Source organism: Coenobita brevimanus, chromosome 45 (assembly GCF_032717465.1).
Source record: "Coenobita brevimanus isolate Jiangsu-jjx chromosome 45, ASM3271746v2, whole genome shotgun sequence".
In the NCBI taxonomy this organism is placed as follows: Eukaryota; Metazoa; Arthropoda; class Malacostraca; order Decapoda; family Coenobitidae; genus Coenobita; species Coenobita brevimanus.
Window position 1 is genome coordinate 31197384 of NC_136998.1, and position 60948 is coordinate 31258331.

Consider the following 60948-nt stretch of genomic DNA (forward strand, 5'->3'; position numbering starts at 1 on the left):
CAACTTCAGTCGGGGATTAGATGCTAGATACGCATGCCAGGGACTTTTAGATACTAGTATTGTATCCTAGTTAATCACATTGTAAGGAAAATATTATACACACACACACACACACACACACACACACACACACACACACACACACACACGTTCTTTTATTTGACTGGAAACGCACGCCAGTCACTTTATAGCCATTACCTCTAATATAATTCAGCCGTTTAGGTAAAATATTGAAGAGTTTTCGTAATATCTTTTACTATAAATAAATTCCTTTCTCCCTATTCACTTTCATCATCCTATCCTCTTCCCTCTTCTCCCCTTTTCCATCTCTCTCTCTCTCTCTCTCTCTCTCTCTCTCTCTCTCTCTCTCTCAACCCTAATCCTAGTCGCTCCCTCCATCCTTCCCCCTCCCTCCCTCCCCTCATCACCCATGCTTCCAGCCCCACAACCTGACGCAACACCTCACTCCCGTTGCTTTTGAACTTTCCATTGAACTTGCACTGAACTGAGGACCCCCCCCCCTGTGCGCACACCCAGACCCTCACTCCAGATATAGTAACGTCCTTCCATCCTTTTCACACTTGGATGCTCATTTCTTATCCAGAACGTATTTATCTTCATATATTTGCCACATTTAGATTATTTATTTGGCTTTGGGGAGACTTGTGGAACTGGGGAGGTTATATACAGTGACCCGAGAGAGTTTTTAGAAATTTTACGTTATTCTGAAACTAGTTATAAGTAAAAAAATGATGGCTAAGAGTATTTTCAATTTTGGTCAACTTTTTAACTGTTTTGGAGCCACAATTACTGATATCTTTGTGGGTTAATTATGAGGGAAGACATTTTCGCCCCGATCATCAGTAAATTTGCCTCCATAATGGCAAAGAAATGAATTAATGTTGGTATTATATTATTTTTTGTTTTGTTACGCAGAACTGATCCAAGAATAACCAGTCGAAATTCCTGTAAAAATATCTCATAGGGCTTCCTGTAACGCCTCGTGTATCCCTCCACTATAGCCTACGAGGTTTTCAGAGAGTTGAATGAAACCGTCTGAAAGCATTTAAAATATGCTGAAAATATCCGTCATCGGATTGAAGGGGTTAATTTAGCTTCACTTATGCTGTGTACGTTTTTATTCATTCTGGTATTCGTTCATTTATCCATTCATTCGTTCATAAATTCTTCATGAGCCAGTGAATTCTGATTTTTAATCGTTCCGTAATTATAGTGTTAATATAAAGAGAGTTAAAGTGGAAAGTATTTAGAGAGGTATTTGTATTCTCGTGTAATGAACTGATGCAGGATGATGATGACGATGATGATGATGATGATGATGATGACCCTTACACACACACACACACACACACACACACACACACACACACACACACACACCTTCTATTGCATCATGCTGTGGCTGGCTGACTGCATGACGGCCTGCGCACAGTACAAAAGCCATACACAGATCAATGACAGCTGAGCATCGCATGACGTTGGTTGATTCTCCTAGTTCACTGTTGGATCAATACATTTTTTCTTCTCTTCATCTTCACCTGTTTTTCCTCCTCTTTCCTTCCTCTTTATCAGTTTCTCCTCCTCTTCTCTTCATTCTCATGTTTTTCTTCGCTTGTCTTCCTGTTTAGTGTTTTTCCTCCTCTTATTTTTATCTGTTTTTCCTCCTCATGTTTTCCTCTTTTTTTGTTTTTCATCCTCATCTTTTCTTTATATCCTTCCTACGATATTTTCCTCTTCTTCTTTTCTTGTATTTCAGTTTTCTTCCCCTTCTATTTCTTTTTATCCATTTTTCCATCTTTTCCTCCCTCGCCCTTTTCTGTTGTTGTACTTCATTCATCTTTTTCTCCTCCTTCTCTTCCTCCTATGTTTGTTTTTCTTTTTCGCATCCATATTATTTCTTCATCTTCTTTTCCCCGAGTTCCTCCTCCTCCTCCTCCTTCATCAGAAAAGCATAAAACAAAACAAACGGCCAACGGAGACTATCGTACGATGATGGAGACAGGACATTACCGACCAAGTTAATGTTTACTTTTCCTGTTGGCACATCTCTCACTCGTTGACCTTTGAGTATTCCTTATAGTGATTTATTTTTCGTATTACGTCTTGATATTCTCTCTATACCATCTTTATATATTTTTTCCCAACACACTTTGTTTCACTAAAAAAGAGGTGTAATCAAAATGGTGAGGAAGAGTTGCACCGAAGCCTCCCATACGAAGCTAATTATAAACACAGCCTAAATATCTTGCTTTAGTTCTTTCACCTTGACTTGGCCTAGAATTTCATCCCTTTGCAGCTTATTCCACGTAGGCCAGTGGCAGAAAAGGCAATGCTACGGCCCGACATCCTTTCCTAAGCACATCTTCGTGACAAGCATCATATTCTAGTGTTTATGGTTACGACTGTGCACTCATGTTGGATAGACGGCAATTTTAGGCCAAGTTAAAATGAAAAGAATGTAGTGTAGCGTAGATGAGGGAGAGTGGCATACTGTAGGAGCAGAAACAGACATAGCTGGTGTTTTTGGTTGTCGCTATTGGCAGGATTTGGTGTCTGGTAATATAGACTGATAGATTGATAGATAGGTAAGCAGATAAATACGTAGTTAAATATTTTTACAGTAGATAAAGGTAGGTATTTGGATACGATTAGATAGGTATGGACAGGCGGACAGATAGGTGGGGAGAGAGAGAGAGAGAGAGAGAGAGAGAGAGAGAGAGAGAGAGAGAGAGAGAGAGAGAGAGAATAGACACAGGAATAAACACAATCATGTGACACGGTTTCCTACAAGAGGGAGCTACTGAACTTAACGAAGGCAAAACACTGGGTAGGGTATATTGGGTGAGAGGTGGGCGTAATGGCTCTGACACTTGTAGGGGCAGACACACGAATATACAGCAGTGATCATTAGTTCCTTTGCATTGTCTCGAAACGTAGACAGACTGACAGAGAAAAAGCTACGGGAAGAGATCATAGACACCAGCTCAGCACCATTAATCATACCCAGAGGTGAATGCGTCTGATTGTAGGAAGACTTGAAGTATATATAATTTTTAACTTCAAGATGTACAAGGAAGGGAAAGCGCAGAAACTTCCCACGTCTCTCGTTCTCCCTGCAAATCAAAATGTGACTTACGAGGGGGAACTGGCAGTAAGTCTGTTTGTGAATCCAGGAGACGAATGATGCAATACGTAGCAGCGCGGGACTCACCCAGGCCTGCCAACCACAACACTCTCTGGAGGCCGAAGCTACCTAGGAACGGCCGACCCTTTTTCTTTTATTTAGCCTACACAAGAATCCGCTTTTAACATACCATAATGTCAGTCGTTTTCTTACCATTAATATTAAACCTTAGGCTGTTATCCCCAAAATTCTTCAGTTCAGGACGCTTCATTGATGGCAGCGTTATTTTCCCACTGACGGAGTGTCTGGGAGAACTTGCGTCAGCCGACGCAAATTCCTGGAAAGAATTTCCTCGGGTAGACTGTCAATATAATGAGAGGAGCCGGATTAATGACCAGGAAAACTTTGCATTTCTTGCTTATAGTCAACCTTACACCAGATCATTTTGTTCATCCGAGTAATATGATACTCTATCAGATCAGGTCGATTGAGGTAGTAAGTATACGGTATATATTTTTAGTAGGGTGGAACACTAATATGCTGCAAAGTATCTTATGTATTTCATTTATAAGTTTTAAACGTAACTAATATCAGAAAACAACCGAGGGAGTAATTTTCTTTATTCGTGCCACCGGAATCCGTCTGGTAGGCAGTTTCGTTTTCGTTTTTAAAGGCTCCAACATGCTTGCATGTGTCGGCCTTGGTCACCTAATGGCGGCTCTCCATGCTGCACGATCCATTGCAGCCTCCCTGTTCAGTCCCTTAACCCTAAGGTCACACTTAATGACCTCGTCCCATGTCTTTCTCGGTCTACCCCTCATAACCCCACCCCCAATATTAACACTTCTCACCTTCCTCACCCAACTATCATCCCCCATCCTCTCCACATGTCCAAACCACCTCAATCTACCTCTCCTCATCACAACACCAATACACTCCAGTCCCATCCTACCTCTCAACTCTTCCATTGTAAACCCAGCCCCTCCAGGCCTTGGACGCAGGGACGCACTGCACATCCACCTAATCATTGTCATTTCTGTACGTCTGAGCCGGCGAATGTCTTCCTCCTTCACTGCCCAGGTCTCACTGCCATACAGCATTACACTCCTAACACACGCTGCATACAAAGACCCCTTAGCACGTAGGGAGAGCCCCCTCAATGTCAGGAGAGGCAAGAGCTCCCTGAACTTCTTCCAACCACTTCTCACCCTAGCCACAGAGCTAGCTCCAGCCCCACCTCCAGCACACAACATGTCTCCTAAATAACAAAACTCTTCCACACACTCAAGAGATTCACCAGCAAGTTCAATTCTTTCACGTCTGACGATCTCCACCTGCTCACCCCGGCACGCCGTACACATAAAATCAGCATTATCTCGCAGTCTACCTCTGATACCACTACATCTCTTATGCACCCATTTATCACACACACCGCACAAGATGGATATAAAAAATAGAAAACGCTGTCAGAGTTTGAAATGTTTGAAAATTTGCTGCAGAAAGTTCATGTGTGTGTGTGTGAGAGAGAGAGAGAGAGAGAGAGAGAGAGAGAGAGAGAGTAAACGTTAACTCAAAAGACGATCATCATATTTCACCATAACACCGCATGTATTTGGTGACAAGGCAGACAGAAATACCCCTCCGAGCCACCTACCCAGCGCCACAACCTGACCCTGATTTAACACAACTACTCTTAACTGTGTCAGGATCTATTTTTTTTCCTCCTACCCACACGGAGCTTAGGCTTACTGGAGAGAGAGAGAGAGAGAGAGAGAGAGAGAGAGGGGGGGAACTCAATATTTACTAATGCATATAAATCACAGAAGAAAATAAGCCATTATAAGATGAATGTATTATTTCGAAATAGGGTGATCCTTATATATGAGGAAAATAGGTGACTGTTAGTGAGTTTGTGGGTATATGTAGGGCTGTGTGTGTGTGTGTGTGTGTGTGTGTGTGTGTGTGTGTGTGTGTGTGTGTGTGACCCTGTGTGGCCACGCTGTGTCCACGTGGACTGGGCCTATACCACTGAACACACACACACACATACACACACACACACACACACACACACACACACACACACACACACATATATAAACACACACACACACACACACACACACACACACACACACACACACACACACACACACACACACACACATGCACAGAGTTGTTAGTGTTCCAAGTGTGCAAAATATTCGCCATTTCATTCATAATAACAGTATATAAACGTCATGTAACGAGAGAGAGAAAAAAAAAATTGTATGAATTTGTATGTATATATGTATGTATTTGTGTATGTGTATATGTGTGTATGTATGCAAACGTACACCCAAAACACGTCTCTCTGTCCATGTACCTGTCATTCTCCAGACATCACGTAACCTTGTATATCATGCAGTGTGGCCATTTTTAGATACTGCGCCACTACCTCAATTTACCTGTAACCCACTCTGTCTAGCTTCAATCGCTGCTTTTTATTGCATCCACTTCAATCCGCTTTCCATCAGGGGCAACACGAGGCAAAGTTAGTATAGTATTCCACTTTCAGTTTCACTCTTTGGACTTGACCGTCACTTTTCTCCCTTACGAAGCATTATAAGAGAATCGTTTATGGGCAGAGAGTAATATACCAAGCATCTGTCAACTTGGGAATGTCTTAAAGAATCATCAGTGGGCTGAGAAACATGCCAAGCCTCTCTCAGCCTAGTAGTATAAAGGAGAATCATCTATGGGCAGAGAAACATACCAAGCCTCAGTTAACTTAAAGATATCAGAGAAACAATTTTGCATGGGCACGGAAACATACAAAGCCCCTCTCAGCGTCAGCATATGAAAGAGGGGGTTGGGTAGGGAGACATAACAAGCCTCTCCCAGCCTAGGAATATCAAAGAAACATCTATGGGTAAAAAAGAAAACATACCAAGCATCTCTCATCTTAGAACTATTAACGAGAGGATCATCTATGTGCAGAGAAACATACCAAGCCTCTCCCAGTTCAGGAATATTAAGCACCAGTGGAAAATGAGTAGAAGCGGTGAAATATTAGACGAATTTCTGTCCCTGATTATAGACCCTGACCTTCCCCATCAGTCTTGCTCTGCTCTAAAAGGCATGTTTACTTTTCATTCATTAAGTCCTTCGCTGTATTGACGTGTTGTATATTTTGAACGTGCATTCTTCAGAGAGAGAGAGAGAGAGAGAGAGAGAGAGAGAGAGAGCGCATTATGGAGAAGGGTCGAGGTTTGCATCCAGCTTAAGTCACTGGGATATACACTATTTTATACATCGTACCTTATCATGCAGCCACACAACCAAATACTCGTGTACGGAGAGACAAATCCGCTATCCATATCTGATATTTATGCGACGGGCATCTAATATATATATATATATATATATATATATATATATATATATATATATATATATATATATATATATGCAGTTTTTAGGCCAATAAGATGGAGCCAAGATTTCGAGGGCTTGAATGATGTTTAGATGCTTGTGTTGTAATTTCACCAGGCATATTGAGCTTATCTCCTTGTGCTGTTTTTCTCTCCTTGTTTCTGGGCCTTACCTTGCCCTTTCATTATACGGGAGAAAAGGGAAGTCACTGTACACTCACATTCAGGAAACTAGTCTGAATGCACACACACACACACACACACACACACACACACACACACACACACACACACACACACACACACACACACACACACACACACACACACACACACACACAGTTTCACCGTATATATTTTCAGAGAACGCTACACGCAGAAATAATTTAAGTGCCTGCTAATAATGCCGTCCAGTGAATGAATGGAGTGTACTTTTACCCGTAGATTTATGTGTGTGTGTGTGTGTGTGTGTATGTGTGTGTGTGTGTGTGTGTGTGTGTGTGTGTGTGTGTGTGTGTGTGTGTGTGTGTGATGGGTAGGAAAGGAAGGGGTAATAGACGAGATAGACTTAAGGGATGGTTAGTTCTGATGTCCACTGTTTTAGCGAGTCCTTCATGTGTGCTGAATTGGTTTTTATGTCGTCAGGAGATGGGAAGGGTAAAAGGGAAAATACCTCTCTCTCTCTCTCTCTCTCTCTCTCTCTCTCTCTCTCTCTTAATTGAAAAGGTAAATATTTGAAGACTTCGAGCACTAGCACCTGTGTGTGTGTGTGTGTGTGTGTGTGAGAGAGAGAGAGAGAGAGAGAGAGAGAGAGAGAGAGAGAGAGAATCCCTACATGTATATGTAAGATTAATTCAGTGTCGTAACCATAATCAAATTTTCCGGAAACACCAAAGACAGTCCAAAGTCTTCCGGTGTCTCTTGTAACTTCCTTCAGAACAGAAATACAACTTAGGATAGAGAGCTGGTCGTAACTTCAATGTATTTTTACGAGAATACCAAGACAGATGGGGATAATTTGCAGTAGCCTCTCCTTTATCGAATGTAGTAGTAGTAATAGTAGTAGTAGTAGTAGTAACAGTAGGAGTAGTAGTAGCAGTAATAGTAGTAACAGCAGGCCCATCTAGACGTCCATATGATCTTGCACTGTTAAATCTTGAGTTACGACAAGGAAACTGCCCATATTTTTGTGTATTCTCATTGGTGTCTGGCTTAAGTCATGTGTGCCAGAATTGCGTGAGAAATACATGGATTCAGTGAGCCGCCTCGTGGGTCACTGCGCAGATCATTGGCACTGCTATTTCTCTCTCTCTCTCTCTCTTTCTTCCCCCTCCTCTCCCTTCACGGGGTCGACCTGAGTGGCCAGTTAGTACAGTATTACGTATCGCTCTTGCATTAAAAAAAACATGAAATTAATACGCTGTGTGCACGCATGAATTTCAGTTCGCAGAAAAATATAAAGGAACGTTTTAGATTACATTATAGATACGCCCTGTGCATTCTACAGAGCTACTTAAAAAACAGACGAAAAATTGTGAATGTTCCCGTTGGTTGGCGGGAAGAGGTGGGTTGCCTCTGAGGGTGGAGGGAGAGGCGGGTCGGGAGGGGCTGCGGGTCTATATAAGATGCGGCGCGGGGTTGCATGGCATTAGTGAGTTCTGAGCTGGCGTGGTGAGTGTGTGCTAAGGGAGATTCAGTGAGCATCAATGGCGACGAGAAGAAGAATGAAGATACTGGCGTTATTATTGGGCGCCTGTACCTCGACCGTATCTGGAGGTAGGTTATAGTGCTGTACACCAATCAAAAGTACACTCAGGGACAAAAGTTCGCCTGCTTTTCCACTCCGCCTTCTTAATATATGTACCTTTCCTCCCAGACTCATCATATGTCTCTCACTTCCCTCTCAGGCACATCATAGTTAAAGAGCATCGTCTGTGGGCAGAGAACATACCAAACCCCTCTCAACTTAGAATCAGCCACCAGAGTTCCTCCCAGACACATGATATCAAAGAGCGTCTATTACGGGCAGAAACACATAAGCCTCTCACGACTTAGGAAAGTTAGGCACCAGAGGAGATTGAGGAGTGGAAATTAAATATTAAGTGAACTTTTAACTCCGACTCTACAGTAAGGGGACCAACACTTCCAGTATTTCACCTTTTCTTCTTCTCACTTTCCACGCAAACATTTCCCAGCTAAGAGGGGCATGGTTTGTTTCTCTGCCCAGTTTCAATTTTTATAGGATAATTAGTAGAGTATGCACTGAGTGAGACTGACACTGTAGACGGGCTTGAGAGAACTCTCTCTCTCTCTCTCTCTCTCTCTCTCTCTCTCTATTTACAAAGTTGTCCTAATATTGCCACTTCATCATCTTGAATGCTGTGCTGTAACAATAGATTACTACCACTAGAATATTATGCCAGTCATAAAGAGGTACTATGGAAAGGATGAAGAGCCGCAGCATTGTCTTTTTCTGCCTCTGAGGTATGTGAAATATTCCACTGGACAATAGTCTGGGCCAAGTTAAGGTAAAAGAACTGTAATATTAGGCAGACTACATTCGTGACGGTAAACCAGCATGACATTGTACAGGTTTTTTTATTATACTGCCACGGGGTCACACCAGCACTAGGACGAACAGCTTATTCTTAATATACTACATATACTTAGAGGAATTGTCTTTTAGTGTCTTAGGAAGGTTTGTAGCACCTTTTCCTTGGCAGTTAACTCCACACATTACGCCTCAATATCCCCTCGTGCATTACTAATACAAACTGTCAGTAGTAAAGCGATATGAACAGCATACAATGGAATATGGTGCTAATCACAAATAATTGCAATGGAAAGGTTGTACAGTTGTGGTATTATCTTATTCTGCCTCTGAACTACGTGAAATAAGCTGAAAAAGGGTCTGGTTAGGGTCTGGTTAAACAACAAAAGCTCTCACAGTCTCCATGAACCATTGATTGTGTAGTTACTTCCAATAATCTCGACCCAGTATGCAAATATATCAGTGGCAGGAAGTCAAGAGTGGCTGGATATTGCAAGGCCAGATACTGCAGTGCCTCAACCCGTCTCATGTGACATCTAAACCACTAAGTCGCCCCCAACTCCAGCTTTATCCCTCAGACCTCGAGAGTTTTCCCGGATGCGCGTAATATCCTTTGGCTTTAACAGGAGATAAATAAGTTAGTAAGTTACCCCCCAAGATTTAGAGAGCGCAAGATTCCGTATGGCTTTGTAACACTTCTCTCTTAGCGATTTATTTAACATTAATCCTTTGCATTCTCTTGTATGTTGTTTATGTCATGTGCTACGAAGCCTCCTATGCCACTTCACGGATCTAGCTGAGTTATTGTTTATATTCTTTTTGCAGTGTGACGTCGGGATTTTTTTTTTTTTCACGGTTTTCCCCTTAGGCAGAGAAGAAAATTATTAAGAAATCGAACCAGTATACTCCTGCTTTGAGAGAGAGAGAGAGAGAGAGAGAGAGAGAGAGAGAGAGGGATGGGCCGATAAAATCTATTCGAGTCTTGACCACATTCCAAGAAGACTCAGATGTTTATAAAGACCACCATTCTCTCTCTCTCTCTCTCTCTCTCTCTCTCTCTCTCTCTCTCTCTCTCTCTCTCATCTCTTACACAGTGTATTCAACTTAGGGAAATCCTTTGGTAGTGGACAGAGAGGAAGCGACATGGTATCTCAAGGGCGAACTCTCTCTCTCTCTCTCTCTCTCTCTCTCTCTCTTTTCTTCTCTTCAGTGTCCTTTCTATATCTCATTCTCTTTTTCTATCTCCATCTGATATTCCTATTATTTCATGTATTACAGTCTTCCTTTACTTCATTTTTATACCATAGTGATATTCAACTTGTATATTGTATTCTGTAGGAAACGTTGATCTGTATGACCCTAATTTGTATTTTTTTTAAATATTTTCACTTCTGTGGTAAAATAAAAACTCACATTGGGTTATATCTGATCCTGTTTGCATTAGTACGGAATACGTGTATAACAGTTACTTATATATTCACGAAATGCACACACACACACACACACACACACACACACACACACACACACACACACACACACACACACACACACACACACACACACACACACACACACACAGTAACCGCAGCACAGTAAAAACGTCCCCCTGTCTCTCGTTTCAGTAATATGCCGTAACAATGAATTCTCGTGTGACCGTACCCGCTGCCTGCCCCGCTCCTGGGTGTGTGACGGAAGCCCGGACTGCAGTGACGGCACCGATGAAATGGTTAGTAATTCTGGCATTTCGTTTGCTAGAAAATTTTGCCATTGGAAGTAATTATACCCTTATCGTGAAGTCCAAACTTGGCCTGAAACTGTTGTATCTTCATAGTAAACACAAAATAATGCATCTATAATACATCCACTTAAACAGTACAGTGTGCGGGGCAGTGAATTCGTGAAATAGACTTTTGCAAATATTTTCCTTTTCCTTGTTCATATCACTCCTCTCTTCTCACCCTTCATCTCCTCTCCTCAGCCATCCAGTTGCCCTGAGAGACCGGGTGATGCTTTGGTTCGTCAATGCCGCGACTCTGAGTTCCGGTGCGGCAATGGCAACTGTATCCCCTTGAGGTGGACGTGCGATGGACAGGATGATTGCAGGGACAACACAGACGAAATCTTGCCCGAGTGTGGTGTGTATTATATAAGGCTCTTGTAGTCTGGACAAGATGTGATCAGTATACGTTAGGCTGTTGGGGGAGAGTGTGGTCAGTATAGGATTTGGTGGTAGGTGTCGGGTGGATTGAGGGCAGTCGCTAGAGTGGGGTGGAGTGAGGGAAGCGACTAGAATGGGGTGGAGTAAGAGGAAAGTGTCAAGTATGGAAAGGATTCAGGGAGAGATGGAATTTTGGAAAGGAGGGAAGGACAGTGCTTGAGTCACGATTCAGACGACAGTGCTTGAGTCACGATTCAGACAGCCTTCATTATATACCGAGGATGTGTTCCAGGACATATACTGAGAATTAACACAATCTGCTTTGTCTGCAGCCCGGTGTGGTGCCAACGAGTTCCAGTGTGTAAGTGACCATCAGTGCATCTCTGGTCTCTTCACTTGCAACGGTGTGGAGGACTGTGACGACGGATCTGATGAGGTGGGTATTAATGCATATGCCTTGTGTTTAACGGGCTTCATCCACTTTGAGTTTCACGAATGGAGGAAATTTAGGTTGAAGTTTAGTGCCTACTTTCCATATCGGTAGGTATAAATCTAACTTTACTTCTTCTGCCAGGTGGACTGCCGTGAGACCGTACCCCCTCTACCTCCCCATATGTTCCAGTGCGACAATGGACGACGCATTCCCAAACTGTGGGTCTGTGATGGGGAGGACGACTGCAAGGACGGCACGGACGAGAGGGTAAGCACACTACAGACAAGCCCTAACTTTCCTTAGAGTCTTTTATCAGGATTCTGTATACTACTTGTTCTCGGCATGTCACATTCGGTTATGCAGTTCTTTCAGTGGTTTCACGTTTATGCATCTTCTCAAAGGGTTTTCCATATCGACCAGTTTCCTAGGCTTGCAGGTACCATTAAAACACGCATCTCATCCCACCACAGCATTTTGTTAATCAGTGTCAGTCTTTAGCTTCATCAGCCGAAAATTTCAGTGGCATGGTTTCCATCCTCTTTGCTTGGGCTGAAAGTGTCAGATATAATTTCCTTTAAGCCTGTCAACCTGGAATCGTTTTTTTCTTTTTGTATTTTTGCTATTACCTAAAGATGTATTCACCGTAGGAGGGGTAGCTCAGATGGAAGGCGTTAGAAACGTTGTAGTCAGTTTTTCAGTGAAGAATTTTCTTTTGTTCCACTCAGAAATGCAACAATACAGTTCGACCCACTACTCCCACTCCTTCCGCTCTGTGCCTGGAGAATGAGTACCAGTGTGGGCTGTACTGCATCATGAGGTCGTGGCTGTGTGACGGCAAGGCGGACTGTGAGACTGGCGAAGATGAAATGGGGTGTCCTGAGGAGTGCCCCGAGGCTGACCAGTTCAAGTGTACCAACGCCGGCTGCATCAGAGGCCGAGATCGCTGTGACGGCAAGATGGACTGTATGGATGGATCAGATGAGCAGGGCTGCCGTGAGTGTTGCATGTTGATGTGTTGCAGATTGTTGATATAGAATAACTATAGTTACTGACTGAAACTGTTGATTGAATGGATATTCCTGTTTATATAAGTCATCCATTTCAATTTTTTTTCCCCAGTTCATTGTAAATAGATGGTTTAGTGTCTGGGGGAATGTTTGGTATACTTTCCTCGTAAATCAAAAGGGTTACAAGTTAAGCAGTCTTTATTAATTCATGTTGAAACAGTTTAGTAGCCATAGGAACTACGTACATCCTACTCAGTCTTCCCTAACACCCATCCCTCCTCTCCCGCAGCTGACCCATCTACTGGCCCGGCCCCAGACATCGACAGTGGCGCCCCCTGCAACACCACCACACACTTCATATGTGGCAGGACCGGCCGCTGTGTGCCCCAGAGTAAGCTGTGTGACGGCAGCGACGATTGTGGCGATGGCACGGTGAGTGGTGACTGGAATCGAGTCTGTTTGGATATTGGGACGCATTATCATTGGTTCTGGAAGATTTCATAGCACCTATTTTTTTGTTGCCTTAGGAGAATTTATAACCCTTCTTCCTCTCATTGGTTTAAATTTCAGAGCAACTCTTCTCTTTAGCATAGGAGGTTTTAACACCTCTGGATGGCGTGGAAGATTTAATGTTCCTCGTGTAATACACAAGCATTAATCCCAAATGCTTTTTTTTTTTTTTACCCCTTCAGGACGAGCAGCAGGCCGGGTGTGTGAACGAATGTGAGGATCGGAGTAACGGAGGGTGTGCTCAGATTTGCGTGGACACCAGGGACGGCTACCGCTGTGAGTGCCACAGGGGATACAGGCTTGTCAGAGGCATCGACTGTGAAGGTGATTAGCAGTCCACTTTGTGGAAACTTTTCGACAATTTTTTTTTATGGCACTTTTCGACAACACAACACTGACCATACCGTAACAACATTTCCACAACACTTTGATAACAATTATTGATAAAGAAAACTTTTTTTTTTTTATTACTTCAGTCGTATAAAGAACCGTTTCAAACAACTGGAAGCTCTTTGAATGAAGAACAGAATTAGAATCTTCTGTTAAATTCTATTTCTTTCATTATATTACACTTTTATGTTGTTAGTCATTTGTTGACGAGTGACCAAGCGATATTAACTTGCTATTTCTTTTCTTCCTGATTTATACATGTTAAAATTTAAATTACACCGACGAATGTATAGGACCATAGGCAGCGTTTTTAAACATAGTTTTTGTTAACTTTAACACTTTTCTCTAATGGTGCAGACATAGACGAGTGTGTGGAGGAAGCTGTTTTTTCAGGTGATTTTTTTTTTTTTCTTCATATATGCAGCACTTTCCTATTGTGATTCCAGACATCGACGAGTGTGTGGAGCAGCCCGGAGCGTGTTCCCAGCAGTGCACCAACACAGTGGGCGGGTTCCACTGTTCTTGTCTGCCTGGCTACCGTCGCGACCCGAGGAATTTCACGCGATGCAAGGCTGACACTGGCGAACCTTACCTCCTCTTCTCACATAGGTAAACTCTCTAGATCTTCGTATCTTATACAGTGTCTCCATCTTTTTCTGTATCTTCTCGCTAGATCTTCTAGTATTATACAGTACCTTTATCTTCTACATCTTCTTACATAGGTAAACAGTCTAGATCTTACAGTCACTACAGCACACTCAGTCTACGGCTTCTCATACGGGCAAGTGGTCTAGATCTTCGTACAGAGTCTCTGCATCTCAGTCTACATCTTTTCACACAAGTAAAAGGTCTAGATATTACACAGTCTCTAAATCTCACACAGTCTGCATCTTCATTCAGGTAAATCGTTTAGATATTACACTGTCCCCGCATCACACTCTCCCCCACTTCTGCATCTTCTCACATAGGTTCTGTACATAACCTGTATATCCTTGTTTATAGGTACTATACAGAGACTACCTGTCACACACATACCTACAGTTATAGTCAGTCTGAGTTCAGTCGCAAATTTTGCTTATTACTAGGTGTATAATTGCCAGAAGTATTTATGTCAAAACGTAACACATTATGAAATGTTCATTAGAATACACTTATAGCTGAGAAATTACAGTAGCAAACAAACAGGTGTTGGTCTGAAGTTTACTTGTAGTAAGATTTACTTATAAGCTCCTGATATGGTCGCAGTCTTCAGTGTTACAGAAAAACAGTGAGGAAGGAAAAAGCAGGAGTACATACACACAACATAAAAACTATCGTTACACCTTCTGCGCGATATAAAATGACACACGAATGAAAGTTTTTGATAACAGCCTCCTCTATTGGTATCCCTGCGTGTGTTTGTTGCATATTTATTATAAGTTATATCCATTGCTTCTCCCATGCATATTTCTACCTCGTCCTATTTGGCAACTCACCCACTGTCATGGCTTACCAACCCTAGCGAGACAGCCAGGTTGTTCAATATGAAACACATCGGACCCCCCTGTAACGATAGTTTTTTTTGCTGTGTGTACGTAAGGCATATGAGCCTTTAAACTATAAAAATTAAATTACAAAACACAGTATACGCACTGTGTGATTTGTGAATGGAAAGAGAGAGAGAGAGACAGACACAGACCAAGCTAACCAGTCTCTAACCTTTCAGTTACGACATCCGACGACTGCGACTGCGAGATGGGGAGCTTACGTCAGTGGTAAACAACACCCGCCTCACCACCGCCCTCGACTACCAGTACACCAGCCACCAGATCGTGTGGTGCAACAACAAGGAGAGCAAGATTATGAGGTGAGACCTTGAGCTGACACAATCTGGTGCTTATTTTTATCATGTATGCTGACGCGTTATTGAAGTGAATGCTGACTCCGTACCAGTTCAGCTGCACGGATCCGTTCACTCAGATATACTGGAACAAAATGTAGTAACTGGGGATATAAAACAAAGATTACTAACCGTGTGTTACAGTTTTGTCTATAAAGGCACCTAAAAGAGTGGGAAGGTGGGCAAGGGTGTGTTACTTTCACTCGGCGTACCTGTAATGAGAAATAAGTTACAAAAGCATTCGTATAGGTGTTGTAGCCCGGTATGAGGGAGATTTGAACTAAATTTTACTTTCCCTTTTAATTCATATCTCATACACTGTAATGTAGGAAACTGTGTTAAGATGATAAAAATTCCCTTGTAATGCATTAGGCAATATTTACGTTAACGTCCTATGTTGTTACCTTCTGTTAGGATACAGTGTTAATTTTCTCACCTGCCTTTTTCATCATTCCTGATTTATTTATAACCCCCTACCGCCACCCCCTCACCCTCAGAGCCGACATGACCAACCCCGAGCCTGCTGAAGTACTGGTTGAGGGCGAGGACCTGGTTGCCGACGGTCTTGCAGTGGACTGGATACACAACAACATCTACTACACGGACAACAGCAATAGTGAGGTGCGAATGATCTCCTGGGACGGCCGCTGGACCAAGACTGTGGTGAAGGAGCATCTCGGGCAGCCCAGGGCCATCGTAGCCAACCCTATTGACGGGTAAGTCATTTGAGTCTGATGGCGTTTGTCAGGAACTGTATTCTGTCCACGTTGTCTTGACCTAAAATTGTCATCAGTGTACTTCATCTTAGCCTAAAATTGCCATCTGTCTACTTTATTTTTATTGCCGTCTCTCCATCTTGAATACTGAATGTAACAAGAGATTAAGTACTACAATATGTACAAGTCAGGAAAGAGTGCTGTGGAAAGGATGTAGAGTTGTGATGTCTTATTCTGCCACTGAGCTACGGAAATAGACTGCGAAAGGTCACAAATCTCCGGCAAGTTAAGATGGATGAACTGTAGTCGTTTGATAGTCTTTGAGTCATTCGGAAGTGTTATGTTCCCTGCCAGGTAGTGAGTCAGTTGGTCGTCACTCGTATATTTATTTGCTTGAGACTAAGGCTTCTTGTGCTCTGTGTTCTTCGCTCATTTTCCCTTTAATCCTCCCTCTGCTCCCTTCTCATCATCCCAGCAAACCAGTTCTTTTCATCCAGGTTCATATACTGCACAGACTGGGGTAATCCTCCCGTGATCGAGCGCTCTGATCTTTCGCTTCTCTTCTCTCGTCCTTCGTCTTCCTTTCCCACTCCTGCCACTAAAAGGCATCATCTCTTCCTTTCTAGGTTCCTTTACCTGACTAACAGGGGTAATCGGGTGCTTTGGTCTAGATGGGCGGGATCATAAAGCAGTCTCTCCATCCCTTCTCTCATTTTTTTTTCCTTTTTCATGTTTCCTCTTCCTGTCTCTCGTTTCCTCTCCCCTTCTCTTTCCTTCTTTCGTTGCCCCTTCCCGTTTCTTTCCCTTTTCCCTCCATACTGAATCTTCTTCCCCTCCCCCCTCCTGCAGGTTATTCTTATGGAGAGACTGGGGTAATAATCGAGCGCTCTGCTTGTGTTGACAGTGGTCCTAAGGCCGTCTCTTTTTCCTTTCTCTTGTTTCCTCTTCCCTTCTCTTTCTGTTCTCTCGTTCCCCTTCCAATCTCTTTCGTTTCCTCCTCCCTTCTCTTTCGCTTCTTTCGTTTCATCTTACCTTCTCTTTCCCTTGGTCCTTTTCCATTCCCTTCTCTTTCCATGCTAACTTTTCTCTTTTCCCTGCAGGTTCCTCTACTGGACAGACTGGGGTAATCCTCCCAAAATCGAGCGCTCTGGTCTTGATGGCAGTGATCGCAAGGCCATCGTCTCCACCCCAGTTGTCCACTGGCCCAACTCCATCACAGTGGACTACGTCAGCAAGAAACTGTTTTGGTGCGACGGATTCTACAACAAGATTATGAAGTCAGAACTGGATGGCTCTCATGTGGAGGTGAGTGACTGGAGTGTGTGTTGAACTTTCTGGTTTCTTATCTGTTATGTCTGTTTATCCGTCTTGCTTTGTCACCTTTAGTGTGGCGGATTCTGTGAGATTGTGAATATATGGTTGGGTGGGTTGTGTATTGAGCTAGGTGATGTGTGAGTGTATTGAACTTTTTATCTACTCTCTCTCTCTCTGACGATGTAGTACTCCCTAAACTACTGCACTTACTAAACATATTTCTAATTTACAATGATACCTTCACACACTAGACGATACTGTACTTACTGGACTCCATCACAAACTTAGTCATGCCCCCAAACACCAGGCACAACTGTACAGGGAATCCGCATCATACAGTAAGCCTGTGTTCCTAAAATATCAGCTTATCCATACAGCTACAGTAGGTGGCAGTGAAGTTCAACACACAATATTTCTGTAATATACTATGGAGTTAATGGAAATATGAATGTCAGATTAAGGCTTTATATAATGAGGACTTACTGTACTTAACACTACCAATCCTGCCACAGACTTACAGCCATTTTCTGTGACACAGTAGAAGATATTTACTGACTGAACTCTAACTACAACTCTTCTTCCATACACACCAAACGATATTGTTCCTATTAACTCTTCTCTAGTATAAGCCACTAGTGACTAGACGATGGGTCACCTTCTAAACTGGTCACTGGTTTAAACCATTGAACTGTACTGCACTCACTAAACTTGTCTTAAACCATTGAACGATAAATTATTAAGCTTATTGTTTAGGTACCTTATTCTTATCAACGACTTTGTTCTTGTTACTCATCCTGGCCTAAATTTACCATATCTGTCTTGAATGCTGAGTTCTAATAATAAACTAACAATATTATATGATATTAGTCACGAGGAAGTGCTGTGGAAAAGACGTAGTGTAGTAACAATGTGTTTTTCTGCCATTTTGCATCGCGAAATATGCTGCAAAGGGAAAAAAATCTGGGCCAAGTAAAAGTGAAAGACCTAAAACTACAGCAAATTCCCTCACACCAAACTATACTGCACTTACGAAACTCATGTCTAACCCACCTTCATTTCTTCACAATTTAGACTGTCATCTCGAACTTCCCTTCATTTCTTCACACCTCAGACGGTCATTTTTTACTCACCTTCATTTCTCCATACCTCAGACTATCCTGTACTCACCCCGCGTGCTGCGCCACCCGTTCTCCGTGTCTGTGTTCGAGGATCGCATGTACTGGGTGGACTGGTCGCAGATCGCTCTCTTCAGCGCTGACAAGTTCACTGGCAAGGACATCCAGCATGTCTCAGCAGGACACTTGGTGAGTTGTAGTACCTTTCCTCCCCTCCTGTTTTCCTTAATTTATCACAATTGATTTGTTGTAGTACCTCATCCTCCCTTCTTTATACCTCAGTTTGTCACACCTGGTATGTCTTAGTACCTTATTCCCCCTCCTTTCCTCCTTCATTTATCACACTTGGGAAGTCGTAGAACTTTATCCCCACCCTCCTTTCTTTTCCTCTTAATTTATCTAACTCAGGGCATAGTTTGGGCAGTTCAGCTTCCGAGGCAGCAGCTCTACCATACGCCAGAAGATGGCTTACGCCAGAAGATGGGAGGCGGTGGCTGAAGCGGTAGAGAGGCGGCTTGCAGTCCTAATGGACCCAGGATCGAATCTCGGCTGGGGCAGGGAACAGTTTAAGGATTTGAATTTCCTAAAAATCAGACTTTCCTGATCTACCAGATAACCCGCCGACATGTCGTAAAAGTACCCCCGCTAATACCAATACACCAGTCCTGTATGAGACAGCCCTAGCATGTATTCAATATGGACGGTGGGTGTTAGCGCCGAAGTGGTGACATGTGGAGGTGTAGGAGGACTACTGGGCCTTGGGATAGGCAACTGCCCCCAAGAAATAGGCCCTGAGCCTTTGCCCAGAGTCGGACACATAAAAAAAAAAAAATATATATATAGCCCCTTGAATGCTAATACATAAATTGAAATATGGTGGTAATAATGAGGGTGTTTGTGTCAGTGTATGTTATGAAAGAATAGGCAGAATTTTCTAAAAAGCTCAATAATTTTCGTCTAGCTGTTCCCTGCCCCAGCTGGGATTAGTGTCGTAATCTTACAGTCAGCATTCCACTCGCCTTCCCCTTGACCAGCACTGTATGTGTCAACCGTAACTTGCATCTCCGCCACCGAAGTTGGAGGAGGCTGTGTATTCACCAATGTTTGTCCGTTAGTTTGTTTGTCCACACGATATTTCTAAAAGTTTTCAATGAATTTCAATTAAATTTTGTGGAAGGGTGGGCCATGGACCAAGAAAGAATTTATTATATTTGGGGGCGAACCAGGATCCGGACCTATATCCTGCAGTGGTATTGGCGGAGGTATGCGCTCTCTGAGTGCTTTCTAGTTTTAGCTGTGTTTTCAGCAGGAATGATGGTACACACACACACACACACACACACACACACACACACACACACACACACACACACACACACACACACACACACACACACACACACAAAAGAATTCTTATTTTCTGGCCAAAGTTAGATTTAGTAACGAAAAAAAAAAAAATCGACATCTGACTTTAGAGTGCATATTTCTATCTTCCCCAGCTTGAGTCTCCACGAGTGGTGCACGTGTTCCACCCGTACCGCCAGCCCACTGGTAAGAACGTGTGCAGCCGCCACTCCTGCAGCCACTTCTGTGTTCGCAGCGCCCAGGCCACCCCGGTGTGTGTATGTCCCAATGGATACGTCCTGCACACCGATGGATCTCTATGTGTCTTAGGTAGGCACAGCAGACTGATGGAGTGTATGTATTTTGTTTTACCTTTAAGTCCGTTATAGGCACTTGATGAAGCGCCATCCTTCTGTTTAAAGGAAATCTACAACAGCTGATTACTTTTGGAACTACCTTTTTCAGTTTGTCTTTCCCGCGCAGTAGACTGATGTAATATTTGTATTTTGTTATAGCATCAAGTCTGTCAGAGGCATTTCTTTTTTAATGTTTCCGACTCTGGGCAAAGGCTTCAGGGCCTATCGCAAGGCCAAGTAGTCCTTCTACGCACCTCCACATGTCACCACTTTGGTGTTAACACTCACCGTCCATACTGAATACGTGCTAGGGCTGTCTAATACAGCACTGGTGTACTGGTATTAGAGTGGGTATTTTTACATGTCGGCTGGTCTTCTGGTAGATCAGTAAAGTCTGCTTTTAGGAAAGTCAAACCTTTACACTGTTCCCTGCCCCAACCGGGATTTGATCTTGGGGTCCATTAGGACTGCAGGCCGCCTCTCTGCCGATTGAGCCACAGAGAAAACCTCATCCCTCCTTGTAGAGGGCATACACAACGTAGCTGATCACCTTTAAAAATGTCTTCTCCAGTAGTTTTTCCTACTGCCCATGACCTGGGGACTGTACAACAGCTTTGCGTCCCTTTATACTTTAGAATCCTTATATACTGTACGTTACCTGTACACTGTGGTGCCTCTACATAATTTTGAATTTTTACAAGGCATAGTGTCCCGTCCTTTTGTGTCAACGGACTCGCTAATAGCCTACGGTCCCTACACACTTTAGAGACTTGATAAATGGACTCTGTAATAGCCTAGAGTTTCTACACTAGAGGCTTGATAAGTGGACTCTCTAATAGCCTACAGTCCCTACACACTTTAGACTAGAAGCTTAAACTACTTCGACTTCCGTTCCTCTGTGTGTGTGTGTATATATATATATATATATATATATATATATATATATATATATATATATATATAAGAGTAACAATCACGCATGTTGGGTTAAACCCTGATACTTGTGCCATCACCAGAAATTCGCTTCTTCACCGTCTGATTCTTCATCTCTTCCATTCCATTCTTCTAACTTGGCTTCCCTTGTTATTTACGCTCTACAAATAGCCTTCCCTTTCTCACCCGTAGACACGAGAGAGATACCAATCATCGTCCCGACCTTAGCGGTTGACGTACAGGACGAGGATGGGAGTGAGGTTACAACACAGGGTTGGCTTCAAGAACCTGCTGCCCCCCAACCTCAGCCCCAGCCCCGGCCCCAGCCCCAGCCCCAGCCCCAGCCCCAGCCCCAGCCCGCAGCAGTCGGTCCTGAGCCTGGCATGATCCTGGGCGCGGTTGTGGGATCGTGTATAGTGCTGGCGGCAGTGATCACGGTGAGTATGGCTAGGTGTAGTGGTGGTGGTGGAGGGGGTGAGAACTGGCATGGTATTGGTTGAACAGTATGAGACTAAACACAACGTCTGCAGCCCTGTAATTGCAAAAGACCGTTTGAACGAATGATCAGCTTATGTGTCAGTGTGCTTTACTTAAGCACGTTCGTAGGAATACATTTTTTGCAATATAACCCTTTAACTTTTAAGGAATTCCATCAGCAGCATAAATTATTCTGTGTTACGGAGATTAGAAATTATTAGTCTCATGGAAGGAATAAAATCACCTTTACTTCATGAACATCTGGAGTTTCGAATCTAATGATATTTCGACTCGTTTTGCAAGTCCTTCGTATATTTTAACACAACTTCAGTGTGGTGCAGAGGAAATACTGACTGTGACTCTACAGCTATGTCCTCCTCCCTCCTTTTCAGCTGGTGGCTGGGTGGTGGAGAGTAAGACGGGGCAGCAGTATAGCCCACACCCGGTTCCCCAACCCCGTGTACCGCAAGACCACTGACCAAGAGGAGGGAGGCGGCGGGGGCTACCTAGTCGGGCAGGACCAGTTGCTCTATTCCACCCCACCACCGGAGTACCAGCTCACAGACGACACGGACTCATGTTTCGTGGATGATGTGAGTATTGTGATGGATGACGAGTTGGGGTGGTGGTGGATGTTGTAGTGATGAGACTTATTGTGATAGTAGTGGGAGAGCTGTGGTGGGTCAAGTTAGTAGTGATAATGGTGATACGGTGTGGTAGATGCAGATAAGAATAGTAAATTAATCAATCCTTATCAGTAACATCTTGTTCTCCGTGTTCAAGTTGGGTATGGAGATGAATGTACATGCACATTACGGCAGTTATACGTTTTATAAGTTTGTGAATGGTGAAAACTGAGAATTGGCTGGCAATGATGTCGGTAGTGGAGACTGCAATATATATATATATATATATATATATATATATATATATATATATATATATATATATATATATATATATATATATATATTTATATATATAATGTACACACAGAATTTTTGAGTCCAAAGAGGAGAACAATAATTGTTATTATTTATGTGCATTGTTTTATTTATTAATCAGCACGATGTTTGATTGAACATTTCTAAGTTAGTGCTCTCCCATGTTCTGGATCATACTTCAGCCCATCTTGGGTGGGAATAGTGGTTAGAATGATGATGATGTGAGTTAGCACGATATGAAAATATTCCACACATTTAGGCGTAAAATTACAAAAAAATATATAAGTACCATGTTTCTCGAGCACCCAGAGTTCATAATACCACACAGTATGCTTGGTTAATTGTTTTAGTTGTTCCATTTTAACTTTACCGTTTTTGCCTTCCAGGATGACGTGCCACTCGCGCCCAAGAAGTAATCATCCACTCCTCCATCACATCGGTTAGAATAGCGTTCATCCAGCATCATCGTAACATCACCCGCGCCATCACCGCCCACCCCCCACAGCTTCATGCATCCCCCTCTTCCCACCTTTTCCGAGAAACACAGCCATCCAAACAAGTTTACCTATCTGCGTGGAATGAAATTAGGTAGGTAGGTAGGTAGAGAGAGAGAGAGAGAGAGAAAGAGAGAGAGCGCAAAAGTAGAGCCCACAGTAACTATGATCAAGACTTGGCGTGTGTGTGTGTGTGTGTGTGTGTGTGTGTGTTCAGAAGGGACCAAAGGCAGTGCCTGGAGAAAGTGAACCCTTCTAGGGAGGAAATAAAACAAAAATCCCTATACTTTCAGTTTCAGATATATGGACAGTGTGATGAAATAAATAGAGGTCGCAGACAGGAGGAAAGATGCAATATGATTGTTAATCTCGAATATGGTTTAGGGAGGCTGTGTAATAACCGTAAAAGAATAATTACAAGACATTAGGCCAGTAGTCTGAAAAAAATGTAGCATATTTTGTACAGTAGGGAGATTCAGTATGAGTTTTCCCTTTATTTTTATACTTAAATCGGTGCTTTTTATCATTCATTATCTGGATATTTAATACTGTGCACAAGTGAAGTATATGTTGTTTCTCGTCTGTGATAAAGATGTACAGTGTAAATATGTAAATATGTGTATTTAATAGTGCGTGTTTAGCGTTAAGGCCTTGATGACGAGTTGTCCAAAGGGTAGGTTAAGTCCTGTATCTAGTTTATCAGTATTTTATGGTTAAAGTGTAATATCATGTACGTTTGTGATGTGTTACTTTTTTTTTTATTTTTATGCTCAGTGATTGGTGCTCTTAATGTCTGTGGCTGCGATACTTGATAATCAGCCAGAACTCCCAGGTATAACTTAGGATTAGGCTACTTAGGATGATTATAGAAGGCAGGAATCCTTCTTATGTTCAGATTGTGATGCTCTGTATTCTCACTTCTTTGTTTGACTGAAGCCATAATGTGAGAGGTTAGGTCTCTTCACTGTGCCATACCTTCTTGAACAGTTTTTCATGCACGGAACTGTTATCAGAGCTCCCGTGATACGTCCATGTTGTCTTAGCTCTTTGTTCTCTAGATTAGCCAGCGATCAGCAAAACGGAAATAGGTGTAGGATGCTGAAGGTGACAGACAGGTCAGGTTGCATTCACGCTTGTTGTGAGTTTACCCGAATTCTGCGATGTTACCTGTGGCCCTAGCGATGTAGGCTATCTGTTGCATCTGCCCACCGCCAGGAGTTGAGATGTGGATGTAAGATGTTAACTGTGGTGACGTATGCTCTCTATTTTATTGATTTGTTTTTATTTTTGACGGTTCGTTGCTATGTGGCAGGTAAAATAATCATCAGTCACAATTAAGAATTAAGCCACAGCATGTAATATGCATACTGAAAGATTTTGTCTGAAACTTCTTTACATTACACAGGAATCTAGTATTTGTATTTCTTGTGCAATAATGAGAGAGAATAAGGACAGCAAAATTCATAATCTCTTTCACCACGAGAGGTCTCCCGTAATCAAGGTAAATTAATCTGGTGGAAGCAAGAATAAACACTGTCTCATGACTCACTCTCAGATAAATGAAATCGTCTGGTTTTAGCTACGGTAGAATAACAGAGTTGCTCCGACCGTGAGAGGGTTTACATGGAGATTGTTCCTAACCCCACACACTACGAGCAGTATCTTTCATCCATAAGTCGTGAACGATTAAATTTTCAAAAGACGTCAGCGTAGTGAAGGGGCTGGAATCAAAAAGGCATACGTATTGAAGGGGTTTATAGTATGTAAAAGTCGTGTTTTTTTTTTTTTTTTTTTTTTTTTTTTTTTTGAGCAACCATAATGAATGTTATTTGTACAGGTGTTTAGCAAGAGTAATAATGGCAACACGAATCATGACCACTTTACTGTACCATTGATACATTTGTAATAAACTCAAGAAAGTAGTTAATGTTTCTTCCTTATCCTTCCTTACAGCAGCATGGAGGAAAGGTGATAGCCTGATATTTCTTAGCATTGATAGGGTCAAGAAAATGGAGAGAGGAAGGACGATGATGATAACTTGCCTATTACATCTATACTTTACTAACATATTGATAGAGCTTATGTTAGAGTACACGTTCTTCTCTCAAAGGCCAAGACGTTACCCTAATAAGAGTACTTTTAACTGAAGCTTGTTGCACTTTGACACTGGAGGCGAACTATCATATTTTCACAGCATTACGAGGCTCCATCCCATCACCACCACAGTCTAGACATCTCACGCTTGGTTCATATTTTGGAGCAGCCCACGCATGACATCACAGGGTCCCGCAGCCGTCAGACGTCACTCACTCTGTCGAGTCTGTCACTCCTCAGTTGGCTCGAGGCAGCGGTAGGTGATGGAAGTGCGCTCCCTCAGGCTCTTCTCGCTCATGCGGGAAGCTCGGATGTGCGGCACTTGAAAACATGCCAGTTTAAATATGGAGTAATTTACGAAGCTAAAGAGGTCAAAATTAGATTTAAAAGTTTACCTTTATCACTCTTCTCGCTCATGCGGGAAGCTCGAATGTGCGGCATTGAAAACATGCCAGTTTAAATATGGAATAATTTACGAAGCTAAAGAGGTCAAAATTAGATTTAAAAGTTTACCTTTATCAAAGAAAAAGATTATGAAGTATCACGTGATCGCCAAGATGAAATGAAGCTCAAGGTAAGTGATGCCGCATTTACAGTAGACCGTGAACCTTGGGCGGAACCCTCTGCCTCGTTTCCTCCAGTCGATATTGTGGTTTAGGCAGGTGTGTCCGAGCTTTTAGCAGTCAGAGGGCTGGTGAATTGAGAGAGAGTTATTTCCACTTAAAGAAATGTTAACTTTCAGAATGCTATATAGAATACTTATTCATTTGGAATATCACAGCACATACATTACAACACAAGAGGAAGGGAGGAAAGAGACCGGGGAAGGAGAGGGGAAGGGGATGTGAGAGCAACCCGAGTTCGGTGAATATTCTCGGGTTGATTGAATGCCCTAGACATGCCTGCAAAGCAGACTGAGCATTACATTATATATATATATATATATATATATATATATATATATATATATATATATATATATATATATATAAAAAGTAAAAATATTCATGTATAGTCCTTTCGAAAATCCGTCGTCCCTCTGTGGAACAGTGTTGGAGGAAATCAGTATTGGAAATCGTGTTCAAGCTTTGGAAGCAGATGAAGCAAACATGGAGGCTGGCACTCAAGTTTCCTGACAAACAGTGCAATGGTTCACGTTTTGTCCTTGGAACTCTGAGTGTGGGGTTTCTTATCAGCATCGCAAGCTGGATAAGCTCTTGGTGTTTGTAATATCGAGGGTTAATTTTATATGTTGCAATTAGTAATAAACGGTGAAAGAAACCAAGATGAGAATATATTTACCGGTACTGAATAACTTACGTTGAAATGGCAGGAATGACATGTTCTGTGGAAAGAAATTGCCTTAAGAGAACGAACAAGTTTTTAATGGCACTGTACGTTTCTTTTTACCGAGCGAGACGGAATTTTATAGAGCGAAACTTATACGGTACCGGTAGTACTGTATCATTAAAGACTTGTCCTCGTAAGTCCAAAGTGTTTTCCTAACAGCTACTGATGCGTTTTATGGTCGTGCGATGGTGCCATTTTGTGTGCATGTTTGAAACGACGACCAGAGTAAAAACGGAATAACGTGCTATGTTTATCTTTTTATTTGGTTTGCATTCACTACAGTATATGGTTACGATGAAGGTGTATGGTGTATGATGCAATAGTATGGTGTAAGATGTTGATGTATGGTTTATAATGCAGGTGTATGATGTGATGCAGGTGTGTGGTTATGATACAGGTGCGTGGTGTATGAAACAAGTGTATGGTATATGATGCAGGTGTATAGTGCATGTGTATAGTAAACGATGCAGTGTATGGCGCAAGCACATGGTGTATGATGCAAGTGTATGGTGCAGATGAATTATGTAGTCATACTGTAGATGATGGAGTTGTGCAGTATGTTCTATGGTTCAGATGAAGGTACAGGGGTATGGGCGCCTAGTAGCCTACTATGCTTGGCGGATAAAGTCGCTCCAGCCGTTTGTGACCAGTGGGAGATTTTATAATTTGGGAGAGCAAATGGTCACTTGCATCTTAAATGTCGACTAAGCAAACTAGCTTTGGGGCTGTATGCTCTTGATGAGGCAATAAAGGATTGGATGATATGAAGACAGGATGACATTCTCTCTCTCTTTCCTTCCTTCCTTTTCATTCAAGTTCTAGCTTTTGCATATATTTTAATCTAATTCCTATATCTTATAAGTTGATCACTAATTTTGATATATTACGTATATTCAGAGAGATGGAAGTATAACATGACATCACCAAACCCAGCCCACCAGCATCAATAACATCACTAAGCCCCAGTCACCAGCATCAGCGACGTTAGCAAGGTGCCACTTCCATTCAGGTACTGTTTCCCTTCCTGCATACGGCACAAGGCCACTGCCCAGTCTCCAACAGTGAGCCAGCCCACTGCCACGATCCATAATATTTGCCTTTCCTTTATTCACTCTCCTTCCACAAGGCTGCATACCTTATCCACCTACCAAAATTCTACGCAGCACCCTCCTTGTTATCAGCTGTCTACTCTGCATGTAACAACACCCAATATAACTCAGATCAGAAATCCCCCGGCATTACTTCGAGACCCATGGTAAACAGAGAATGACTGCAGAAAATGAAAGGGAGGCGGAGGAAAGATCTAGGATGTGGAGAGAGGGAATGGGGCACGAGGGTGAGTAAATTCGGATAAAACGAAAGCGATGATATCTAGGGCGGGTGGCAGTACAGCCAAAGCAAAGGGAGAGTGGCCATGTGTGGTTTGCCACAAGAGTGTGAGAAGTAACTCCATCTTGTTCAGTATCTGTGGTATGTGAGTGCATAATAGATGTAGAGTGGTATTAGAGGTTGATTGTGAGATAATGCTTATTTCGATTGCAGGGATGGATCCAAGGGGGGGGGGATGAATCCCCCCCACCGGCCATGCATCATTGAATAAAGAGGCAATTTCAACATTGAAATATCAGTATGTCGCGTCAAGTCTGGTTGAATCCGTGAATCAGACCTCCCCACCGAAAATTCCTGGATCCACCCCTGTTCGATTGTGCAGCATGTAGAGATGATTGGTCATGAAAAGGGTGATCTTGCTGGTGAGTCTCGAGTGTGGAAGAGTTTTGCTATATGGGGGATATGTTATGTGCTGGAGCCTCCTCCTCCTCCTCTCTCTCTACCCCCCCCTTCATTTCCTCCTCCTCCTCTTCCCCCCCTTCATTTCCTCCTCTTCCTACACATCCTTCTCCTCCTCCCACCCTCCTGCATCTCCTCCTCCTCCCCAGGTGAATCAATGTAATGGAAAGAAATTAATGAAAATGATGAATGTAAAACTGCAACGATAATTATAGATAAAAAGAACAAAGTACAGGTATTGGTGGAGGGGTTAATAACGGCTATAGGTAACCTCTAATTTGAAATATCCAACTTAAATGTAATCTGAAGATATTTTTTTCAGTCATAGTTAGGTGGTAGGTAAGGGCACTCACCATCCACACGTGTAATGCTGTTCTCTGGTGTCTGCCCTTTCCTCTTCTCCTTCCGAATTTACTTCCTTTTCTGCCTTTCTTTACTTCATTCCTTCCTCATCCTTCTGCCTAAGGGTGACTTTACACTCCCTCTTCAGCCATTCTTTCCTTCATTCTTCTGCCCATGGGTGACTACACTGAGTGACAAGCCAAATGGTTTCCCGTACACGAGGAAACCATTTACTATGCACCAAATTATAGTGCCTGGTGGTTTAGTGGGTAATTACAGTGCTCCAGTCGGATTGAGCAAGTGAAGCTTTATATCTATGGGGTGGTCAGGGTTTACTGCTCATGTTATGCCACTCAGGGATGATTGAGGCTGGTCACTCTCATCTTAAATGTCAGGACGAACTTGCCTAGCCCTGGGCTCCTATGCTCCTCATGGGGCAACATAGGATTGGATGATGGATGGATGGATGGATCATCATAGTTTAGGCTTTACACTCCAGTTCTCTCCATATCTCATCTGACCCAAGTGCTGTATTTAAAGGCTCTTTTCAGCCACATTGAGACCTGCTGGGAGTCTCAAAAGTGAATAAAAACAAGGTAATAATACTAATAACAGTAGTAATAAAATCTATCCATCATCCAAAATATAAAACTGAAAAAATAGTGGTGTACATATAGTGTATGAAAAACAAGTCACCTACAGAAATATCCTTTATTCTCATCATAACAGAGCTGGGAGCACTGGAAGGTCAAAATCATTATGAATCACATGGCATAATGTGTTTTATAAATGGCTCAACATTTCTTTGTCCTGCCTCTCTAACAGACCTTACATTGCCCCTTAAAGCTTATGATTTACAACTACAGTACCATAACAAAGCTCTACAGTACTATAAGTAAACCTTCCTTATATTAACCTCCATTTAATAAACTTGGCTTTAACAAACCCTTTAAACCTACCAAATAACATCCTAATACCTGTATACTGAAACAGATTCTGTATAAGCAGTGGATGCCGCTGACCAACCAGCTATGTGACACCTTGGCTTGAATTGTGCAGTAGAGTATTTAGCCTAGAGAAAATCAAAATACAGTATGTAAATGTAAACGCTTTGCGCAGAACAATGTACAACATCTACCATAGGTATTTAGCAAACCTGGCTGTGTAAATTAAGAAGACTATTAAACAATGGATTTAACAAACTTTCGGATTAGCCCTTAATCAGTCTGTTATACAGAAGGTTTACTGTACAGTCTATACATAAGCCTACCTATATTGCACCAATCATATGAATAAATTAATAACATGAGAAATCCAGAACTAATTGTAGTGCAATGGCTAAAAAACAGCAAAACATCATAACAATTAAATGTTGACAGGTTACAAGAAATAGGAAGTAGTACAGCATTCAAACAGAGAAAATATTTACTTAATCCATTAGCTCTCAATTATAGTTCCTGAAACCATTACAAAATTAGCTCAGTTTACTACAAAACTAGCCTTAATAACTTCCCTTGATTGGTAATCTTTTAACTACCATCACACAGCAAGGCATTTATGGGCACAGTCTATTGCCTATACATATGCCCTTGAACGCCATACTTAGAAATAAATATCAGCAATAGGTCATGTTTTTGTATATGAGTATTAAAGTTAAATTCGCCTAAGCTATCAAGATGTGATTTTTTTTTCCCCCGTCTATTCTAATACTGTACTGAAGCATCACATGACGGACAAATGCCAATAATTTACATTTTGTAGCATAATGCTGAGATAGAGCAAAGTTTAGGCACATACAGTATATGAATGCTATGCAATTAAATAGCAACAATGACACCTGCCTTACATTATAAAAGCTGTGAGTGGCTCAAAATTTTAGCAATGTGTGTTGATACATAAGGTATACAGTATATGGACTAAGGAAGAGTCTTAGTAACAGGGATAGATGAGTGTGTGTTAAGGAAGTGTGTTAGTTACAGGATAAAAGAGTGTCTTAAGGTGGTATGGTAAAAAAAAAGAGAATGGATGTAGACTGGGATGTGAAACAGGTAACTGTGACTGAGTTCATAATTGGGAGTAGACATGGTATCTGAAGACGGTGGACTGATATGGTAAATAAATGAGCATGTGAGACAGCAAGGAATGGAAGCTGATGAGGCATGTGAACTGATGAGATCAAGGTGGTTACGCGAATTACGTGCAGATGAGCATATAAGGGTCTGGCAAATTTGTTTAACTTGATAGATAACAACATGACTTGATTTAGCAGTATATGTGATGTACATCTGTAACAATCCCCCCCACATACATACACACATGGTTGGAAATATGATGTGGACCCATGTTTGGGAGGTTTTAATTATATGTGAATGTAGCTTGTGCTATGAAGGCCTTGAAAAGAAACGAAGGCTTGAGTGTTGCAGCTGCATGAGGCTTACATGAAGGAGTGTTAGTGCCAACCTTAACATATGGATGTAAGACTATGGTGTGGCATGAGAATGAAAAGTCAAGAGTGAGAGCTGAGGAATGTTTGTGGAGTACAGAGAGTGGACAGGATACAAAATAATGTGATTCGTGAAAGATGTGGAGTGAGACAGTCTGTGGACCCAAGAATTGAAGAGAATGTACTAAGATGGTATGGTCATGTGGAGAGAATGGCTAACAAAAGAGTGGCGAAAAATTTATGTCTGAGCGAATTTGAAGGAGGGAGGAGGCGAGGTAGGTCAAGGAGAAGTTGGAAAGATATGGTGGATAAATGTGTGAGGAAGAGAGGTATGGAAGTCGGTGAGGCTAGGGAACTGACGAGATCATGCTGGCTGGATGAATGTTGTGAGAAGAAGTGCATGATTGGGGATTTGGCACCCTGTTTTAACGTGACAGCGTCCGGACTGACTCTATCGGATACGTTTATGTGAAGCTACAGAATGAGGTGAATGTTTTTGGTGTATCAGATAAAGCCAGGATTCCAGGGGCTTGAATGATGAGTGAATGGAAGCGTGGCCCATTGGACTGGGCAAACTTGGGCTGTCTGGACATTGCTACTCCTCACCCCTGCCCTAGGGTGGGAAAGGAGGTCAGGATGATGATGATGATGATGATGATGATCATGTAAATGTCAATCCAGCCAGTTCCACTGGGCATGCTGTTAAAATTCTCCCACTCACACTTTTTCTTTGTTTCTACATACTATATCATCCCATCTTTGGATGGGAAAAAGTACATGAAGATGATGATGATGATGATGATACTGCAGGTAATGGGATGGATATGGACAAATAAACCTAAACTGCTGAGAAATAAAACTTTTAAATATAATGTCAATACTAATGAATGTCATTAGTAAATAGTATTGGATGATTACGTCTAGGGAAATACAAAGACAAAGCATAAAAAGTTTCAGGTCCCAGCTGTGAAATTATTGTAATAACAGGGTATATAACTTTTTCAGCTACCCTGTGACAGTTAATAACATGAATACTTTAACGTTAAGGTTACAATCCTTGCCACCACACAACTTTCAAATGATATATGGTGCAACATTCTCACACAAGTACAGCACATTTTTTTTCTGTCCTGCAGAAGAGCCATAACTCCTTTTAGCTCAGAAGATGGTCCAGTATAATCAGACTGGAGGGTTGACTTCATTAGTAACCAAGGAGACCCAGTTCTACCTCACAACTCTGGCTCATAATGCACCAACAACTTAATACAGTACAATCTTGGATATCTGATATCCAATTAACCAGGATTATCTGACAACTGGGAAGATTCATGGGCTGACAAAAACATACATAAAAATATAATTGTGTGTGCCACTCTGCCCACCACTCCACAGGATAGTCATGTATCACGTGAGACTAGGTGAAGTCAGACGAAGTGAGGTGATGGCATTTTCATTCTAGGTTGTTTTTTAGCTAATCCCCATCTCAGACATCCTCTCTTCTCTCCCCTCCTCTAATTCAGTCACTGTCCACACCCCCCACTGACGAATCACCCGTCTGCTTACCGGTGACACAGCAGACATGCTCTCTTGTTGTTGTGTTGTGACACATGGCAATTTCTATACTATGTGATGTCTTAAGTGCAAACTAAACTGAAGCGTGTTGAGTTCACCTTGAGAGAGATGCTAGGTTATGAAACAGACTTGAAAAAGGTGAACATTTTAAGACACTGATGATGCACTATAATGTTGAAATTTCTGCAATTTATGATATCAAGTCCCAGGGACCCATACGCAAGGAATTTTTTCATGAAAAACTAAATGAGAATATCCATTTTAAAAGGGCATACTCTTTATCAGCTTTTGCACCTAACGACCATCTCAACTACACACTAGCTTACACTACCTTGGCAAGTCCTTTCTTGTATTATCCAATATTTTACTAATAAACATGGAAAAACAAATTAAATAAATAAACCTAGAACATTTATTGGTAAACTAAAGATACATGGAAAAAATGCTGTACTGTACAGCAGAATTATTATGACTCCTGTGCTCACATATCAGCTATGCATATGGCCACCGAGCTACCGCGCTCCCCTGTCAGATGGGCAAGAAATAGATGGAAGGGCCATGGCTGTATGAACTGCTGATATGTGAGCACAGGCATTGTAATAATTTTACTATACAGTACAATATTTCTTTCTAAACCATCAGTTCACCAGTATTCAAGATTTCCTTAGTTTATTTTCCATGTTTCTATGAGTAAAACCATGAATAACATTTAACGAAATGGACCTACCATGTGCATCCTGCATTACTGGAGGACACTAATCACACGTGTTGTGTCTATGGGGTGTGTTTAAGGGGAGGTAATGTTTCACATGAAATCTGTTAGTGTAGCCCCTGATATAAGTAGTAAGTACTGTATACACTGCAATAATATAGTCTATGTATAAGAGGATGAATGATATATGTCAGATATCAGGGGAAAATCAGTAACCAGGAGGGTAAACTTCCCAAGCTGCCTGGTCAATTGGGACTGTACTGAATTAAAGTTATGGGAGTGCATCAGGTCCACTGGGTAAAAACAAAAGTGATTACAGTTCTCCACAAATTCACAAATCTGAGTTAAAAGTCAGTTAAGTCTCCATATGGCACATGCTATACAGATAGTCTTCAGTTGAGGAAAAGGATTTGTTCCAAAATATCCTAACCCTTTTTAACACAATACAACTGGACTGGAGTTAAATAAGAAAAATTATCATCAAAGAATGCAACTTATACTGAGGACCTGTTAAAACAGGGAACACCCACACAGGCAAGACTTGTGATCCAATGTTGACAAAAAATGGTTCACACTTAACCCTCTCAGCCCAAAGCCTATTTCCATTTTGTTCAAGCTAATGTCAGATTAGTTTGTTCAACTCTGGAGACTTGCCTTATTGTGGAGGGGTTAATAAAGGCTATATCATGCCCCTTCAGTTTCGGACCTCTTCAAAGTTAAACGAAATTGTTTTGGACAAAGCAAGAATGAAATAAAACACCACTAATTTAAAGCAGCTGATCCATGTTTACATTGAGTGACAAGCCAATGGTTTCCTGTACAACGGGAAACCATTTACTATGCTGGTAACCATATAACCAAATTATGGTGCCTGGTGGTTTTGTAGGTAACTAAGGTGCTTTAACCAGATTGAGCCTGTGTAGGTTTATATCCATGGGGTGGCTGGGGTTTGTTGCTCACATAATGCCACTCAGGGATGTGTGAGGCTGGTCACTCTCATCTTAAATGTCAAGACCAACTTGCCTAACCCTGGGCTCCTGTGCTCCTCATGGGGCAACACAGGATTAGATGATTTAGGTGATTTATGTATGGATGTAATCCATGCTCACTTCAGTATGTTCACTGCTTCAGTGGTATGGCAGAACCTTTTAGCCAATTGTTGAGGACATGAAAAAGAAAGACTACAGAAGGAACGATAATATTCACAACACCATGGATGTAAAGCATGCTGCCAATACTATGTAAACCATTGTTCTATCACTAGTGTAGTTTGATAATATACTCTTTATAACTTATGTCTTCTTATGAAGCTTTTGTATGCTCTCTGTAAGCGTGGTTTGTCTTTTACTTTCCTTAGAATTTTTGGGTGGTGTCCAGGTCCCATGGAGACGGTAGCTACGAGGTCGCCGCTCCCTCAGCCCATATTCATTCACAGACCCTTTACTTCTGTTGACCTAAAAAAAAAAAAAAAAAAAATGTACCCTTTTCATGCACTGACCTACAAAATAGAGTTATAATCATCACTGTCATTCACAAAACCTTTTCTTCAGCTGATTTTTTTCTTTTTTAAATACAGGAGATTAACAATGGGGGAAAAAAAATCCATACACAAGATTACAAATCTCCTTTCATAAAGAAATCTGTCACAGTTGGACCTGATCTTCTATGGTTAAAAATTTTGAGGGAAAGTAATCTGGAGAAATGAGTTCTAAACAGAGGCTGTTCAAAATGTCATCCTCATCTTTATCAGATCCTTTTGTTCTGTAGATCTGCATATCATCTACAGCCACTTCTCAAGGATTCATAATTCAAAACTATGCACAATGCTTGACTAAATCCTCCTCGCAACACTGTTTCTTACTGTATGGTGCATCCAGGTGAAGTATGGTCGGCAAACCAAGAGCAAATAATACTTAATACCTTCAGTACATTGACAGATTTATTTCTGCTACCAGTCAATGTTATTTAGCTTTGAAATACCACCTAATAGTGAAGAAATTAGGGAAAACTGATAACCCATCTGATACAAATACTGAGTATTTGTATTAGATGGGTTAACAGTTTTCCCTAATTCCTTCACTACTAGGTCGAACTTCAAAGCTAAATAAAATTGACTAGTAGCAGAAATAAATCTGTCAATGTACTGAAGGCATTAAATATTATTATTAATAATTTATAAGTATTATTATTAATGTAATGAAGGTGTTAATATTATTAACCTGAATATAAATGTCAGAAGACAGAAAAAGCAAACTTAATAAATATAACATCTTATAATTATAAGGGGGAAAAAGACAGTCCCATTTTACCCTATTTGGAGTGTAGACGCCTGAGGCTAGGCTACCACAGTCCAGTACATTAAAGAACAGATGCCCGACCTACTCCCCTTGGTGACTACATGACTAAAAAACCTCCATTCACCTCTTACGAAGTGAACCTTTGCAATGCCATCACTCCAACTAGGGTGTTTTATCCATGTGACCACTCAGTGCATATTCCAAACAGAGGGATTAACAACAACAGCCACTACAGTTACTACTCACCATGCCCCGTTGTCTGTCCATCTCACTCTGCAGCATTTTTGCCAGTAGGTGATCTTCCTGCTCCTGCTTTAGTCTCTCCTCTATGCGTTTTTGCTCAGCCACAAGCAAGGCCAGTGCTTCCTGAGTAAGAGAAAATCCACCTCTATAAAGCAGATATTAAAATGCCGCATTCTGGGCATAAAAAGTATGCAGTCAGGGATGAAAGGTTGCCTAATGTTTCACTTTCCTCTGCTGTCTAATATTCCTAAACAGAGAAAGGTTTGGTACAGGTTTCTCTCCCTACAATGTGAGAAGCAGACTCTGTTGTTCCTAACTAAATCTGTACTTTTCCTTCCTGCTGCGTAGTATTAGACAACACTGATGCCACTATTTCAACATGCAATTGTGTTAAGTCTTCATTATATGCTGCTTATTTTATAATTTTTACTTTTTCTATTAGGTGTCCACAGTAAATTACAGAGTCACTGCCTATCAAAGTTATAGTGCTGCCTATGGTTTAAATCTGATTTGCCAATTTTCCTCAATATACAGTACCAGTTGCACAGAAAAAGTTGTTATACTTTGAAGTACGGTCATCCCTGATGTATAATGAGGACTGCCTGTATTCTTTCAGGACACTGGTATTAAAGACATCATTCTATTACACACTTTTTATATCTCTGTAACTTACCCCATTTTCACCATCACTAAGAGCTGCAGTAAGATCTGTAAAGTCATTTTCAGGTATTTTTGTGGAGATGTTCTTGTCTTCTCTGTCTCTGGAGGCATCTCCGCTTCTCTGACCATTTTTACCAACAAGTTTGCTGGTATCTTCAGTTTCACTATCATCATCACTGATGCTAGGTCTGGCTCTCTTGGTTTCGGGAATCATATCTTCTGCATCCGTCTCGTCAGAATCACTACTTTCATCTCGTAAGGGCTCTTGTATTTGCCTCACTCCGCTGTAGCTGTCAATGTCTGGGCTAAATTTGAGACTGTTATTTTTCGTTCTATAACTTGTTTTGCTGTTTTCTTTATTTTGTTTATTTTCTGTAATTCTTCGCTTGCTGCTTCTGTTTTCCTTCCCTGATGTGACATGCCGGTGCTTAGAGGATCTTAAAAAGTTGGAATCATCATAATCTGGAATATATGAAGTTAATTTTACCAAGTACATGTATACATACAACTGAAACAACATGATATAACAAACTGGTGTGCATACAAACATATACTGCGTATTACTGTATTTGAAATACCCTCTCAATCAGGGATTTGGGTAACAATATACAGCAGGTCTTTAACAACTGAACACTCTTATCTTTCTATTCCTTGGTTTATATTGTCCATTCTTGATGTAACTCTCCAAGAAAGACATCAATTAGTACTTTTACAGTTTGGTCTGTCATTACCTTATGAACAAGACTCCCAATAATGTCTACTTAACCAGCTGAACCATCAACCCCAATTGTTCTGCCCTTATCACTCTCCAATCATAAGCACACCTATTATAAAACAACTAATGTGATCATTGTTATCCTCATCCAATTTTCGCTCATTCAATGGGATGAAAAGGATTCAAAAAGAGGGAGAAAAACATACAAATTATATGGTAGGAACAGACTGCCCAGCAGAACATGCCACACATCCTTTTGTGCATCACTCAAGACTTCAAGATGCACCTGCTCTTGCAACACTTATGAGGTAGGGCCTCACTGTCAGCTCCCAAGTTGAAACCCTTTCAATCCTGTTACTAGATAATTTTATTCAGATCCTGGTGTACAGGAATAAAATTACTAGATAATTTTATTCCTGTACACCAGGAAACCATTTACTGCTGGGTGGTAACCATATAACCAAATTATGGCGCCTGATGGTTTAGCAGGTAATTAACGTGCTTCAATTGTTTTGAGCCTATGTAGGTTCATGTCCAAGGGATGGTTGGGGTTTACTGCTCATGTAATGCCACTCACATATGACTGAGGCTGGTCACTCTCATCTTAAATGTCAGGACCAACTTGCCTAGCCCTCAAAGGGCAGCAAAGGATTGGATGGCATATACTTTCTCAATGTGCATACCTTGAAGCAACACACATTCACCAACCATACTATAATCTTCTGAGCCATCATAGCCTCTGTCTACCTTTAAATTCATACTGAGTACAGTTGCAACCGATTTTCCCCTTCCACCCTCCCTAAGCATACATGTAGATGTGACAATGCTGTATGGGACACACACAAGAATACACATCGATTACATATAAGATTACGATTGAAGGGTTGAGAGGAAGGATGGGACTGGACTGGAATGCACTGATGTACTGGTGCTGTGATGGGGAGGGTTAAATAGAGATGGTCTGGGCATGTTGAGAGGATGAAGGATAACAACTGGGTATGGAAGGTGAGAAGTGAACGGTGGGAGTAGGGCTGCAAGAGGCAGACTGAAAAAGACCCGAGACATGGTCACAAAGTGTGACCTCAGGGATATGGAACTGAACAGGGTGGCTGCCAGAGATCAAGAAGCATGGAAAGCCACTTCTAAGTGACCAAGATTGATGCATGCAAGCAAGTTGGAGTCTTTCTCCATCCATCCACCATCCAATCCTACATTGCCCCACGGGTAGTGTAGGAACCTTGGTCTTGACATTTAAGATAAGAGTGACCAGCCTCACTCATCCTTGAGTGGCATTACATGAGCAACAAACCCAAGCAATCCCTTGGATATAAACCTTCATCAGCTCAATTCGACCGGAGTGACATAATTACCCAGTAAACCACCAGGCGCCATAATTTGGTTGTATAGTTACCACCCAGCGTAGTAAATAGCTTCCTGGTGATACATAAAGAACGAAGTATCAAATCTGGTCAGATCTCCCTCCCTTCCTCTCCTTTCCCTCTTTCCCCTCTCCCTTATCCCTCTGCTCATTTCCTCTTTGCTTCAGCTAACTGCTAGAAATTATTGCCATGTAAGAGAACTATTAGCAGAATGCCTATGATAGTAAAATGGACCAATCATTCACATACCATTCAAGTCTCTATAATTCTGGCTTCACTTCAAGACCTATCCATCTGCACAGACTTTTTGGTATTTCTCTGTTAGGATGCACTTCACACAGCCTACACTTGCCATATAGAGTCTACTCTTCATTATCATCATCCTGAATTCTTTTTCTCATCTAAGGATGGAGTGAGACAGGATCCAAAAAGTAAGAAAAAAGAAAGCAAGATAAAGGGATAACTAAATGAGAAAACATAAAATATAAGTCTACCAACCAGACTCTGAGCTCTGTGAAGAAGTTATTTCTCTCAGTTGCCTGCCAACATTGTGGCTTACTATTCCTGGGATGGAAGAGGAAGAATGTGGTGTGTCTAACTGGAAGGCCATATTAGGCTTGTCAGACTGGGATAATGATGGGCTGCAGTTTTCTTGCTTACTCCCAGTGGCTTGTAGTCTGCTCTGACCTGTACAGGTAATAAATATGATTCAAAATTAACCCTAAACTCAGTACCTAGTAAATATCAACAATGTAGCTCAAAACTAAACTCAGAATACGGTATTTATCAAAATCATCCTGGCCAAATCTCCATTTTCACACTGGAAGGAAATTATCATATCTTAGATACATGATCTAGATGGGTACTTCATTTATCCTGATTCTCTTTCCCACTCCAGGGGGGAAGTGGGGTACAGGGGGCAAAAAAGGAGGAGAAATATCAGCATTACAAACTGAAGAAATAATGTACATACAAAGGAATAGGTGCTGGAAATAACAAGACCTTCAGTGCCATCTCTGGAAAGATTTTTTTGGTTACCAGCTTGGGCCTGGCTAAACCATCTATCTAGCTGCAGGTGATCCAGCAGCAACATAATTTTTGAAAGCTCTCAATCTTGTGAAACTTCTTGAGAGATTTTACATGAATCCCTACAGTACATAGTGGTATTTGTACATAACTTCTCAAATTACCCTGCAACTGAGGATATTATTATTATTATCATTATTATTCATATTGTAACCATAAATTTATATGGTACCGTATTCAGATTAGGTGAGCATTCAGATTAGGTGAGCCATCAGGTAGTAGGGAATTAAAGAGGGTTTCATCTAACCCTCCAGTTTGAAAAATCTCTCTAAAGCTTGAAAACAATAACCTGCAAGTGACAATAACAAACTGAACACACTGTCTGAAACAGAGGATTGTGATGGTCTCCTCGAGCTGTCTCAAGTGCTGTAACAAATGACCCAAAAGAGATGAAACCTGATTAAATAGCCATCCAAGTAAAATTATAAATTATGATGAAACAAATTCAACGCATGGTAACAGCAATAAACTCAGTACAGCCACAGAACTAACTCATGTATGTATGTCAAACAGGTGGACAAGATGAAAAAGGGAACATAGTCCTAATTACACATCAGAGATGTGTTCCAAACCATCACAACTGGCACTGTAAATTTGGGGGAACTGATAGACAACTTTACAGGTAACACTGAAAGTTATTTTCCTTCTATAAAGTAACTGGCAACAAAGCTTTACTGTACTCTGTAGCTACCAGTACTCTACTCACCCAGATCATGATGCCTGGATCCACTTGGAACTGGGTGCTTGCCAGATGTTCGAGGAGTCATCTGGCCTGAACACAAAGCATGGGTTAAAAACATTCAGTGGCAATGTATAACTTTCCCCACAACACCAAAAATATAGCAGCTAAAATTCAGTTCCCCAAATTCTAATAAGTACACTATGCCAACTCCAAGTGACGCATAAAATGAAAAGCTATGCAAGATTAAAAGCAGATTTTGAAGGTAAACTGCAAAATTTAAATATGCTTCACTTTACATCAACTGAACAGCACTTAGGGTTTTCATTCTGACTGCCACTAGATAACATCAAACTGAGGAAAACTCCTGTATTAGCCTTTTCAATCTGACAATGAATTTTGTTTTGCTCATTCCTGATGATTGTACTCAGTTCCGTACAAAGTACTTGTACTTTAGGGTTAGATATGGCCATAATTAACCCTTTCAGTATTGTGGCACTCTCCTGATCTCACAGATTTGTCAGGAAACTGCAGGAATATAGAAAACTTCGTCAAAGGGTTGAAAGGGTTGTTTTGATTTACCTATAGTAGAACAGGATCCAGCATTTTACTGTGACTACTACTAGATGATTTATTTTGTTACATAAGGTTAAGAGCAAGGTGTTTCTCAATGCTTTATAAAACCAACCAACAGTAGCCAGAATAAAAAGTGTCTAAAGCATTCCTTATTGGTTTAACATCCCGACCCAGAATGCGAAACTGGAAGAACTATCAACATTAAGCCCAGTGCATTGGGGTTACACAACCATTCACACATAATTCATGTCTCTGAAATCCTGGCCTCATCTCATTAGCCCAATCACTGGCACATCATTTGATATATTTGTGTTTACACATGTACTTCACATACACAAGCAGCAAGCAAGAGTAGATGGGATACAAAAATATGATAAAATGTTGTGGGAAAAGGGAAATGTTCCCCCAAGCTAGACCTTATTAGATCATATAGCTCTGCCAGGTGACAGGAGTGTGCTACCCCTCCCGGCATGGCAGCTACCAGTGTAGACCAAACTCATGACCTCCAACGTTCTGCCACTAAGCCACCCTGCCCCCCCCCCAAACATGTAGCGAGGAAAGTGAATTACACTTTCTGGGAGGAATATCCCAAGTAGTTCTGCTATACACACTCAAATACATAACAAACGAGTAAATTTCAGGGACTGAATAACCAAGATGACAGTTACCAGGTGCCTTATTTGTGCCGGTCTTATCCAATATATTGGATGTTATGTAAACTTGAACAATGTTAATGAACAGATACAAATTCAACATATACAACTCACCAATACAGCCTGAACTTTAGTCCCTTCTTACAGTCTATCTTATCCATTATACTGTATTGCATATTGCCTGGACTAGAGCAATGATACTGAACAATGCAAACTCAACATACACAACTCACCAATATAAACATCCATGGGTCCCCGTGTGGGCGTCACGTTGGCTTTATTACGTAGTTCATGCTGCCGTAGTTGACGCTCAGTTTTCTGAAAAGCAAAAGGGATTTTATAAATATGGTAGAATCAACCAAAACCTATTAATCTCTTCAATCCGCTGATACACTGTATTATTTCATTAACTAGTATGTTCACTTTAAGACAGTGCCAGATTAGTGATGAGATTAATGAAGGCTATATCCAATTTCTCCCACTCAAAAATTCATTAAAACTAAGTGGAACTGTGTGGAGATAAAGAGAATAAAATATGAAAGTAATCATGGTGAAGGGGTTAATAAAAAATCACCAATTCCAGAAAAATTATCCAGCACTATCTGACCTTACTTTAAACTTTTGTAACATATCTATAAACTTAACTGTTAGTACTCACCATGAAACAATACAGTACTGTATAATAAATTCGTACAGGTACCTGTATTATTTTATGTATTCTCTTGCAAACTAAGGGGGGGGGGGGATTGAAAATGACAGCAAGTGTTCTCAAAGACATTATAGCTATTGCAGGATGCCACAGATCAATGTTCTCCAGTTCAGCACACTTGTTTAAAAGAGGTCATATTCTTTTATCAATGTCAATCATAATTATGGATATACAGTTGGGTGAACCAAGGCATTTTTAACTCTTTTAGTCAGACGGCATTTTTCTATATTATTTATGCTATTACCAGATGATTACATGTACCTCAGGAGAGACTTTTGGAAAGGGAGGAATTATATATAGCATTCAGTACCTCTTTCAATAACAGAGGCCTTTCCCAGGGTTGAAGCAATAATGAACAACAAACCACATTAGTAGACTCAATGGGTTATGTGTTCCTCAGATGAATACATTATTTACTAAGTATAATAAACAGTAATTAATATGTACATATGTAATAATATATCTGCACTCATCCTGTAAGGGTGGTATCTAACCTGTTCAGCTTCAAGATGTCTCCCATGTTACATTCTTGCTGTTCCATGATATTTTTATTGTGCTTGGGAAAGACTTATCAGGATGCAGCCTTCATCAATGCCCTCAATATGAAAGATATTTCCAAAACTGCATAAAACTGTGTGAAGGTACTGAGAATAAATGAGACATTACTGTGATGAAAGAGGTAGTGGTGGTAGATTTACTGCATACCTTCCTGATCATGCAGCAACAGGTTATATGGCTTAGAGGCCTACAACTGACAATTGGGAAGTCTTACTAGTAAACTCAATCATTAATTTGTGTCCAATCATCTCAAGGTGAGGGTAGCTACTGGTATAAATTACTATTTATAATTCAGTATTTACCATTATCTTGGAAGCCCAAGAACGGAGGATCTGATCACAAGTAAAGAGAAAGTACGAATGTGGGTAAACTATTTACAGCATGCCCAGTAAAATGAGCCGGACAATCATTCACACATCATTCATTCAATCTCTGGAATCCTGGGTACACCTTACAAGCCATGCAATCTTCCTATGTTTTTTGGTTTGTGAGGTGTAGCTAGGATTATGGGGAGTTTGAATAAAGCATGAATGTGAGGCCCTTTTCACTGGGCACACTGCTGATAGTTCTCCAACATTACAGTAATAAAATTCACTATACCATACTTAATGTAGCTTAGCCAATTTATTTATAGCTGATGTGCACTTAGACATTAATTTGGAAAACCAATTTGTACCTCAATTTCTCTTGCCACTGCCTCGTCATTGGCACACATCGTCTGCAACCTCTCTAATTCTTTCTGCAATTGCATCATTTCTGCTTCCTGACAATAAAACATATATGAAAATTTAGTTCCTGATATATATACAATACCACATCAATGAAAGAGAATCAGTATTTTTATTACCAAAAAGCTTAGTCTGATGCAGGACAATTTTGCAAAGTAATTACTGTAAAAAGGTAATACACAGTCATCAAGCATATAACACTGAACATTAATTAACTGATATCAACCAAACTCAAGTAACGCTTACTTATATCTGTTCAGTCACAGTAATTTCTTACAAGGTTTCAACACTGAAAAATTATAATAATAAAAAAATAAAATAACACATATATAGCTAGTGATATAAATGATGACAGACATGTTATTTATTTACAGGGATGTATGGGTGGCAGGGAAATATAGGAGAGTGATTAAGTTTCTTTGTAATGCTTCACATTATAAAGAGCCAGTCTCCAAACATGGGCTTTATGTAGCTTCATCCATTTGCTCCAGGAATGTTACTTCTATTCCTGCAAATTCTAGATATGTTTATTCAGCTTAGGAGGGGTTAGATATAGCTTTAATTAGCCAAACTGCTATCAGTGATCCTCCCCAAGCTGAATAATTGGGTAAAAAAAGAAAAAAGAAAAAAGAAAAAAATAAAATCTGGAATGAGGGTGAAGTCCTTTCCTTTCATTCCCTCCCATCCACTTTAGGAAAGTCATACACATTATCAACAAATAAATAAATGAATATGAAAAAAAGCAAAGCCCTTCTATCTACATAACCAAATAGTCAACCATATCTCTCTTTTTGTTACCTTTATCTGCTGAGCTACAATAGCATCTTGTTCTTCTAGTTCCTTCTGCTCCTTTTGGACCCGACTTCGCTCTCTCTCTTCCTCCTGTTTAACAATCACTTTATCAAAGTGTTCAAGCCAAATATATGCATTAAAAACGCTTGATAAAAAGCATGCTTGTTATAGGCTTTTTTTTTTTTTTTTTTAAGTTCACGGTAGTGAAATGGCAGGGGGAAGGATGACATGGAGGCGATCTGTTTGTGGCCACTCCTTACAGGATTAGGGAATCTGGCAGTAGATAGACAGCAGTAGTGAAGAAATATATAAAATGCAAATATTAGGAAGTCCGGGTACAGGAAGTTTTGGCTGACATTACCATAAATTTCTAAGAATTCTGGACCTAGATCAGGGACAGGGAAGTCAGAAAAACCAAAATAAAATTCAAAAGCCATCACTAAAATGATGGCGTATATTTAATTTCTGAATCCTTCGCTCTGAGAGGTTTTCCATTACAGGTATCTGAATATCTGCCTTACAGATACTATCAGGTATTTAAGCTGGATAAAGAAGTCTGGAGAAACAAGATAAAAAAAAAAAAAAAAAAACTTTAATCACTGTAATGGAAGAGCTGAGTTGATCATATACACTAAGTAGAGCAATATGCTGGGTAATAATCAACAGAAACGAGGAACACATATATGAATTACCAATTCTTTGGCCACATTACTAAAACTGACTGTGTAGGTGCAACAAAGCCCTTAACTTCAGATGAAAATATAGCTACTAACTACACTCTGCAATGTGGGGTGCAAACTTATCACTTCCAACAAATACAAGCATTCTTTAAAGTACTGTACTGCAAAATTTAGAGGTCTGCCAGTATTATGCACTTAAATTATAATTTGGCTTTGAGACCATAAAGTAAGATACTCTTGTTACCTGCAACTTTTTAATGAGGCTGCTTGAAGCCACCTCTTCCTGGCTTCTCCTATGAGATATTTCCTGATCTTGCAGTGCCACCATCTCCTCATACTCCTTACGGATCTCACCAGGTTTGCTCACATGACGTACTGGGGTGAATATCTCTGCCAGAACAGGGGACCAATACTTTAAGTACTATCTGAAACTGATTTAACTTTCTCCGGCTCCTATGGCTCACTCTATACTGAATGAAATAATCTCTATCTGGTGTTAAAAAGAACTGAATAAAAGGCATCTCAGTAATGAATATTAACTCTCAGATTCCAATCCCCGAGAGGACAGATACTTAATACTAAATCCCCTGAGTCCTTCCAAAGCTGCATACAATTATTACCATAGGTGGTATGAAATAAAATAAAAAATCAACAATTACAAGGTAAAAATCTGATAAGCAATGGTGCACATGATCATACACTATACAGCTACAGTTCACTAATTCCATGCACTAGTGTAGTATGGCATCTGGCCACTGACAAAGATATATGTACTACCGGTACTGTATATAGACAGATAGGCACAATACTGTTTGTTTGTTCATTTACTTATTATGGCTCTAATATGTTTGCACATGTCGACCTTTGTCACCTAGCGACATTATTTCAAGCTCCTTGATCTCATGCAGCCTCTCTATTCAGTCCCTTATCCCTGAGGTCACACTCTATGACCTCATCCAAGTCTTTTTTGGTCTGCCTCTAGCAACTTGACCCTCAACACTCACACCCTCTGCATCCAGCTGTCATCCTCAATCTTCTCCATGCCCAAACCATCTCAACCCACTCCTTCTCATCACAACATGAATACAATCAAGTCCCAACCTTCTCTCAACTTTTCATTCACAATCCTACCCCCTCCCTCAGTAATCAATATCATCTCTATATGTCTGAGCCTACTACATAGTGGTTATTTTTTTTTATATATTAATCAGGTCACCACCACACAACTTGATTCAGCTTGTGGGGGAGACTTATCTGAATGAAGAGGTTAGATATTGCTGTACCTGAACCTCCTTAGTAATGTACAATCCCCCCCCCTCCCAAGGTGAGTAAAATCACATGAAGATGGAAAGAAAACTACCTATCTATTTGCCTATCTAATGCTGTAAATAAAACATCATCATACTAAAAGGGTTAAGAGCATGAAGCCAAGTACAGCAGACCCTCCCAGTAACAGACTACCTGGGGGAAAGCCTGACCCAATAAAGCAACTGCTATAGCCAATGGTTCCTCTGAGGTGGGATTTCAGGCATGTTTGGGGGGGGGGGGACAATAGCATATTCAAATAGCTACCATTTTATACTAACATGGTCCATAATTTTACCCTTTTGTAGCTTATTTTCCATCATTGTTGGAGTAAACAGGGTAGGAAACTCATGTAATGCAGCCTATTGTGCCCCAATTAATGGAATTTATTTATTACTGCCAATGGAAGTCTGGTGGCTTCATAGCGTCCGTTAAATCCGATATCCAGTCTATCAAGGTACTGTACATTAAACTGAGGGTCTACTGTACACCGAAAACTCTTACCTTCACTATCCACATCCTCTTCCCCCTGTAGTCTGGCCTGCACCTTGGCTGGGAACTTCGCCTGTATGGTCTGCCAAAGTTTTGTGTTCACCAGCCTCTTGCTTTTGGTGGCATGCCGCACCCACACACTGATCCTGCATGTCAAGTTAATATGTCATCACTGAAATGGCCTACAGTATTAGAGAGCTTTCTTAAACTACATATTATCACCATCATCATCTCCAATGTCTTTCTCCATCCTGGGAACCCTTGCAGTGGGGACGGCCATCAAATTACTACCCTGTGTATATACAGTATTTACAGTATATCTATCTATCTATTGCCAGAAGCCTTAATCCAGTAAGGGGTGGCCACAAAAAAATCGCCTCCATGTCACCCTGTTCAATGCCATTTCACTGCCCTGCTCCCAGCTCGCACCCCCCTCTCTCATATACCTCTCCACTCTATCCCTATATCTCATCCTTGACCCCCCCCTCCCTCTTCCCCCCTCCACCTCACTCACATACACTGACATCAGTTTCGTGTGTGTGTGTGTGTGTGTGTGTGTGTGTGTGTGTGTGTGTGTTTTGGGCAGCCGAAACTACACATTCAAATCACACCAAAATTGGCACAAAAATTGCAGAAAATTCGACGATGTGAAAAAACTTGGTCCCGTCACAATTGAAAAACTTTTACTATACTTCATGAGCGATCACATTTTGACCAAAAAATGCTGCTACAGGCACCCGGCATAGATCTCCGTAGAATTTTTTGCCCACAGCTATAACTAAAATATATTAGAGCAGCGCGAGAGCCCTCTGCAGGAACAAGTGCGAGGGGCCTGAAGGGCCCACGAGCACTTGTATATATACAAATTGATAGCTAGACAGATAGATATAGATACTGAGTATATATATATTTTAATGCTCTATGCTTGTATGGTTCAGCCTATTTTATTTGACAACTGCCTGCCCATCTGTGCAGTCACCTGCAGCACAAGTTTTTCCTCTTGCATTCAGTTCTGTACACTGGTTAACCCACCTAGCCTCCTCTCAAACATTCTCTCCACATCAATGTCCTTCAGCCTGCAGGTACTGATTAGCCTACCTCCCTGTAACTGAACACCTAAGCATCAGCATCTACACAGAGTAGCTTGTCCTTGGTGTGTCATTACACACATCAGGTCATTCTCATTTACGTACTTTATTGACAACTGTGGCATTCCCTTACCCTATGGCTCAATTACATACTGTGCTTCAGGACCTGTCAAGCAAGGCTTAACCATGTATTGTATATGGTACCGTACATTATAAAGCTACCTACCCATGTCAGGCATATGCAAGCAAACCAGTACAAAACATATACAGTGTAAACTGTATGCACAAATAAAAATTCTTAAGGAGACATGGGACCACTTTATTTTGCAGTTTTACTCTGCTTTTTCCTTACCTTAGTTCTTCATGGGATTCTTTGAGCATTTTTTCATTGTTTCAGAATTTTAAATTTCTTTAAAAAGTGGTGACAAGTTTAACAAAGCAGTGTCTGTTTACAGATGGCCGCCATCTCAGAGTGCCACTTATGAACAAAATTACCCTTATCAGTGCCTATTTGTCCATACTGGGTACCATACCTATCCTTAATTTTTCATAAACACCCCTGACTTAACATATTAATGCTAACATAATCAATTTTATGCTAACCTAACCTAACTTGGCCCTTATGTAATCACATTTTCCATTTAAGTGCCAACTTGTAAAATAATATCTCCTTTTCATACTCGAAAACACACCAGTGTACCTTTACAATGTCACTGAACCAGTTCAAGGGTAGGAAAAAAAAAAATTTAGGTGGTCCTGTCTACTTATGAATTGGCTAAAGTTTAGATCACTGAGAAAAATAGCAAAGCAGACTTCCTTTTCAAGTTTCAACTGATGCAGGGGTGGATACCTGGTGCAGTCTGGTTCTTGTTAATATCTTTCCAAGAAATCTGTCCCAGTCTTGCTTGAAACATAAATACTGAAAGGTAGGCTCAACATCTACATAGATTGTACACGGTACAGATGAGTAGTAATGTTTCTAACCTAGGTTGCTTACCTTTTCATTGGACTGTGCTGTATAATTACTGTAATTTAAAAATCAGCTGAACACTTCTGGCCTAACCTACTCCGACTGATCAGCTCACTGCCTGCAATTCTTTGAAGACAGAATGACTTGGTCACATAAAAAACGTTAATACGGTACTACGGTAACTGTATCTACGGTACAGTAGACACATGAACTGCAAGATTTGGTGTTTGAATTCAGTCTATGCCACATTTTGAAGCGATGCAGGGTCAAACACTGGGAATGCTTACATTGGTGGGTAAGGACTTTCCTCGAGTAGGAAAAACCTGTGAAAAATTGTAAAATCCACCCTACCTTAAACGACAGAGGGGACAGGCGAGTGCTGCTTGGGCCACATTCTGGGTGAAGCACGGCATGCAAAGGGAATGGCTGCAAGGCATTGTCACAGGCTCCACCAATATCGACAGGCATACAGGACACATGACATCTGACGACTTCATATTGGCTCCACCAGCCACTGCCGGACTGTTTACATCGGCCATGACTTCACTGAAGTGACAAGGGCGCCAAAATTCAGCCTACGATAAACTGGCTCTAACATTCTTTCACGGTATTTGCAATAGAAAAGAAATCCATTTTCTCTTCATGCATATTTTAAATATTATGGTAACCAGTTTGAAAAATTTGAGCTACTGTCTGAATTTTGTAATGTAATTTATAGTAGTACAGTAAAACAAACCCGATACGTTATTGTTTACATTTGCCATTCACAAATCTTCTTAAAAGGTACGTACAGTACAAGAGATCTTCCGAGTAAGGAAGGAGAGAAGAAGAAAGAAGGATGATGAGATGGGAGGAGAGGAAAGAAAAACTGGGGAAGGAAGGAAGAAAAGAGGAAGGAAGGATGGATGAAGAAAAGAGGATAGGAGATAGGTACAGCATCTTTTAGGAATCTAGTAAGAAAGGTTAGACACCAAACATTTCACAGCCTAATTAAAGGGTATATTAAGGTGAAAATACGATCAAACAAAAGTAGCACTTACGGAAAATAAGTCACTGAACGGAATTTGTGCTTATGATAAAAGTTAAAGGTCTTTTGTAAATGGCTTCTTTAGGGCGTGGGACGTGGGTAGCTGACGTACGAGAAATACGGGCTTCAAACATGAGCAGCTGATGTCGGTGACTGATTGTAATTTGCAAGTGGTTTCATTGAAATGCTACTTTTGGGAACACTGAGGAAGTTATATAACACTGACTGGCCCTTTTGGGTCATATTTAGTAGTAGTAATAGTATACTATTATAGTACACTAGCTGGTGGTAGTGGTGGTAATAGTATAGTACTGTAGTAGTAGTACTGCTGGTGGTTATGGTGGTAGGTAGGGCATAACCTTGGACTGATAAAAGTCTACTGTTGTACATACCCTGTCCTCTGCCATTTGCATCCTTCCTTCTCTGATATTCCAAAGACTTTTATTCACCCTATAAAAGACTTCAAAATTGAAAAGTATGAGATGCTGCCTTAATGTACTTCAAATCAAGAGATCTTTCCTGAGTTGAATATTATCTCTCAAGGTAGCAAGCATAAACTAAACAATTATTTTGCTTGATTACTTGGAGTTTATCCAGACTAACCTACAACCAAATGATTTTATTCAGCTGAGGCAAGCATCCCATATACGATGTAGCCGTCTCTATTACTTCTTTACCAAACGGGTGTGGCATTGTTTTGGCCCTGTCCCTCAAACCCAGTAACCCACAAGATTTTGACACGTACGCAACATCAGATAGACAAAATATGCCTATTTTGGGCAGGTTGCCTGCGGCATTGTTTACTGACGATGTTTCTGATGTATTGTTTACCAACTATCGCTCAAACTGAATATGTCAGTGTATTCTGTGCATTTTACGGCCAGGTACTGGTAGATACTTTCTGAATATTTATTTATGCATTCTTAATCCTCCTAGCTTTCAGAGGTAAGTTTATAAAAATGTCCAGTAGCTGTGGTAATCCAGAAACAGTTATAAGTAACCTGTGAAAAGTTCATTTTAATAGAAAATATGGAAAGGCTGCACCTGTTTGGTAAAGAATGAATGGCAGCTTTTTATAGTCATATCTACTGAGGACACCTAAATCCAAAAATCTTGTTTCTCCTGAACAAAGCATTTTATAAACAACCAGGCCACCTTAATCAAAATTTACCATCTCCCAAACAGAGCATTTTATAAACAGTGGGTGGCAGGTGGTGGCGACCATCATCCACTCACTTGATGTAGTGCTGCCTACTTCTTCCTTAGCCTTTATCATTCTTTTTCTGTGCCTGTCATCCTCTCTTCCTATTTCTCCCATCTCTCTTGTCACTTATTGTTTTTCTTTCCTTTACAGGTGGCTTTACATTGAGTGACAAGCCAAATGGTTTCCTGTAAGCCAAGAAACCATTTACAACGCCGGGTGGTAACCATATAACCAAATCAAACGTGCTCCCTACGTGTCAGCAAGTGGGTTGGTGGAGGGTTAGTGCCCCTCCCCGTAAAACAAATAACTCAAAGTCAAATGGCCACCCCTTACGGGATTATGGCGTCTGGCAATAGATAGATAGATAGATCATTAGGATTGCCAGATATGCCCTTTTAAGGACAGACTGTCCATTTTTTGGCAACCATCATCCACTCACTTGGTGTGGTGCTGCCTGCTTCTTCCTTGGCCTTTGTCATTCTTTTTCTGTGCCTGCCCTCCTCTCCTCCTGTTTTTCCCATCTTTCCTGTCACTTCTTATTGCTTTTCTTTCCTTTACAGGTGGCTTTACAGTGAGTGACAAGCTAAATGGTTTCCTGTAAGCCAAGAAACCATGTACAACGCAGGGTGGTAACCATATAACCAAACCATACGTGCTCCCTGCTTGTCAGCTAGTGGGTTGGTGGAGGGTTAGTGCCCTTCCCCGTAAAACAAATAACTCAAAGTCAAATGGCCTCCTCTTACAGGATATGGTGTCTGGCAATAGATAGATAGATAGACTGTCCATTTGGGGGGCCTGCCTGTACTTTTATTGCCCTAAAAAAAAAAAAAGGAAGGAGAATCTAAATCTCAGTTTTACTCACATCCTACTGATTTTGACTAAGACTGAAGGGGATTTTTTTTTTTTTTAAAGAAATTTCTGGGTTAAATATTATACTACAGGTATGTAAAAAAAAATTAGGTACCTTTCTCAGTAAATATATGATCTGTATACTGGTACTAAAATCGTAGACTGAGCCCTGAGTGGCTTAATCTTAGCCACCAGTGATTTTTTTTTTTTAGCATTATTGAGTCATGGGATGTATTTCTTGGAATGTTATTGCCAAACACTGTAAGTTCTGTAATGAACATTAATATATTACTACAGTGACATGGTATTTCCAGATTTCCTATTGGAATGAAGTGGTGACAGGATTCTTTGTTATTATTTATAGACGTATATGGACGGACAATGTGAAGAGGGTGTTAGATGCAAAAGGAATGTCTGTAGAGCAAGGAAGAGTGGCTTTGTGTGATAGGGATGAATGGAGAGAAATTGTGAATGCATAAATGGTGACATGGCCCTAGTGGGATGTTCTCCTGCATCTGGTCTGATCAGCTGATCGGGTCAGATGCGGGGAAGGGGACGAGTCTATTATGATGTGGCAGGAGTAAACCAGCCCTTCTGCTGATGTTGCTGGTTTGTACTGCACAGTTGACCCTCGTGTGGTGTGGTGTGGTGCAGTGAGGAGCGGTCCCTTCTTCCCTTAGGGACCAAGATATGAGTAAATGTGTGTGTGTGTGAATGTGGATGAGTAATCTGATGTGTGTATTGTCCTGTCTCTGCTACCTGCCTTGGGAGGAAAAAGTCTAGGTTTATACTGTAGATGGCTGTAGAGAGGTGTGTTCGGGTTTTTTTATATTGGCTACTCTTCTAATGATGAGTGGTTGTTGTTATTTCCGCTATTGTAAATTCTTTCTCAGGGAAATATGTAGTTCCATTCCTGATCAGTCATGAACTTCTGTAAAAGAAGGAAGACCAGAGCTCAAGGTCAATGTGAAGTTTAAAAGTGGTGAAACGAGATGATTCCCAGTGTCATATGCATAAAATTTCTCCATAGAGGAAGTTTGTGTATATGAGTATGTAACAAAAATGAACAACTCTAAGTGGTGACCTCCAAATTTGCATCGAAAAAACATAATTGAAAGTTATTAAATTAGCATAAATATGGATACACTCATTGGGCATAATATTATAGCTGAGCCAAAGTGGTGGCGTGTACATTAGCATAATATCAGCGGCTCTTTCGCCAGCCAACCCAACTCCTAACCTACGGTAGCACAAGAGAAGGTATGAAACTATTTTTCTGATGCACATACCAGCCATTTTGAATGCCTAAATAGCCACAATGAGTCAGTCATAAGTGGGAACTTATGTCATGGGAGCCAATGAAGCCCCAGAAATCGTCTTACACATACACATCAGGGTGAAGGAGAACTTTCTGCTAAGATGAGATTTGTCTATATTGCACTGGTATATATATAAAATAATTGATTAAAAAAAAAAATGAAAACAGGACCAAGTTTCAGTCGATTTGTCTTCAGTTTTCAAGAATATCAAAGTAGTTTAGAAAATGCAAATCCTAGTCAAGTTTGAGCCAAAATTAGGTCAGATTTTAATGTTCTTCAAAGTAACCAGCTTACACTCTGGTTTATCCTAACCAAACCTAATGACCAAACTTACCAGTAACTTAACCTAACCCAGCTTGACATTACTAAACCACACCAGATGTTCTTTCATTCCTAACTGGTGCATCCCATGTTCCTAACCTAGGCATTCATTGATCCCATCCATGACTTTCTTTGGGCTTATCTTTAGAATTTTCTGGGTCTGATGATCTGATCTTTGGATTCTTTGGTCCTAACCCTGGCATGTTTTGGTTCTAACCCTGGCATCACTGCTGAAGATATTAATGGGATTTTGCACAATCCAAATCTAACATGACCTAACTTTTATGAGAAAGCCACTTTCATCAATCCTAACAAGGGCATCATTTGGGCCTAACCTGACATCCTTGAGTCCTGGGAGAATTTTTTCCAGCGTTGATGTTCAGAGACGGTAGGTTAGTACAGTGACAGTCTTATGGTACTTTGTCAGTTAATATGTCGTTGATCATCATTTTGTTTCATTTTTGAAGGCTTCAGCATGCATGCATCAGCCTTGGTCACTTGTATACACAAAACTAACACTCATTCAGAAGCAGGTAAAATATGCAGACAATAAGTGACTTTTAGTGAACTTTTCTGTTAGTTCATGATTGTTGTGAATTATACCTAACACTGATTCCCAACTTTAAAAAAAGCTAGATGTGAACATATGATAGACTTAATGTAAAAGTTATATGAATCAACTTTCAGTAGGTATAACACCCCAAAATATAGAATACCCATAACTGAAGCTAACTGTTATCTTCCAGAATTGTAGACGCACCATGCCAGTCGAGGATAATCGCCACCAGGTCTTCACCAACGACCCTGTCCATTACCACTCACTTCTGCACTCCAGGGTCAGTGTATCCACCACAGACAGCAAGGAATATGCTGGATGGGTGCACACCATTGACCCTGTGTCAGAGAGGTCAGTTTGGAAGATGTCAGTTAAAGTATAGCCACAATGTCAGTTAAAGTATAACTACAAACCTTAACTGAGGAGGGAGTGACTGTGAACAAGTTACTTCTCTTATGCCCTGTCCTCCACAGTCAAGTAGCCAGCCCATTTTACTGTGCATGCTTTTTATAGTTCTCCTTTCTTCATGCTCTCTTTTCCTTGTTTTCTGAATCCAACCCATTCTTAGCTAGGCAAAAACAGGTTAAGATGACAATGGTATTTACTTTTTAATAGATGCATTCTTTGTATTTTCAGTGTGTTGCTTGTTGATTTTGAGGGTGGGGATGGAGGGAAGAAGGTGGTACTGGTGTCAGGTTACAATGTAGCTGACATAACAGTCCTGGAGCAGACTCCCCCGCCAGGCCTAGCCAAGACAATTGATGCTCTCTTCAGGAAGGAACAGGTGAAAGACGTGCAGCAAAGAGAGAAAAAAAATCTTATTAACTTAGTATGCATATCTGCCCCACCCCCCCTTTTTTTTTTCTTTTTTGTCACAGTCACACTATGTAGAAAGAAAAATGGGCAGGTGGAATTAGTTTACAGCACTTAGCTGTAAGTTATGTGGTTGTGAAGATCAGGGAAGAAATAGCCTCTGATGCTGGAGGATACCTGATGCTATGGGTGATTTAACATTTACCGTACAGTATATAGCAAAGAGCTCTGTTTGTCTCGTAACCAAGCAAGAGTGGAATGGACGTGTCATCTGAGAGGGGCATATGGAGCTGTGTTGAGAGATAGACAGAAAAATTAGGAAGTTCAGGAGCATTGTGATATTGATGTGGGTGTGTTTGAAAGTGTTAGGAAAAGCATAGTGATCGTTAGGTCACATGGAGAGAATGAAAAGTTGAAAGACTGACTAGGAGAGTGTACAGTATGTGAGTGAGGTGGGGGGGAGGGGGAGACTGAGGATGAGAATGTATTTAGATGTTCACATAGGGAGAGTGTATATGGATAAGGAAATGAAAAGAGTATATGTGAGTAAGCTTGAAGGGGGGAGGAGACATGGTAGGCCAAAAAAAAGGTAAATGGAGACCAGCAAATGAATTTGTGAGAAAATGAAGTGTGGAAGTTAAGGAAACGGTGCTGACAAGGAATCGAAATCTGTCTAACTATATGTAACTAGACACTTGAAACCCAGAAAGGTTGACCACAAATGAATGTGTGCTGAGAAGCACCTGACATAGGTATAGCATCCCATCTTTTAGTCTAGTAGGCAACAGAATTACTATCCCATATATTTATGTGAAACACATCTTGAAAAGAAATGTATACAGTAGATGATTTTTCCTGTTGGGTGGAGTCGAGATTTCAAAGGCCAGATTACTATAAGTGTGAATGAGTGTATGGCCCTTGTCACAGGTCTTGTTTGATAGCTTTCCTATGTTTCTGCTTTCATTGTATATGTTTCAGGAGCTTACCTTATCTTACTCTATCTTTAAGGTGGGAATTTGGGTTGGGATGATGATAATGTGTGTAGTAATGTTATTGTTGAGCTCCCCAATTTGTTTGGACAAGCAAACCCATCAAATGCAGACAAGCAGTCACCCTGCAGGGCTGTCCCATGCAGTGAACTGGTGTTTCCTTGCAACAGACAAGGCCTCACCACACTGAGGCACGGAGAAGGGGGGAATTTGGAGGTTTGGTTCCTGGATGGATGGTGTATTTGCATCTCGCCACACAGTTAACATTGGTGCCATGCTAGCCTCCACATCACTCCATTATTTGGTTTTATGGTTGCAACCCAGTGCTGTATATGGTTTACTACTCAGTGTTGAGGCAGCTGAAGTGGAAAAAAGAGTAAGAAAAATGACAAGAAAGTTGGGAGAAATAGAAAAAGAATGACAAAGGTGAAGGAAAAAGAAGGCAGCCCTACATGAAGTGAGTGGATGATGGTCACCATCACGTACCACCATTTGTAGATATGTAATAAATGTAAACATGTGTTAAATGTGTCAGCTGTTGCACCATTGCTCATAACCATTTCTTTGCCTCCCTCAGGTGCATTACAGTAACAAGGAGCTGACAGAGAGACGCGAGGCACTATGTGTATGGTTAGCTGAAAATCGAGTCCCGTATACTGTTAAAGATGACCTGAGTGTAGAGGTAAATATATTCTAAAACATTGTCCCCTATACAGTAAGTGCACATAGCAAGTCAGGATATGTTCCAAAATATCACAACTTTCTCCATATAGTTGGTACCATAAAGTGGAGGAAACTGGCAAATCGGCTTTATGGGCAGCAAGGGAAAATTAATAAGTAATTTTTTGGTCATTTACTGAGAATGTAGTATTTATTAAAAAAAAAAAAAAAAAACTTACTGTAAAGAATTGTGCTGTGGGTGTGTAAAGTGTACAGAGCTGCATCATTGCTATCTAGGAGGAATATACAGTAGCCTATATAAACCCATAAACTGAAGTTGAGAATAAGATTGCTTGTTTATACATCTGCCTTCCGTTGTACAGCCATTAAATATTACCCAGTCAAATTAGAGCTAATTTAAAGGAAAAAAGGTGGATAGATATGATAAATGAGTGTATAAGAATGCAGTATGCTGAGGATGATAAGGGACTGAGCTGGTTGGATGAGTTTTTTATGGAGGAGTGCATGAGAAGGGTTTGACACCACTTTTTAATATTGATAGTTGGCTTACCTGATAGGTAACATGAAGTTCATATTATGCAGATGATTATGCCTGTGAGATGGAGTCAGAATTCCGGGGGCTTAAGTGGTGAGTGCATGAGTGTGTGGCCCATTTTATTAGGCATGCTGTTGATTAGTTCTCCATCTCTCATGTTTTTTGCCTCACCTGTGAGTTGAAAAAAGGTGCAGGATGATGATGAAAAAATGTGAAAATCTAACTGGACTGATGTAGTTAACTGGTGTGCAAATTTATCATGTGCTGTAACTTGATTAACTCCCTTTAAATATACTTCTCCAGGTGCTGCAGGCTGCAGTGATCAGGCAGCCGTACAACGCAGATAGTATTCACTGCACGAATGAGGTGGTGCTGGACAAAGTGATGAAGCTGGTGCAGCAAATGCCTTCTCCATCATGACCTGCCTCACTGCTTTTTCGTCCACCTTACTGTTATCATTCTCATGATCCTGTGACTTACTCTTAGCTGAATACAATCACTTGGTGTTAGCAGGAGTAGAATACTACAGTTGTTCCTGTCATGGCAGGGTCACTAGTGTTAGTATTAACAGTCAGTCCACTGCTGTACTTTGTATTTTATTAGTTATTTTCATATGATTCTTCCTTCTGTCTTTGGGTGACGTAACACTGAGCGACAAGCCAAATGGTTTCCTGTACTCCAGGAAACCATTTACTACACTGGGTGGTAACCATGTACCATAACCAAATTATGGTACCTGGTGGTTTAGTGGGTAATTAAGGTGCTCCAATCAGATTGAGCCTGTGCTGGTTTATATCCAAGGGGTAGTTGGGGTTTATTGCTCATGTAATGCCACTTAGGGATGTGTGAGGCTGGTCAGGACCTATTGGCCTAGCTCCAGGTTCCTATGCTCTTCTTGGAGCAACACAGGATTAGATGATGATGATGATGATGATTTTCATATGATTTTACTCTGATTTGGAGAAACTGTCTGAACTGGAGAGGTTAAATTAATGTTGCTTTCTTTTGACTCTTCATTGCAAAAGGTTCTCAGAAGCTGAATAAGATTGTTTGGGGGTAGGTAGAGTGAGATGGAAAATATATCTTCAGATTTCAGGAATTAACACTGTCAGTCTCCTGTGACTTACTCTTAGCTTTTCTAAAATCTGGTGCTAGCTGGAACAGGGAATACTAGACGTTTCTTGATCATGAGAGGGTGAAGTGCCATACTGTCCCTAGTGTCATCCTTCACCGATATGATGTTTTTTCTCACCGCTGTTGCAGTACCTTGACCTCATATTCATTCTTTATTGTGAATAATATTATGGACTGGTTCTCAGCCACATCAGCATGGTAATTTAGACTCAGAAAACCCCTTTATAGGGTAAGGGGTGATGAAAGCTTTCTCTAACCCCCCTCCCTGAAAAATCTCCCCTAAAGTGAGTATGGTTATCTGTTGATAGCAAAATAAAAGAGGGGGGTTGTCATAATACTGAATGGGTTGATTCCTTCATTATTTGGGAACTCTGTTAACCTGAATAACGTTGCTTGTCTTTGGTGGTAGACAGCATTCTTAGCCCACAAGAACACCTTACAGTAAAAACCCTCTCATTTGGCATCTGATATTACGATATTTGCGGTCTTTTGGTGGTTTTCATAAATAGTCTCATTACAAAAGTTCTCTGTTCTTCCGGCACGTATGCTGAGCCAATCGGCACTCATGATGGTGGTGGCCGGCTTGCCACTGGTACTTGTGCTCCCACAGTTGCCACTTGGGTGCTGTTGGTGCTGTCTCTAGCACTTTTCATAATAATTTAGCGCCAAAAAATATTAAATTTTCTTCAGTATCTGGCCTGTTTTGAAATCCAATTTTGCGCGTAAATTTGAACATTCCATCTACAGCTTAGCGCGTTTTAAAGAGTAGCTTAGTGCTTTTGACGATTTCTGCTTGCCAATACTGCATGCGCTGTTGGCTATCATGACTCATGAGAGTCTACCTGTGTGAGCTTAACCTTTCGAAAGTTTGGAAACTTTGTTGTGCTATTTTACATTGTACGTATGTATATACACCTAGGTTAAGGTAAGTTCATATGTATTGCATCATTAAATACAGTAAATATATGTTGCTTTATAAAATAGTGCTTAGGGTTGACCAATAATACTTGCTAAACATTGTGATTGCATTGAGGTGACCGACTATGATTGCTTGAAACTTTCTGGCAGGTTTTCCCCATCATCCGGCAGTTTCTGCTCTTTCGGCACCTGCTTGGTCCTGAAGATGCCGAATGAGAGGACTTTTACTGTACCATAGAAGAAAATGTTTATTTGTGAGATGCAAAACATTGCAGAATCCTTGAGGATATAACCCATAGCGCCATGTCTTGTAGCTTTATTGTTGAATTAAGAGAGAGAGAGAGAGAGAGAGAGAGAGGGGCATTGGCTTTTTTGTTCTTCATTGTATAGGACTTGGCAGGCCATGTGTTGTATATCCTTTGATAATCTTCATCCCCCTTTTTGTTCATATATTTTAACCCCTTCTGTCTGATGATGTACTGTATTTTTTTTCTGTTAATATCCTGATGATTTTATTCACCTGAGGATAGACTTTTCAGAGTGGAGGAGTTACACGTAGCCTTCGTTAACCTCTTCTTCATTGCTAGAAGTCCGTAAGTTGAGTAGGGTTGTCAAGTTTTAGTCTGGTTAAAACGAATAGTACATCATCTGATTGAGGGAGTTATTGTATATATTTTTTTACATTAAGAAATAAGCAGAAAAAGTGCATGATGTACCAGTAGTTTATCATCATCATCATCCGGACCTCCTTTCCCACCATAGGGCAGGGTGAGGATTAGCAGCATCCAGACAGCCCAAGTTTGCCGAATCCAATGGGCCTTGATTCCATTCACTCATCATTCAAGCCCCGGGAATCCTGGCTCTGTCTGATACGCCAAAGAAACTTTCACCACTTTCTGTTGCTTCACATAAACGTATCTGATAGAGTCATTCAGAATGCTGTCACTTTAAAAAGGGATGCCAAATCCCTGATCATGTACTTCTCACTTCATTCATCCAGCCAGCTTGATCTCTTGTCAGTCCCCAAGACTCACTGACTTCCATACCTCTCTTCCTCACAGACTCATCCACCATATCCCACCACCTTCTCCTTGGCCTACCTCGCCTCCTCCCTCCTTCAAATTCGCTCAGATATACCTTGTTTACGACTCGATTGTTATCCATTCTCTCCACATGACCATACCATCTCAGTACACACTCTTCAGTTCTGGTGTCCACAGAATTCCTCACTCCACATCTTTTACGAATCACGTTATTTTGTATCCTATCCACTCTCTTTACTCTGCATACATTCCTCAGCAGTCTCATCTCCACTGCTGTCACTCTTGACTTATCATTTTCATGCCACACCATAGCCTCACACCCATACGTTAAAGTTGGCACTAACACTCCTTCATGTAAGCCTTGTGCAGCTGCAACACTCAGACCTCTGTTTCTTATCAAGGCCTTCACAGCCCCAGCTACTCTTCTTCCTTGTGTCACTCTGCTTTCCACTTCTTTTGCACATTT

At 40.9% G+C, this 60948-nt stretch overlaps 3 protein-coding genes across 3 annotated transcripts; 2 read left to right on the plus strand and 1 right to left on the minus strand.

Moving 5' to 3' along the window:
- Positions 1-8218: 8218 nt before the first annotated feature.
- On the plus strand, positions 8219-24569 carry LOC145398408 (low-density lipoprotein receptor-like). Its single transcript, XM_080271284.1, has 17 exons — positions 8219-8334; positions 10735-10838; positions 11091-11247; positions 11603-11706; positions 11845-11970; positions 12429-12696; positions 13000-13142; positions 13403-13544; positions 14057-14219; positions 15316-15456; positions 15987-16205; positions 17306-17510; positions 18671-18823; positions 20134-20308; positions 21460-21704; positions 22137-22337; positions 23075-24569. Exons 1-17 carry the CDS (start codon positions 8265-8267, stop codon positions 23102-23104), a joined length of 2646 nt encoding a protein of 881 aa, XP_080127410.1. The 5' UTR covers positions 8219-8264; the 3' UTR covers positions 23105-24569.
- Positions 24570-34775: 10206 nt separating this feature from the next.
- LOC145398485 (uncharacterized) lies at positions 34776-49632 on the minus strand. The gene is made up of 11 exons (XM_080271361.1): positions 49445-49632; positions 47048-47181; positions 45483-45628; positions 44565-44648; positions 43715-43801; positions 42005-42089; positions 40570-40635; positions 39276-39464; positions 36697-37145; positions 36027-36146; positions 34776-34937 (listed from the first exon to the last, which is right to left on the minus strand). Exons 1-11 carry the CDS (start codon positions 49630-49632, stop codon positions 34776-34778), a joined length of 1710 nt encoding a protein of 569 aa, XP_080127487.1.
- A 4942-nt stretch (positions 49633-54574) lies between these two features.
- LOC145398316 (gem-associated protein 6-like) lies at positions 54575-57873 on the plus strand. Its single transcript, XM_080271206.1, has 4 exons — positions 54575-54720; positions 55006-55153; positions 56749-56853; positions 57691-57873. Exons 1-4 carry the CDS (start codon positions 54575-54577, stop codon positions 57805-57807), a joined length of 516 nt encoding a protein of 171 aa, XP_080127332.1. The 3' UTR covers positions 57808-57873.
- Positions 57874-60948: the final 3075 nt, after the last annotated feature.

What these genes read in the sequence shown, in the direction of transcription:
- LOC145398408 (XM_080271284.1), top strand. Translation starts at nt 8,265, where the DNA reads ATGGCGACGAGAAGAAGAATGAAGATACTGGCGTTATTATTGGGCGCC. An exon ending in GTGACGGCACCGATGAAATG is followed by an intron (nt 10,839 to 11,090) that starts GTTAGTAATTCT and finishes TCCTCTCCTCAG; the next exon opens with CCATCCAGTTGCCCTGAGAG. An exon ending in ATGTCTCAGCAGGACACTTG is followed by an intron (nt 18,824 to 20,133) that starts GTGAGTTGTAGT and finishes TATCTTCCCCAG; the next exon opens with CTTGAGTCTCCACGAGTGGT.
- LOC145398485 (XM_080271361.1), bottom strand. Translation starts at nt 49,632, where the DNA reads ATGGCCGATGTAAACAGTCCGGCAGTGGCTGGTGGAGCCAATATGAAG. An exon ending in GCCTCATTAAAAAGTTGCAG is followed by an intron (nt 44,649 to 45,482) that starts GTAACAAGAGTA and finishes ATTGTTAAACAG; the next exon opens with GAGGAAGAGAGAGAGCGAAG. An exon ending in TTAGTGATGGTGAAAATGGG is followed by an intron (nt 36,147 to 36,696) that starts GTAAGTTACAGA and finishes TCTCTTACTCAG; the next exon opens with GAAGCACTGGCCTTGCTTGT.
- LOC145398316 (XM_080271206.1), top strand. Translation starts at nt 54,575, where the DNA reads ATGCCAGTCGAGGATAATCGCCACCAGGTCTTCACCAACGACCCTGTC. An exon ending in CTCTCTTCAGGAAGGAACAG is followed by an intron (nt 55,154 to 56,748) that starts GTGAAAGACGTG and finishes TGCCTCCCTCAG; the next exon opens with GTGCATTACAGTAACAAGGA. An exon ending in AAGATGACCTGAGTGTAGAG is followed by an intron (nt 56,854 to 57,690) that starts GTAAATATATTC and finishes ATACTTCTCCAG; the next exon opens with GTGCTGCAGGCTGCAGTGAT.